At 34.6% G+C, this 72,089-nt stretch overlaps 1 protein-coding gene across 2 annotated transcripts; it reads left to right on the top strand.

The window, feature by feature from the left end:
• Window positions 1-14,872: 14,872 nt before the first annotated feature.
• Window positions 14,873-45,306, top strand: LOC136817129 (uncharacterized). Of its 2 annotated transcripts, none has more exons than XM_067073474.1 (13): window positions 14,873-15,092; window positions 15,873-16,136; window positions 16,457-16,546; window positions 20,111-20,252; window positions 21,796-21,987; window positions 22,753-22,935; window positions 23,276-23,446; window positions 23,946-24,116; window positions 24,621-24,791; window positions 25,146-25,319; window positions 43,150-43,323; window positions 43,939-44,214; window positions 45,080-45,306. In XM_067073474.1, the coding sequence occupies exons 1-13, from the start codon at window positions 14,886-14,888 to the stop codon at window positions 45,127-45,129; spliced, it is 2,265 nt and encodes a 754-aa protein (XP_066929575.1). In that variant the 5' UTR covers window positions 14,873-14,885; the 3' UTR covers window positions 45,130-45,306. The 2 variants fall into 2 exon arrangements, with proteins under 2 accessions (XP_066929575.1, XP_066929567.1); XM_067073466.1 differs by lacking the exons at window positions 43,150-43,323; window positions 43,939-44,214; window positions 45,080-45,306 and adding exons at window positions 25,610-25,783; window positions 26,040-26,315; window positions 27,009-28,192.
• Window positions 45,307-72,089: the final 26,783 nt, after the last annotated feature.

Genomic DNA, 72,089 nt, shown 5'->3' with positions numbered 1-72,089 from the left:
CAGTATAATGCAATGGTATCTTTCATTTTTAAAAAGAGCACTCCTACGCTTAAAGAAAACTGGGACAAACTGAGACACAGAATCTCGCTAACCAGCAAAAACGGCAAGTTTTTTTTTCAAATATAGAAAACACCCGTGGGTGGGGTGGTACAGGCTAGCTAGAACTTAATATTCAATTTACTCGACCGGGGCTATCAAGTGATAATACTCACCTTAGCGTCGAAGTCAAGTCGTTCGTAACTTGGAATGTAATAAGAACCACCATTGGCATCGGAACAAAGAATGGCTTGAAATGTTGCCTGACCAATAAAAATCAAATAACGTCAAACGAGCTATCTTTTCCTGACTGATTTTTCACTTTGAGGTAAAGTACTTGCGATTGAAAAAAGCCTACTTTTTTACTTACATAACTAACAAGTATTTTCGCTGGAAAAATTAATACGAAAATTTATTAACGCGAAAATCTTGGATTGAAAATTACTTTGATTCAAACTTTGTTAAACGGTTGTACTTGACGTGAGGGTAACCAATTTGCATTAATAATTTGAGTAATTTTATAAGTGTAAGAAGGTAACATCTGATCGCTTACTTGGCCAGGGCGACCTGAGCCATATCGAACAACATCTGTCCAAGTGACCACAAGAACACTGTCTGCAATTGCTTCAATACCAAAATGATTCTTTAAAATATTCAATGTTTTTGTGCCAACATTTCTTAAAGATTTTGTTGAGCATGGGCCATTGCATTGACCCATGTTCAAATCCACATAATATGTGCAGAATGCCCCATTTGGGAACGACACTAAATTGAATCTGCCAGCATCCGAGAAATCACCAGGAAATACGGCACCATTGGATGAAATCTAAAATGAGAGTTACATGCAATAAGTTTCCGGTCACCTCTAGGACGAATATGAAAAAAATGAGAGGGTAGGATGATATTTCTAGCCATCTAGAGTGGAATAAACAGTAGGAATGAGGAGGTTGCTTTACTTACAGTATTGGTGTGCAAACTTATATTGTCTGAAAATATGAGAGCCATTTACAAATATAGCCTATACCTTTATGGCGAAAATTTAGGCAAACAAAAAAATGAAATGTTAACTATTGTTTTAAGTGTACCCGAAAAGACGTCATAGGGGTTGTAGAACCATCAGAATTTTGAATATATATATAGGAGAGCTTATGCTGGTTTGATCGGAATCGTCATCACTCAGATTATGTGTAATTGCTGTACCATCTGTCAAATCTTGGATAATAAGGGCTGAGTCAGCAAATTTGTACTTGTTTGTGAAAACGATAAGTATCAAAATAATACTTTGAAACATCATGATCAATTTTTTTGCGTTGAACTGTTGATGTAAAAGATAACTATAAATTTAACTTTTCGTCTCAGACAGACACACGACAAACAACAACACAAAAAACTTTGTGTAGATTGTTTAAATTTTGTTTCGCTGAGAAATCCATCTGAGATGGAAGAAATTCAAACATTGTCATACGCCACTAAAAAAGTAAAATAGTCCAATAATATTGGATAAAAGGTATCGAAAATTCACATCACACAAGAATAATAAGAAAGAAGACCAATAATAGAAATTTTATCGCGCATGTGTCAATCTAATCACTGTAGAAAGAATCAAAGATAAATAGCAAATATTACCTTCTTAATGTCTAGCAGACTGTATCAGTATGTAGTTTACTATTTACGAATTTTCCAGGAAAAAATTAGGAAGGCCAGTTTTAGAGATATGAATCTAATCAATTATTCTATTGTCTTTATGCTGACAAAATGACTAATTTCGACAGAAATAATAATCTGATGATGAAAAACAAAGCTTCTCGAACCATTTTCAAAAAATTTTGTGCCACTTATTATTTTGATGCTGATAATACAAAAGGATAGAAATCGACACCATAACCAAGCTCCAAGAGCGTCGAAATGGTTGTTTTACGTATTTGCCTTGGCACGTGGCTTTAAATAGATGAGACAGGGGTGAGCTTATTCTTCAATATGATGTATATTCATATGATTAGGAGAGACACTCTACGTTGGAGAAAGGGAAAAAACTCGATAAGCCAAATTTATCTGGTCGCTGGTTGTGGTCGCTGGTCGTGGTCGTTATTTCTGGTCGACGTTTAGAAACTCCCAAAAATAATACTTCCAGTGTAAAGGAATAAAAGTACGGAAACCTATTGTGTGGTTAGCTCGTCATCACATGATAACTCGTGCAGTTCGAAAATTGCAGTTGTCATTTTTTTGTCTAGAATTATTCAATAATTAATAATTAGAGTTAAAAAATGACAATTGGAATTATTCTCGAATCGCACTCGTTATCATGCATATAGAAAGCCATATGTAGTCAAAACAAGAACTCTTTGAAACAGGCAAATCCATTTATCAGGCTTATTCAACTTAACGATTCGATCGAATTTTGAAAAAAAAGACAGAATTAATAAACAATTTTCCTCTTTTTAAATTTGAAACTAAAAACTGCCTTGCTAACATGTAGAAATCAATAGAATTATATAGAATTATATGAAAAGTTTTGTAGCAATCAAAAAAATTTAAATTTGTGTGCTGACCTTAAACTGATGCAATTGATTTTAACGAATTTCGCTCGATGAATTCTTTTGGCAAAATTAATTCTCTCAAAAATAAAAAGACAAGAAAAGAATTGCAGCCTAGCCTAAATAGGGTTCAGCTGTTCTTCAAAATTAGCTCCCTTAAGGTAGAATTAGGTTCAAACCAATTACTATCAATTCAAATGCTCGTGAACGCCAATGCTAACCACAACTACAACAAAAAATCTCAAAACTCAATTACTCCCTTATAGAAAACTGCTCTTGGCATATAGATATGCAACTCTGCAGTAAATGACTCAGGTTATAACGCGAACTGAGTTTTACCCCCATTATACTGTTGATAATAACCTACATTCACAGGATTCGAATTGCGGAAAAAAGGGATTAAACTAACGATGTAATAGAATGGTGATGATATAAAGTATTAATATTGCCAATAGTGACACGTCAAGACATATTAAGCTATTGTTTTCAATGATATCTTCAAGTTAATAAGTTCATCTTAGTGCAAAAACACAGTATGGTATAAATTGCCATAACATTTTGACGGATTGAACAAATAGAAATCCATAATGAAGCGTTTTCCACATAGTAGGGGGCCAAGCCGGCTGTATTTCTTTGTGTGTCTGAGTTAGAGAGTTGTTGTAATACAATTTTAATCATTTTCGTTTACTTTGACTTTTGAAAATAAGCTTTTTCTCTTCTATTTCCCCTCGCAGTTTTGCCAGGGGCGTCACTATCTTGGTTACAAAAAGTTTTACCGGGCCTTATCCACGTCCTTCCTCTCAAAAATATTTTGTATTATAGGGCCCAACATTATACTGTTTTTTGGAATGGACTAAAAATGGTTAGGTCGTAGAAAAGATGTCATGGAACCCCAGGCTTGGCCCCTTACTAACAGGAAAAATTGTTGATTCCCGTGTAGATTATCAGATTACTGGATGTTAATTTATTGTTCGATCAAATTAGTATGGATTTCTTCTTCTGTAACTACCTTACTCTGTTCTCCTCCCAAATAATAATCGAAAATAATCAAAGGGTTGAGCATCTTAAAGGGATGTTTGTACTTTTACGGCATTACGGGATTTGACGAAAAAAGAGACGGGAAAATGGTATATTTTGATCAGATGGTGACAGTGATTACACTTTTTTTGTCATATTCCGGAATTTAAACCTCTAAAAACCAGTGTGATGGTACTATTAGTTTTTCAACTTTCGGGATTCTGGGATTTAGCCAAAATCTTGACGGGAAAATGGTATTTCGAACCCCTACGACCAACCCCCACTTAAAGTGGATGGCACACTGTTTTATTATATCTACAACTTGTGAAAAGTTCAAGTCAAAAGCTCCAATAGTTCCTGAATTTCAACAGGTGATCAATGCGTGTTTAACCCTATTATTATCAGGCTTTTTCGGATTTTGTATTCTCAAGGGGGGGTGTTTTCCACCAGCCTTGCATAACTTTTGATCTAGAAAAGATATGGACTTGAAATTTGGCAGAAATGTTCACCATCATAAAAGGAGTTCATAGAAAAAAATTTGGGTTGATGACGTCATCATAAATGTGATGACGTCATCACAAAGTTCCACAATTATCGCTTACCAATGAAAAAGTACCATTCAATAAAATAGCAATTAAAGTTGAACTAATGAAGATATTTCAATTCTGTTTTAAATTTCTAAAAGCCAAAAAGAATATCTTTAACATATTTGCCGGTTTTTAACATACTAATAAAATTGACGTTTAAAATCAATGCAGAAAATGGGCAAATTTTTTCAAAAAACAATGACGTCATTTTTGATGACGTCAGCAGTTTTTGAATTTTTTTTAAATATTTTTTAAATGTTATTATTGATACCTAAAACCTGTCAAAATTTGAAATTGGTTGGATGCCTAGATCAAAAGTTATGATAAATTTAAGATTTTGGAATTTTACAGGGTTTTAGCTGGATTTTATGATATACCTGCACAAAAAAGTCATAAAACCTGATCTGGTCGGTGTATAATTGTAAAATTTGGTATATATGCTGTTAATAGGATTATATTAAAAGTCAAAAACTTTCAGAGTGTTAAAAATTTTTTTCAGTGAGCTATTAGCAAAAGAGTGCCAGCCTGGTGGAAAACACCCCCCCCCCTGATAAAAATAGGGTTAACAAACCGATCTGCAAAGTACCAAATATTTATGGGACCAAAGTTTTGAATTACTAGTCTCTTTTTATTTAACAAAGCAGCCTTCAATCAAATCGACTGAGCCAATCGATCATTATTGGATTTTAGCCAAATTTACATTCTGGTCTGTAAAATACCAATAAGGCAGATGGCCGAACCGAAAAATTGTAAATAATTAATGGTCAAAATCTTAAAATCAAGCCCCCTCCCAGGATACTACTCCTAGTAAACTAGCCATAACTTTCATTAAGGTGCCACCGCAGCAAAACGAACGCATAAAGTTGAATTTGCGTTCAAAAGGAATGATCTTAGCCCTACAGTAATTTTTGTTAAGAGTGACCTCTCATCTGAGACAAAATTCTTTCAAATGCTATAAACAAATGTGTCAAGAGGTGATTTACAGTCAACTTAGAGTGACATCCGTGCCTTGTCTTACACGTTTTTTATATGAACAATTTCATAAGAATACAAGGCTGAAATTTGGCCAAAACCTAAGAACAAATTAAGAAGAATCTGAACCTCAGATTTCAGAAATTACTGAGAAGTACATGTTTCCATTTTAATTAATATTGACATTTAAAGCTGAAAAACTCATATAAATTTAAAAGCAGCCCAGCCAGTATCATATGACTCACTGGTTTTTCCTCTAAAAAGTGTATATATCTGAAGATACTGCTCTTCATATGTTATTTTACTAATGTACACGTTTAGCAACGTAACTGTTCGAATACTTAGAGAGTAGAGTAATATTTTTATCTTATGAAGAGCGCTTGATAACTACTTGTGATATAAAAAGCGAATTTCCCAGAAAAGGGAGCTATGAATGCCATCCTTAGAAGCTTTAGGCTTCCTCCGGTGGCAAAAATAGTAACATGTTTGAAAGGTTAAGAGTAAACCATGCTGTCGCAATCACATTTTCGTAAAAATATTTTTTTTGACTACCATTTAGGTATATATCGGGCAGAAATATTTCGTTTTGGTTAATGACGTGGGTGATAATGCTTATTTTATATTGTTGTAGAACAAGGGCTATGGTTTTGTTTTCATCCCAAATTTGATTCCTGATACGCATTTCTTTCAAACCCGGTGGAACAACCGTTAAAGTGGGAAGGCTGAAGGCTGAAGGCTTAAAATGGGATAAGATTTGCTAGGAATTTGAGAAAAAATATAATTTGCTCAAGGCGAAAATAAAAACATTAGGCTTAAAGCTCAAAAAGTTAAGAACATTCCAAGGCTTCAAAAACTTTCAAAAAACGTGTATTCTTATACTACAAACAAATTAGAATGAGAAATGAGTAATTAGCTTTACTAATCAGTCTTTTAAGATTCAAGATAATAAGTTGCAATTAAACAATAAATTGATTTGATATGTCATGAAAAAGTAGTGTGGAGGGTCAACCGAGGCAAGACAAGCAATTCTAAAAAGACTTTTGTCCAAATTTTTGAAAATAAAGACCCCTTTTCTTTACCCCTTTGAGAGACTTTCTAGGGCGTGAAAAGGATGGTGAGAAGGCGTGGTTCGCACATACCTAGCCTAGGTTCCCCCGGATCATTTTAAGAACATTTTAAGGACTGTCTTCACTTTCGCACGAAATGGGCGACAGTTTTTTTCTTCACCTTTTTTGCCTAAAGAAAAGATTACGTCATAAAAAAGTTTCGCGTGAACAAGAAAAAAGTTGAAGGAAGTTCTACCTTTTTCATCCGTTACGTCAATTTCGACCAATGGAATTGCTTCATTTTTCAACGAACCAATGACCTTAGAGAAACATCAAAAAGTTTTCGCCCATGTCGCGCAAAAGTGGAGACTGGCCTTTAGGCTTTGAGGATTCTAAATTATGACCAAAATACTCATAAAATGCTGAAAATAAGAGTAATTTAAAGAACAATTTTAGATTTGAGACACAAAGATTTAAGAAATTTAGAAAACTTCAAAAATTCTTGACGTAAAGACTATGTAATCTATTCGGAGTTCTTTTAACGAAGAGATTACTGCAACGACAAAAAAACTTTCTAATTCATTTATCATTATTCAAAACAACAATAGGATTAATAAAGGAAGGTATTTTCAATCTTAATACACTCTAAATACCAAATGCCAGCTCATCATTATAATAATTGTAGATAAACTGATTTAGCATGAATGTAAAGGAAATCTATTTTGTATTAAAATCTTGTAGTGACGTGGTAGCGTTGATACGCTGTATAAATACACGTTTTTTTTTTAGAAGAACCCAAAAGTTTTTAACTTTTTGAGTTTTTAGCTGTAACATTATCTTAAAATGTTATTGAATTCCACTATTCTATGAGTATTTTTGTGCAGTTTCTTAAAAAATCGGGTGTTTAAAAGTTTACAAAGCCTTAAAAAATGTTCTAAACTTGTTAGTAATATTTTAACCATCGAAGTCCCATAAAATCTGAGATCTTATAGTCGTAAATCTAATGTTAAAACTCAGATTTGAAACTCAACATTCAAAAAATAAGTTAGAACACTAAACATCATTTAACAATTATATTAAAATTCATCAATAAAGAAATTCCACTTTTTGTCGAATATTATTGCCATGATTGTATATTTTGCCGACAAATAAAACACAATTCTTATGATAAGTCTTTAAAAAGTGTCTTATACCCGGGTCTCATATTGGCTAAGTACTAGGAATAGGGTTTTTCTAGGGGTTGACGTAACATTACCCTGGAGATCCATGCTATGATTTCTTATTTTATATACTGATGGCGAAATATATAGCATGGTATGAGCTGAGAGCCAATCAAATCCTGTTAATCTTTCACTGGTCACACTTTCTTAAAGAAAACGCAAGTTTCCAAATTTGGTTTTTATTTTAGTAAGTGAGGACAGCGCTGAATTCGAATTTCCCACTGTAAATTTTTTGAGGCAGAAATCTGCCTCACGGGTCATATAAAGATACAGGACGGGTCTCCTGTCTAGCGTAATATGTGAATGAGCCACTTTTCAATCTGTCGTGAATACGTGAATTCGATCCAGATTTTTAGCAGGGAACATGAAAAACTTTTGTCTTCGCATAAACTTGGATACTTCTGGTGAAGAAGTTGTCAAATATCAAAATTTAAATTAGAAATTATTCCATTTTTAAAATATATTTTTTTTTTTTGAAAAACAACTTTTTTGAACAGTCTCTGCGAATCCATTGCATATTTGTCATCACAAAATGGGCTTTTCCAGAAAAAAATCGTGCACCTCCTGTTGAGGAGGTCCATTTCTGTTCCAAGGGGGTAAGGTTTGAAATGCAGTGGAGTTCCATAAGAGTAACCGAAAATCCGTCAAAACAAGCGGAATTCCAAGGGGGTAATGATTGAAAATTTGTAAAAATTCTGAATTCAAGAGGGGTATGATCCTAAAATTGCCTGGAAACATCCATCTATAAATTACTTTGGAAATGATTTCACTTATCATCGATACTGTAACTGTAACTGACAGAGCTGGTTACTCTGGCAATGATAAAATCGTAGTAACTTGGTAACAGATAAAGGGATCTCTTCTCGATAATCTTGGCTCAAATGCCATTGTACAATTAAGCATAAAATATGATCTTCACAAACGATGATGCACATGACAGCCCCTTCTCACAGGCCCGGTGGGGATAAAAATAACGGACTGAAACTCGAAGAGGATTTCTATTCCCCTATTTTTTACGGCTGGGGATTCATATTCTTTTGTTTTCAAGTCAGAAAATTGGGTGAGAATGGGAAAAGTAGCATAAACTTATGCAGTGAGCATTGGTTTATATGATTGTTTTCGGTGGGGACAAAAATTAGAATATAATTTTCCACCGGGGACGATATTTTGGCCTTTTTCTAGTGGTAAGGGGTCACAGTGGGTCTGTGAGAAGGGGATAAGTTTTTCTAAATATAAAAGTTTTTCTCTCTGAACAAACCATCATTGATGGCCCTTGCTTTGAAATTTATCATCGATGGAAAAGACTTCGTAATAAGGGTCTACGAGGAAGGTAGCCCTTAATGTTAAGGCTTAGTTTTGGAGTTTGCACTTGCCTATCCTCCTAACAAGGCAAGGTTTACACTACGATACATTTCCGGGATAATAGTTTTGGCGCGGTAGTAGGATTAATATTTAGGTTAATGAAAGCTCAAATAGTTTTAAAATAGATTTGTATTGTATAAGAATAGGTCAAGCGGCTTGAAATAGGCCGCCATAACTGGTCAAAGGTTAACCCATAATAAGGTTACAAAAGCTTGACCAAAAATTGACGCGTGAACGTGAATATGGTTTTTCGCGCATGAATACGTGCAAATGGAGGGTCGACTAGGGGGAGGAATCCTTGCAAAGCTGGTAAATTCTATTACGTAAATAAGCAACTTATGATATTATAAAAAAATGAATAAATATTTAAATGAAATAATGATTTGTATGAACTGCAACGTATAGTAAAAACGCCTATGTTTCCCGATATCTGATGATTTTTGCTCCTGATTTACCACTATATACAATAGAATATCCAGAACTCGATTCACCACAAAGTAAGTAAAATTATAGACTAGTAAACTATTCGTTGCAAACAGACCAATATACAAAAAATCAAGCTCCAAATAAAAAGAATCGAAGGGGTGAAGCTGCGTCTCTTTTCTGAATTTCAACGACTAGAAGCTACTTCCCTCAAAAAAGATTGTTTAATTTTACAACTTTTTTTAGGTTTTTGAGAATCCATCCTATTTTTTGACTAAATGGTATTTCATAGTAAAATTGTTAACATCCAGAGAGAGATGACATTAGTCTCTCTCGTGTGCGATGAATTTTTCAAGATGTGTGATTGTATTGACGTGCCAGTGATTTATGATATGAGCATCCTCACAACAAACTCTTCATTTTATGGAATCAACGATACGTCGCACGGAGGCAGTCCCGGCACGCCAAATATTAAATATATACTACACAATTTTTGCACGGAGGCAGTCCCGGCACGCCAAATATTAGATATGTTAAATAAAATAAGCTTTGTCAAAAATCTAGAAGGAACACAAAAGTTCAGAATCACTAGAACTATATGAGAGCGAAGAAGAAAGACTATCTTTGCTCCATGGAGTTCTGCTGCCGCGGAGGCACAGGAGAACTGAACTCAAGAGGGCAAAGTTAATCTTTCTTCTTACCTAAGTTGTCGTGATGGCAAGGGACTCGTTTCGTTTTTCAGATAAAAGTTCTGATAGTCTTTTGTAAAAATGTTTCGTTTCTCTCCCCATTCCACCCATCAACGATACTGCGGTCAATTCTTCTCTTGATGCAATTTCCACCTTGAATACAGAAGCTGTCAAACTTGCATGTAAAAGTAAGTTAATTTAAAAAAAGTTTCTTTCCAAGAAATACCCATACATTTTCATTCGCCAAACTTTATTTTTACTGTGCTGACTTGAATTATGAATTTTTGAATAGAAAAATGTCTAAGTGAAGTTTTTATTGAATCATGCTGTATTTTTATACACAAGGGGCATGCATACACAAGAGATTTTTCTTATAAAGCTTGCGAAAAGTAATTTTTATGTGACCAAAATTACTGAAACCAAGCTACATAAGTAAATTGCTACTATTATACCTATATAATTCAAAAACTTTCCTAGATTCCCGATGCAGTAAGACAAGTCTTCATAATGCTATAACACAAATCAAAGCTGACATCAATATTCTACAATCAATTCTTGACGATGTCAATAAAACGTACACGAAAAGTCATAAATTGTAAAGCAAATGTTTGGGGCAGAAGGGATGAATTATATGAACACTATCAAACCCTTTTTAAAAGAAAAGTCATAGTTCAACAAGTGTTTCAGGATTTTGAAATCAAGAAAAATAAATCGGAGAACGAAAAGATGAGATGTGCCGATAGAAGTAAGTACAGAAAAAAAATCTGCTGCTTCAATCAACTTTTTCTGGGCTGAATTTCAATATTGACGTTCTTTTGAAAAATATTCCAATATTCCATTTTCAGCTTCAATTTCTCGAATTCTGACTTCAAATGCCTTTGATTTTTTGTTGCAGTTATTCAGCTGAACTATAAGACTGGAAAGTGAAACACGGTTCAACTTTTATTTTGCGCACGAACTGAAGCTTTTCAGATGACGTCAAAAGCATACACTGCGCAAGCGTATCGCCTGAGAAATTCATCCCGCGTGGAAAATCAGCTCAAAGGAAGACTGGCTTAAGTCTTGGAAAGGCTCTTTCAATATTCTACTATAAAAATTTGTAACCTTTAAAAACTACTGGGAGCTCGGAAAACAGACCTTTGAAGGCTCTCCCAAGGAACCTCTGTTCCATTGTCCCTATCTGCGACTTGTCCAACATTTTGTTGCAATTATATTTTTTTTTTTCGCAGGTTGGGTAAGTCAGGTTTTGGAAGAGAGTCCGAGACATTTTCTCGGATGATGGGAAGAATAATGCCTTGGGTAATGACAAATTACATTTTGATGATTTTAATGAATATGGTTAAGAAATATGTGTTTTGTCTATAATTGCCATCAATCCTGTATGTCATCTTATGAAAGTCCTATTCAAGAGATTTTCTCGGATGAAGGTCAATACTGTTCAGAAAGGAAACTTTTCATGATGTTTCTTGCCAATTAACATATGAATTTGGGCCTTCCGTTTAATCTTTTAATCGTACGCAATCTAAACTTTGAGCAGATTTAATAAAGAGAATATTTATCGGTTTGGTACTCACCAGGAGGAACTTTCCTTTCGTTTATCATTACAGAAAGTGTTGAATAAATTGGGCATTCCCCCCTCAGTCCCCTTGGGCAATAAATAGTGAATTTCATTGGTTTTATTTTGGAAGGTCCACAGCAAATCAAACTGTTAGCACCAATACAGGCTTAAATGTTCATTTATCCCCTTATTACGCTTAAAGTTTAATTCCTAAACAAAGGGGTCTGGTAAGTGAGAGATCACATCTTGTACAGCTTTATGATTAGAAAGGTTTTCTCTTTGCTTCCAATACACAACAACTTATTAAAAGAGTTTTTAAAAAGAATGTTTTAATCTCTTTAATGACCATTCGATTTTTTTTCGAATGTCTTGAAGTTAACTTCATCAAAATAAAAGTAAAGAAAAATTATTGAAAGAGAAAAACAAAACAAAAAAGAAAAGACACAAATGGGGAGAGAAAAGTTTGTTGATTTTTTTTTAAGTTGATAATACATAATATACCTAAACGGAAAAAAATATGATTTCAATACATCTTTTTAAGTAGTGATATTTTGTGAGCGTAGAGAAATTTTTAAAGTTTTGTTAAGTTACGTAACTTCTTTCGAATCGAACGTTTGCTTTAAAATGGTGGGAATTTATTAACTCTTAACAGCTACGTTTTTTTAGGACACTCTTTAAAAAATCATGGATTCTTTGACCACCTCCTACTTCCGATTACCATTACCATGTTACGATAATCTTTTCATCTTTCAATGTTATTCATAGCTTCATTCCTGCGATTACCAGATTTTACAATGCAATACGTTGCCTTGGTAATTTTACATTATGATATCATCTTATTGATGCTCTAATTGCATTTTCCGCTTTTCTCCAGCCAACTACAGAGAAATAGCTAATCCAAGTGACTGTAAACAACCTGTCAAGATTAACATTTTTCACTTCACTCTCTATCTATATGATAATAGCCGTACGTATCTGCAGCCTTCCTCTGCTGTGTTTTTATTTTTGCCAGCAGTTATAGCTTGCCATTTATCTTTTTCCAGGGGTTACGTTTTCCTTTTTTTAACATTGGGCTTTTCCAGAAAAAAACCGTGCACCCCTGTTGAGGAGGTCCGACCTTTTGTGACCTACACCCTTGGAATTCCAGGCAATTTTTGGATCATACCCCTCTGGAATTCCGAATTTTCACAAATTTTCAATCATTACCCCCTTGGAATTCCGCTTATTTTTGACAGATTTTCGTCTATCCTTATGGAATTCCACGGAACGGAAATGGACCTCCTCAACAGGGGGTGCACGATTTTTTTCTGGAAAAGCCCATTTTTACTTATCTCATTGAAAATATTTTAATCAATCCTTTCAGGTTAGTTAAGGAATGTCCAAAACCTTATTAGACGCCCACCAGTTTCAAAAGTCATGTATAGCTGAGAAGAAGCGTTTTGACGAGAGGATTCCAAAAAGTGATGTACCAAAAATATAAAATAATTCGGAATACTGGCAAAACATTGATATCTAAGTTATAAAATTCGTCGAAAAAACACGTCAAACAGACGGCTTCAATAACGTCGTTAACGAAATATACCGATAATTTTAACACCATCTTTGACAGGAGTTTGGTACCCGTCTGCCCTGAGCACTTCCTCTGTTATGTCTAGTCTAACATAAGAACTTAACTTTTAACACTATTACAACTATTACAGAAAACCATGCAAGTCTTGATTCGAGTTGTATTATTCCCCTTACTCAGCTTATTTTAAAAATGTAATAAATATTTATAGGCTTAACCTTTTTAATTTCCATAACAATTTTTGTTAGACATTTGTGAAAGTAATTCTAATAAATTTATGCAATTAAAATATAGAAATAGAGAAACTACACCACCGCTTTTGAGTAACGCTACCAAAAAAAAATCCGATCAAAGGTTTTTCTTGGGAAGTATTAAGAAACTTTCTTCAGGATATAATAAAGGTAATTGGTTAGGAGTATGCTAGCCTAAAGGTATCGAACAATTAAGAATAATGAAGCCTGTCAGCCACGTAACACTGATTCTTCAAGATCTTTAAAGCCTTTTTGAACGACTTCAACTTTTTCAGTTGTAAGACTAAACTTAAAATTCTCTTACTTTGAGACCTTCTCTTCACTAATTTGTGATTATTTTTTGTAAGAAATTAGGTGTTTGGGAGTCCGTGGAAGGCTTGTTAGTGTTCTTAACTTGTTCATAATATTTTGTCCTTCAAAGGATTGTTGTCATAATAACCGTGTAAAAAACAATTAATCACAATCGGAAGGATCCAAAATAACCATATGGGCCACCTCCAATCCTGGATGCTTCTAATGCACCTATTATAACGAATTGTAAAAAAAAAACCGAAATGGGTTCTTTGACCCCCTACCAACGCACGCCTTTTTCGACTTTTTTTTATATTCATTCACATAATAATTAGATATGTAATGGATATAGCTGTCATGACAGGACAAAACACGTCATTACAGGTTACAGTAATTACATCTGATGTCATCTCATTGTCACTATCAGTTAGTGTTTTCCGCTTCTCTCCACAGCTGGTCTTATGATGCCATACAGTAATAAGATGAAGCATCTACTTACCCTCGAACAAAAGAGTTTTTATAAATAAATAAGTTAAAGAGATCTTTAACTTATAATATAATAACATTCCCACTTTTCCTAATGCCATTCCACCAGAGTGTATATTAAAATGCCAATTGCCAATTTCCCTTCGTCTTTCTTTTCACTTTCCTGTTCTCTTGTACTTGAGCTTGGTAAAGAATTCCCCTAGAGTGGAATGGCTTTTTCGTTTAGACCACATTTCCTCATACCTTCCAATTTTGATAATTAGTCATGCTTTTGATATATTTTGCAATTATCTCTACGGTTCTCAAAACCTTCCGCAAGAAGAGCATTTTCTGACTACTATGTCGTTTGACGGAGCTCAGGGATAAATCAATCAAATTATTAGATCTCGATTTTTTATTTCTGATTTATTGCTGATTTACTTCTGATTTATCTTTAACACTATGCCTCACTGACAAAACATATTTATTTTTTGGCCCAAATTGTTTTGGGATAATTCTTGTTATTGATAAACTTTTCAATAGTGGATGTGTAGAGTACTAGGCAAGTGAAAGTGTTTCTCCCGCGGGTGAACCCATTACATTATAGGGAAATTCTGTACCAAAATCAAGCATAAGAGAATAGGGAAATAAGTGTACCAGACCGAGTACCAGACCATGTGTTGCAGCCCATCCCAGGTGCAACCTTGCAAGAAATATAACTTTGGGGAACGCAGTGATTTCCCTATTCTAAGATATTGAATGTGTCCTGGGTCTACTGGGAGGTCTACTGTTCCGTTAAACGTTACACAGGCATTAATCGATAACTTATGATACGTTTTGTTTTCTACAGTCAAATTTATACCAAACATGATGTTTCAAATTATTGCTGTAAAACTTCTCCTTCTAACAAATATATTGAAATTTGCTGAACTAGCACTTATTATTCAAGATTTGACAGATGGTACAGCAATAGATCATTCATTGAGTGACGATGATTCTGTTCAAATTTCCATAAGCTCTCCAATATACCTTCAGAACTCAGACGGTTCGACGAGCCCTAAAACGTCTTTTCGGGTAAGTAGCCACGATAACAGCCTATACTAGACGTCACGGTTTTTTTCTACGTGTTAAAGTATTAGAATGTTTGGACTTGGAACCCATATTGTTGGGCTCTAAACATTTGATTTTTAAGGGCACTTTAAGCTTTTGAAGCTCTTACAGTAACGAAAATTCGAAATGGCGTCAAGACACAAGATGTACAAGAAAGTCTGCTTTTTTCTCAAAATCTTTCAAGTATCACAAAGAATCTAAATTCCTGTTTTTTTGGTGAGGTTTGCTACTATTATTCTTTTCAACTCAAATATTGTACCCGATATGAAACCTCTTTTGTTTAATAAGTTAAGGATAACGAAAAAGAGTCCCGGCATACACTTTCTTTTATGAGTAGACAACTAAGGGGGCGGTTTGTACGGGTTCGAAATACCGTTTTCCCGTCCAAATCTTTGCTGAATTTCGGAATCCCGAAAATTGAAAAAAATAAAAACACCGTCACACCGGTTTGTAGAGGTTAATATACCGGCATAATGACAAAAAATAAGGCGAAGTACCGTCACCGTCTGATTTTAAGATACCGTTTTCCCGTCTCTTTTTTCGTCAAATCCCGTACTAAAATAGGGCCAACCCCATCGCACCCTAAAAGTACTCACCTTCCCCCTCCTAACTAAAGGAGAAAGATTCTTCATGCGGTCGATTTAAAAAGAATCCAAATCAGAAAGTAATCTTTTGAGAATGACTTAAAATATCATCCCACCATCTCGTTTTTTTCACATTCGTCCTATGTAACTTTCATTCTAGATTTCATCAAATGGTGCCGTTTTTCCTGGTGATTTCTCGGATGCCGGCTCATACACTTTAACGACGTTCCCAGATGGGTCTTTCTGTGCATATTACGATGATATTGATATGACCGATTGCATTAACCCCTGCTCCACAAAATCTCTACGAAATGTTGGCACCAAAACGTTGAATATCTTGAAAGATCACTTTGGTATTGAAGCGATTCCAGGAAGTGTTCTTGTTGTGACCTATACTGATATCACACATCATGGTAGGACGGATGTAAGTATATTGAAGGCAGCTTATCGAAAATATTTTTGTGCTGTCTGTCTGTCTATCAAAAATATTTTTTGCACTGTATATTAAAAATGTTAAAATTTTGCACTTTGTGCACCTGAGAAGTTTTAACTCAATATCATTTAATACTTCCGCAGTTATCAAAGAATGTCTCTTCCCTTCCCAAAAATACACGTATGGTTAAGGGAAACCTATCTCAAAAAAGATGCGTGAAGTAAAACTCCTCATATTATATGGTTTATGGCAATTATTTCAAAACTGGTTTACGATAGAATTGTAATATCTCAATTTGGCTTTCATCGTAGGTGAATACTTTTCAAATTATTCTATGTTCGGATTCTAACGGTGGATCATATTACATTCCAAGTTACGAAAAACTTGAAAGTGAGGCTGAAGTAAGTATAATTAGATCAAGTGTAGCATCTTTGAGTGGAAATTTTGAATCTGAATCAGAAGCTTTATAATTATTTTTGTACGCTAGATTAATTCAAGACTTTTTAATATTTCATTATACCAGGTTTTAGTCGAGTTGTTAACCCTTTCCGTGCCGATGTCGTATATATCCGACATGCAAATTTTCACTCTACTTGCCGATGTCGGATATATCCGACATCAAATTTTTTTACCTAATTGCCGAGGCCTTTAAAAAAGAGGGAGCTCTATTGCCGAGAAATCAGCTTTTAGGAAAATGGTTTTCTTATTTTGCCAATGTCGTATATATCCGACATAAAAAAATCCAAATAGTAATAGTGACAGTATATATTAAGTGCTCAAAAGATTTATTTCAGGTTTATTTTAGTCAATCATAAAATATATATAAAACAAATGTCTTCCTAAATCGTAAAATGTGTAATGTGTTCATTTTCCCGTGTTTTATTGTTGTTGTTGTTCCTCGTCAGGGGTGTGGTATTCCCGGAAACAAGGGTAAACACACAAGCCAGGATGAACAATACAAGTGTCGCATTGGTACCGTGATTCTCGACGAATACCCAATTTGTAACATTGGACACACCGTTTAGTCGGGAGTCTTCGTTGGTTAGGATTAGTGGCGGGAACGGGTTCAGGGTCGTGTGCTCCAGTGGTTGGGTGTGAGTATAATGCCTTATAAGCGTCAATCTTCGCGAAAGTTTCTTCGATGAACATCAACTTGAAGTCTGTATAAGTCAAGACTCTATCAGCAGCTGTTTGAAGGTGAAAGACGTGAGCGTTGAACATCACTTCCTCCAATAGGTGGAAAGCACACTTGGTCGTCCATTTGAAGGCTTTCCTTACCATGCTGTGCTGACTAGTGACTGCATCATTTTTATCAACAAATCCCATCTTGTGGTTATAGTCGACCACGAGCTGCTCTTTCATGATGTTATCGCCGTTTCGAGCTTTCTTGGGGACCGTTACCAATTTGGGACGATGCATAGTGGAGATGAAAAACACCTCTTTAGAATCTTGGAAGCCAGTGCCAACAGCTTGTCGTTAACAAAGTGGCGAGTTTCCCCTTTCTCCAGCTTCCCCGCGGTGAACTCCTAGGAAAAACCGCCTCTGTTCTTTCGAAGGGTACCGCAAGCCGGAGTTTGGTGCTTTTGAAGATACTGGAAGAGCGGGACACCCGTGTACCAATTATCGGTAAAAAGTCTGTGACCTTTGTCTAGAAGGGGGTTCATCAGGCGGACCACCACTTGCCCACTAATTCCAAGCTTTTTAAGTTCTTCTTGGGCTGGTACGACTTGAGAATTCTTACCTACGTAAACCTCGGTACTCCAAACGTAGCCAGACTCGTCACATAAAGAAAAATTTTATACCGATCTTGCTCTCTTATTAGGGATATACTGCTTGAAATGTAAGTTCCCCTTATGGAGTAACAATTGCTCATCAATACTAACATCACGGGAAGGGTAATACAACTCTTGGAACTTGGTGTTCAGGTACTTCAAAAGGGGTCGGATTTTGAAAAGGCGGTCCCTTTTCGGGTCTTTTGGGTCGTAGTTGGTGTTGTCGTTAAAATGAATGAATCTTGAGATGAGTTGGTAACGATACGCGACATTACGGAATTATAAACAGGGTTATGATAAAGGGGGAGTGCTCCAATAATCCGGAATTTGCGGGAGGGAATGGATTCCCATTAGCATCGATAGGGCAAAGTAGTTCTTAAGCTCATTTTCGGTCACATCTTTCCAGTCATTTACCCTCGATTGGTTTGAAATATCGGCACTTTTAATAAATTGATTGGCATATAAGTTAGTTTGTACAACAATATATGACATCAATTCATCCGTTAGAAATAAACTGACAATGTCACTCACGCTTTCTGGTACCTCAACAGTTGGTCCAACGTTTTGATTAAAGATTGGAATTTCTGGTTGAAACGGTCCATCATTCCACTCTTTCCAAGGATTTACTTTCTTGCCACCACGCATACGCACACCTTCACCTCTACCACGTCCACGTCCACGTCCACGTCCGCGAGCACGACCTTGTCCACGAGGGGCACGGGTACGGGCTCGACGAGCTCCAGCGCGACCACCTCTACGTCCAACAAACACACCAGCACCACCTCGTCCAATGGGTTGCATTTCTTCATACGATTCCTCCTCGTCTTCAGAAGCTTCACTTATTTCACTGTCGGTCTCAGCCATAACTGGTTCATGTTGTTCAGCTTCTTCATCAGAAGATGAAGAAGATGGAGAAGATGGCTGACTCATGATATCAAGGGCAGCAGCTGCGACGACTTTTGCACTAGAATAAAAAATAGATAAACAAAATAAATTAAGGTTTCAAAGCACTAAATTGACCTAAAGGATATTTAAATTTGAGTCGAAGTCAATTTATTTATGAGCAGTGTTTTATCCAAATATTAGTTTTCTATTATAATAAGCATTGCCCATTTAAATAAAACACAAGTTGAATTGAAATAAAAATCAAATGTAAAAGAAAAAATGTACCTTAAAAATCAAAATTAAATTGACCAGAAAACTCTACACACGACAGACGATAAAGGCTGGTGTTGTTGTTGTTATTTAAAAAAAAAGCAGTATATCAAAATCATGCCCAATGTTCCAAGCATCTATTTGAACTGTGTGTATGATTTTGATATAAACTGCTTTTTTAAAGATACAAATAAATATAAATAGTTTACTCACTTTCTTGGTTCTTTAGTCATTTCTTGATCCATACTGTGTTACTGCTTACTCAGGTCACATTGACTTTTAAAGAAAACTAGCTTATTTGATCGCTTTTTGTAAATAATTGACATTGCGCCACAAACGAGTCAATAAAAATTTCGCGCCAAATGAAAAACATTCGAATTTTATCTAAAATGGCGGATAAGCTGCGATTATGTCGGATATATACGACATCGGCAAATAGGAATGAAAAACGCGTGTCGGATATATACAATATTGGCAAATAGGAAGGAAATATGCTTGTCGGATGTATACGACATTGGCAAATAGGAAGAAAATATGCCTGTCGGATGTATACGACATTGGCAAATAGGAATAAAATATCCTTGTCGTATATATACGACATGCGGCAACACGAGTTAAAATTTGCATGTCGTATATATACGACATCGACAAATCAGATTACTAAAAAAAATTACCCCTCGGCAAATGGATTGGGGTACAAAAACAAGGTACCGGCACGCAAAGGGTTTTAAGAGTCAAAAACGTTAAAAAATAAAAAAAGGTGTTTTTTGTAAATTTTTGATATTTTTGTCTGGCGTAAGACCAATTAGACTTCTCTGATGGATATCAATATAGGGATAAAACTTTGAAGAATGAAACCAATATTATAACCACACCCCTGCCTCAGAGCCCCAGTTGAAATATTTCCCACAGCGGGGATACACAGTGCGGGGGAGGTCCCACTTGATCTGTGAAACAGAAGTGTATAACCCATATGACAAAATCAAGCAGATTTTTGATATTATTTTACTCAATGGTTTTTGTTTTTATCGCAACTAGTTTGTCAGAGCCTATCTCCCAACGCATACCATCAGCTTTCCAGCGCCTGCACAAAATCTCCTTTGTCAATCAAACGTTGCGTATCCCGGCACTTATGTGGTTGGTTTGAACACAGCAACAAAACATTATTATATACCTCCAGGTAAATGTTTTTTGTTTTTTTTTACAAGCAAAGTACATCGTTTTTTTATAAGAACATCCAAAATCCTCAGGCTTTTTCATGGTGATTTAGAGCCCGTACAGGTCCGTAAAGCCTTAAAATGTTCTTACTATAGTAATATCTTATCCCAGCAGGGAAGCGACGTCACAGCTACGTCGGATTTATGTCGCAAATAAGTCGGTCGGCGACCAACATTCAAACGACGTAGATACAACGTCTAATTTTTACGTCGATAATATGAACGTAAAAAAGACGTCTTATTGATGTAACTTTACGATGACGAAACGACGTGCACCAAGTTACTTGGTAATAACGTATTCGTGACGTAACTTTGTGACAATATGATTACGTCGATTTAAAACATCATGGGCACGTCATGACTACGTAGAAAATGGGACTTAAAGATGACGTAAATGTGTTACTTTAAATTTTATGAAATTTTGGACTCGATTAGTCAATTTTTTTTCGACCTTTATCAAATGGAAGAATTTCGTGCCATTTCACATAGAATAGTCTTAAAAGCAACGTAGTTCATATTACGTAAATATCACGTCTCTATGACGTCTCCGTTTATCCTTGATATATAAAACTACGCATGCGTGTCTTATATTCTTAAACCACAAAGAGAATATACGTGTGTTAAGTATGGTAAAGGGTGACCTACCCTACAAGGCTATGAAAAATTGGCTCAATGAAGATGGTGTAAAAGGTAAACGTTAGGACTATATTACAAAGAACGGTATGGGGAGGGATTAATTATCGGACAGATTTTATTTATCGGACAGGTATTGATTTTCGGACATGGTTTGATTTTCGGACACAAAACTGCAAAAAAAAAAATGAATCAAAGATAACGTCGTAATTATAAAAGAAATCGTAATCACAAAAATTTCGTAAATACGTAGGATGCAATACATCCTTACAACGTGTATACGACGTAAATTATCTACGTAGTTTCTAAGCACCTTCTACGTCGTTTCGCCATTTCATTCCACCACTTACAGTCGACGTATTGGCGACGTAATTTGTGACGTAACAACGACGTACTTGCGACGTATAGTTCCCCGCTGGGTAATACAATGTCCTTAACTTGTTGTTAATGTTATAACCATCGTAATCCTATGTTCTTATTAAAAAATGTGTATGCCTCATCAAAACATTCCTGCAAAACTGAGTATAATTAATTTATTATTTTCTATTTATGTTTCTAGTTACCATACTTTAAAGATTTCATAATGCTTCTGGGTCTATACAAGCGGCGAAGTTTGGTTTTTAACTAGAGTTAATTTTGACGAGGGGTAGAATTCTATCATCTGAAGTGAGTTTATCATAGTGTTGTAACTTGTCCGTTCTTTTTTTTTCGTTATAACATCGGTTACACTGTACACTAACGAAAAAATAAAACGACACATTACTGACAAACAATAGTTCCCCGCTATGCACTAAGTGATATCGCCAGAGGTGTCCGTTCTTTGACGGATATCCATCCAAACTCTGAAGATATATTTATTTAATTTAATTTCAGGTACCTCAATTCCAATGAACTGTAAGAACTGTGGTGGCACTTACACGTTACCCTATGACACCGCAACATGCAATGCCGAACCGTCGTGCCCAGTAACGAACGTACTACCAAGTGGATCGTACACCAAGAATTGTCTGTTTCTCAACGCTAAATGCCAAGCTGATGGGCAAATAACTGCAACTTTATGCCCAAGTAAATCGATTTTAACTATACTTCTTACAATTATTGTCCTAAAAAGTGCTGACACAATCCAGCTAGGGATTGCATTTGAAACTGCATCTAAGATTCCCAGTGACAACTGGACATTTCCATTTCAAAAATTCATTTTACTGATGATGACATTTGAATGATACCGAAATGTTTACTGACAACTGCTTTTATGCTGACACGCTGGGTCTTTATCGTTAGATAATCTCACTAAAGTTAGCAGGAGGAGAACACCTATTTCGTTAATGTTAAGTCGTTACAGGCAAATACATTTCAGGCTCTGAAGATATCTGACAGGGTCCCAAAGTTACTAATTTTCAATATGTGTTGAACGGTGAAAAAGAATGCGGCTATTATATTTTGATTTTCCCCGACATGTTTCCGGCTCAGTCCGTTCTCAAGGGAATGATATTTCTATAGAAAAAAAAGTATTTTTATACAAAATTAATTGACGTCAACTTGGACAAATACGTCATTTTGAAAATGGTTCAGTGTAAATATTCAAGATGTGTATCTGAAAGGGTCTACTTTTAGTCATTTTGGCCTATTTTCAGGGTGAAAAGGGGAAAGTTTTTAAAATTTTCTTTCATACGGAGTCCCAAATTTACCAAATATTCATATCTAACAGGGTTCATTTTTCAAACTCAAGCGGCCGTCAATGTCAGTTCCCCGGGGGTTTAATCTAGACATCACCACATCTACAGTTTATCTATGTAAATAAAAATTTATATTAACTTTTTATCTTTGCAGTCAACGGTGGCTTTACCGACTGGACATCTTGGGCAGGCTGCAATGCAGACTGTGGTCCCACAAATACTGGTCTAACGGAAACAAGATCAAGGACTTGTACTAATCCAGCTCCTGATTACTTCGGTAATACTTGTGTGGGAGACCTCAGTGAATCGTCAGCTTGCAATATGGACCCTTGCCCAGGTACGAATATTTTTATTTTGTTATGATTTTGGTGATCTAAGCTTCTAGAGTCTGAGAAATTCTATAGCTCGGCCTTATTTTGAATATTTTGGGTTGGCTTGGCTATTTTAGGATCAATACTATTAACACTATTGCTCTCTCTGTCTTGAAAACATTAGGATATTTTATTATTCCTCGAAAACTATTTTCGAGGCCTAGGGAGCAGTAAAAAACAGAAAAATAAGTTCGAGTAAGGCACGGCTCAAACCTCAAGCAAATATTACAAAAAAAGGTTCAGTAATGTACGTAACTCTATAAGACACGTCTACCACATTACATAAATATTTTTGTTCTTTGAAAGTTGATGGCGTTTGGACGAATTGGGCGAACTGGGCTACATGTTCTTTGCCTTGTGGAACAGGATCGCAAAGTCGAACAAGAACTTGTACTGACCCAGCTCCTGAGCATGGTGGAAACCCTTGCAGTGGCGATGGCACTGAATCACAGAATTGTAACACGTCTCCATGTCCAAGTATGTCCACAAAATTTGATCCCAATTACGGGAACATTTTTACCATCAATAAAACCAAAGAAAACTTTAACTTTTAGAATATGAAAAGTCAAATATTTTCCTCAGTTGAAAAAGCAAATAATTCGAATTTGGACCTTCTGTTTTATTGTATTGTCACCTTTATCTATTTGTCAATATAATACCGTTGACTCTCGTTAATTCGAACTCGAAAAGAAAATCATATTTGCTCCAATAACAGGGCGACTTGAATTATAGAAAACGTTTTAAGGTGATTGCTTCTTGACGGCGGTAATGGAAACAGCTTCGAGTTCTAGAAGTTTGAATAAATGAGAGTTTATTTTTTCTGTTTATTTCAGTCCACGGATAAAAAACGGAAAAATGAGTTGAGGTAAGGCATGGCTCAAACCGAAAGCAAATATTACAAACAAAAGGTTCAGTAATGTGCGTAACTCTATAAGACACGTCTACCACATCACATAAATATTTTGTTTTTTTTAAGTTGATGGCGTTTGGACGAATTGGGCGAACTGGGCTACATGTTCTTTGCCTTGCGGAACTGGATCGCAAAGCCGAACAAGAACTTGTACAAACCCAACACCTGAGCATGGTGGAAACCCTTGCAGTGGCGATGGCACTGAATTACAGGATTGTAACACGTTCCCATGTCCAAGTATGTTCACAAAATTTGATCCAAATTACGGGAACATTTTTACTATCAATGAAACCAAAGAAGACTTTAACTCATAGAATATGAAAAGTCAAATATTTTCTTCAGTTGAAAAAGCAAATAATTCGAACTTGGACCTTCTCTTTTATTGTATTGTCACCTTTATCTATTTGTCAATATAATACCGTTGACTCTCGTTAATTCGAACTCGAAAAGAAAATCATATTTGCTCCAATAACAGGGCGACTTGAATTATAGAAAACGTTTTAAGATGATTGCTCCTTGACGGCAGTAATGGAAACAGCTTCGAGTTCTAGAAGTTCAAATAAATGAGAGTTTATTGTATCTGTTTATTTCAGTCCATGGAGAAAAAAATGGAAAAATGAGTTCGAGTAATGCAAGGTTCAAACCGCAAGCAAATATTACAAACAAAAAGGTTTAGTAATCATGTGCGTAACTCTATAAGACACGTCTACCACATCACATAAATATTTTGTTTTTTTTAAGTTGATGGCGATTGGACGAATTGGGCGAACTGGGCTACATGTTCTTTGCCTTGCGGAACAGGATCGCAAAGTCGAACAAGAACTTGTACAAACCCAACCCCTGAGCATGGTGGAAACCCTTGCAGTGGCGATGGCACTGAATCACAGAATTGTAACACGTTCCCATGTCCAAGTATGTCCACAAAATTTGATCCCAATTACGGGAACATTTTTACTATCAATAAAACCAAAGAAGACTTTAACTTTTAGAATATCAAAAGTATAATATTTCCCTCAGTTGAAAAAGCAAATAATTCAAACTTTGACCTTCTGTTTTATTGTATTGTCACCTTTATCCATTTGTCAATATAATACCGTTGACTCTCGTTGATTCGAACTCGAAAAGAAAATCATAATTGTTCCAATAACAGAGAGACTTGAATTATAGAAAACATTTTAAGGTGATTGCTCTTTGACGGGTAATGGAAACAGCTTCGAGTTCTAGAAGTTCGAATAAATGAGAGTTTACTGTATCGGTTTATTTCAGTCCACGGAGAATGGGGACAATGGAGCAATTGGACAGATTGTGATAAACCGTGCGGTGTTGGATTCCAAAACAGGTCACGTGTCTGTGATGATCCTGCACCCGCCCATGGTGGAGATGATTGTGTGGGAACACTCACAAGTCAAAGACAAATCTGCAATGTCCATTATTGTCCAGGTATCATATCATATATTAAATTTACAATGATTTAAATTTAAAACCTCTTCAAATTATCTAGCTTGACTTTGGTATTCTTATTTGCTTATGAAGGTATATTTTTAAACGTTTTTCAAGCTTTAAGACGTATCTTAAAATGTTCTACTTTTCGAGCAGTTTGACAGTAGTTTGGTGAGGTTTCCTAGGAAATCGCTGTATGTTTTAGAGTCTGTAAAGATTAAATGTGCATAGAATGTTCTTGAAACGTTGAATCATAAGACTAATCATCTAATGACTATTTTAATTTCCAGAAATGTGCGATGAATTTTTCAAGATGTGTGATTGTATTGACGTGCCAGTGATTTATGATATGAGTATCCTCACAACAAACTCTTCATTTTATGGAATCAACGATACTGCGGTCAATTCTTCTCTTGATACAATTTCCACCTGGGATGCAGAAGCTGTCAAACTTACATGTAAAAGTAAGTGAATCGTCCTTTTTAACATTTATACTATTAGCATTTCCTTTTGAATATCAGTGACTGTAAATACGATTTCACATGTAGTAGTTGAATTCAAAGATGGAGAGTAGATAAGTAGGTGTCGGTTATATGAGCGCGGTAGAGTACGGTTTTTTATTTTTCCAATCCAAATGAGACAACACTAATTCTTCAATTTATGATGCAATTTCTTAAAATTCTTATATTTCTTTCCTTTTTTAAATTTCCTTTTCTATAGATGCTCAATGCAGCGAGACAAGTCTTCAAAGTGCAATCACACAAATCGAAGCTGATGTCAACACTCTGCAGTCATTTATTGACGATGTTTCCAGCTCAATAAAACTCACACGAAAAGTCATCAGTTGTAAAGCCAATGTTTGGGGCAGGAGGGGTGAATTATTTGAGCACTATCAAATACTTTTTAAAAGGAAAGTCATAGTTCGACAAGTGTACCAGGATTTGGAAATCAAGAAAAAGATTTTTGAGAAGGAAAAGTTGAGATGTGCCGATAGAAGTAAGTACAATAGCACATTGGAATCAGCTTTACGAGAAAGCCTTGCCTCAAATAGCCCCTTTAACCTCAGAAATTCAATGGCATATTCTTACTCAAAAGATTTTCTTTTTTGAGAACGAAAGATCCGGTTTTAACAGCCCTGTGTCACGGCCACGCAGGAGCTTTTTCCCGCAGTAGGGATGAATATATCTATCGCAATCCCAATTGGAATAGAAATTCTATTGTTCGCAATTCAAAACATGCAGTTGGAATATTTTTTGAATGAAATTTTTCCCATTGACTTTAAAATGGAAATAAAATCAATTTCAATTTTCAAGCGGGGCTTGAAGTTCTTGCCAAATTTTCCATAAAAAGACCGGTGTCGGATCAGATCTGTGATACAGAGGTGTATTTTGAAGCTATCGGGGGAGTTTTTTGAAACTTGAGGATAATCTAAATCTCTATTTTGGCAGAGGAAATGCTCATTTGAGATCTATTAGTGGAGAAAAATGATCATAAAACATGTGACTCATATTCATATTCCTGATGTAATGTTTTATACGCGCGGAAGAAACCAATCGGGAAACCAATATAGCTCAGTTTTATTGTTTAAATTCAAAATTACCTTTTTGATGCTTCCGTATAAAACATTACGTCATCAGTATAGTAAATAGGTATCTCACGTATGAAACTCTGGTATTCTTTCATTCTTAGGTTGGCTACGACAAGTTTTGGAAGGGGCTACGAGACAATTTTTTGAATGACAGGAAAAAAATGTTTTAATGAAAATGTCGATTTTAATGTACATAGTTGATCCGTTGTTATTAATTGTGATCCAATGGGCTGATTGAATTTAATGCCCGAAGACCTAGAGTAGGATCTCTAACCTTTCCCAGGCTAGAAAGAGTGAATCCACTTATTTCCCATCCAGAGTACGCCTAGAACACGGGGCAATCATGACGCTAGCACTTCCTTTGTTTTTGAGGACTTTATTTTTTAAATCTAGCGATAGATTTGACTTGCAATCCGGCATTTGTGTAAAAACCCTGCACGGGAGTTCTAGATGGGAAATAAGTGGCATGAAAGCACCCCCCTAATAGTAAGACCCCTCCCCCAAAAAAAGAACGATAATGATAGGGTTAACTCAAGCAAATTCATTAGCACCGACAATATATTCTAATAAAACCCTTATAAAAAGAACCTTTATAACTTGAAGCTCCATAACTCAAATACATCCTTAAATTGAACGGTTTTGAAGTTTCTTGTGAGAAAATATTAGACGTTTTATGTCTCATTAAAACTCGAAATATCCATAAATGGGTCAATATTTTATTTCATTCTGGACTTCCAATCATTACAAACCCGACCATGTAAACATTTGATTGGTAAAAACTGCTAGACTGCATTTTCTTTTTGCAAATCGAAACAAAACTGTAAATTAAAATGTATTTTCTTAATCATGTTTTTTTTCAAAAATAAGGAGAAATTTTGCTAACTTCTTCCTCCCTATCCCCGTATGAAACACTAAGTTCACTTACTTTGTGGTGAATCGAGTTCTGGATATTCTATTGTATATAGTGGTAAATCAGGAGCAAAAATCATCAGATATCGGGAAACATAGGCGTTTTTACCATACGTTGCAGTTCATACAAATCTTGGTAAATCATTTAAATATTTATTTTTTTTATAATATCATAAATTGCTTATTTACGTAATTATATGGTTCATTACATTTAGCTTAGATTTGTAAAGGACGAGCGGGGCGATAAATCCGTAATTGCCCCGCTTTTTTGTAATCGCCCTGATGTAAACAAAAATTTCTATTGGTTGAAAGAAAAATATCGTACGATATTTTGATTGGTTAACAAAATATCGTACGAAATTTTTAAGCCAATTAAGGGCTCTGACCATAGTCCAAAAATTGATTTTGGTATTTGAACATAAAAGTTATATTTCAGGTTCCTTAACACTTTTAACAAAGAATTGCCTTTATAGATTGCTTTTTAATCGAATCCGTTAAGAGTAATTAAGAATTTAATTGCAAAAATGACGTTATGAACTTTAAAAAGATGTTAATAATATGTTGCATCACCCTCTACAAAAAATGCTTAGTTTTAATGGGTAATTAACTTTTTTGTTTCAAAATTTCTTTACACTGTCCGCAAAGAATTGAACTATTTTAAATTTGCGGAAAATTTTTCTTCAAAGATGTGTCAAAAGTTTTACTGTTTTTTTAAGCAAAATCCAGATAAAAAATTGATGAAAAACCACTATTTTGAAGATTTCGAGACAAAGAAGCATTTACAAAAATTTTCCGCAAAATTTTTTATTGTTCGGTAAAAGATACACCATCTACTGCGAAAATTTTTTCAAAATGTTTTTTCTTCGCCGAAACTAAGCTCTTCAAAGTTGAAATACTCTTCCTCACAAAAGTCTTCATTTTTTTCTTCATCAAATTTTTTCAATGCAATTTTTGAATTTTCAGATTCAGGAATAGTTTGTCTAACAGAAAATGTATAACATGCCATTGTTTTGTTGGTTACATCAGTCAGAAAACACATTTAAAACACGGCAATTATGAAAAATTCACTATGGTCAGAGCCCTTAAAATAAGAGTGTCAGTCGAATGTTTTTTTATAGTTTCGAATGTTTTTATAAGTTTCGAAAAGAATAGCGATTGAATGTTCTTCAATTTCTTTTTTGACCATATAATAAACGCGGAATAACGTGGTAGTCTCGGGTGATTTTGGATTAATAACCGCTCGTTTCATTGAAAACAATTCAAAATAGCCCCCACTACGTGCGGGCTATTTTGAAATGTTTTCAATGAACCTCGGGGTTATTAATCCCAAATCACCCTCTAAACCATGTTATTACTAGTAGTAATAGAATTTACCAGCTTTGCAAGGATTATAATTTTACTGAGCTCCTCCCCCTAGTCGACCCTCCATTTGCACGTATTCATGCGCGAAAAACCATATTCACGTTCACGCGTCATTTTTGGTCAAGCTTTTGTAACCTTATTATGGCTATTATGTTTTAACCTTGACCAGTTGTGGCCTATTGCAAGACGCTTGACCTAGATTGAAATAGATTTCCTTTACATGTCATGCTAAATCAGTTTATCTACAATTATCATAATGATGAGCTGGCATTCGGTATTTAGAGTGCATTAAGATTGAAAATACCTTTCTTTATTAATCCTATTATTGTTTTGAATAATGATAAATGAATTAGAAAGTTTCTTGTTGTGGTAGTAATCTCTTCTTTAAGAACTTCGAATAGATTACAAAGTCTTTATGTCAAGAATTTTTGAAGCCTTCTGATTTCTTAAATATTTGTGTCTCAAATCTAAAATTGTTCTTTAAAAGAAAAGGGGTCGTTATTTTCATAAATTTAGACAAAAGTCCGGGGGGGGGTACTAGGGCAAGATGGGTTACGGGGATGCCCCGCTGGTCAGGGTACCTTTTTTAACCTCCACGAGTCCCAGGTAGGGTCGCAAAAACACCAAAATAGAAAAATCAGTCCCTCGTAGGGTGCCTATTTTTGGAAAATTTGGGGAAAAAGTAGAAAATTTGAGAAAATTGTGGAATTTCAGTCCCATTCAGGGTCACTTTTTTCGCAAATTTCGAGTCCCACGTAGGGTCCATTTTTCGAAACTCAGCGGAGCACCCCCGTCGGTCGACAAGGGTAGTACCCCCCGGGTAAATTTTATCCCATTTTAAGACTTCAGCCTTCCGATCCGGTTGTTCGGCCGGGTTTGAAAAAAACGTGTATCAGGGATCAAATTTGGGATGAAAACATAACAATAGCCCTTGTTCTACAACAATATAAAATAAGCATTATCACCCACGTCATTAACCAAAACGAAATATTTCTGCCCGATATATTCCTAAATGGTAGTCAAAAAAAATATTCTTACGAAAAAGTGATTGCGACAACATGGTTTACTCTTAATTTTTCAAACATGTTACTATCTTTTAATAGGAGTAGTATCCTGGGGAGGGGCCTTGATTTTAAGATTTTGGCCATTAATTATTTACAATGTTTCGGTTGACCGCATCTGCCTTATTGGTATTTTACAGACCAGAATGTAAATTTGGGTAAAATCCAATATTGATCGATTAGCTCAGTCGATTTGATTGAAGGCTGCTTTGTCAAATAAAAGAGACTAGTATATCAAAACTTTGATCCCATAGATATTTGGTACTTTGCAAATCGGTCTGTTATATACACATTGACCACCTGTCGGAATTCAGGAACTTTAGATTTGAATTTTTCACAAGTTGTAGATATAAAGTAGTGTGCCACACCCTTTAAGTGTGGGGGGGGGTTGTAGCGGGTTCGAAATTTCGTTTTCCCGTCAAGATTTTGGCTGAATCCCAGAATCCCGAAAATTTAAAAACTAATAGCACCGTCACACCGGTTTGCAGAGGTTTAAATTCCGGAATATGACAAAAAAAGTCTAATCACTGTCACCATCGGATCAAAATATACCATTTTCCCGTCTCTTTTTTCGTCAAATCCCGGCATGACGTAAAAGTACAAACATCCCTTTAAGATGCTCAACCCTTTGATTATTTTCGATTATTATTTGGGAGGAGAACAGAGTAAGGTAGTTACAGCAAGAAGAAATCCATACTATTTGATCGAATAATAAATTAACATCCAATAATCTGATAATCTACAAGGGAATCAACAATTTTTCCTGTGGAAAACGCTTCATCATGGATTTCTATTTGTTCAATCTGTCAAAAGGTCATGACAAATTATACCATACTGTGTTTTCTGTTCCGTTTTTTTGTGCTAAGATTAAGTTGAAGATGTCATAGAAAACAATAGCTTGATATAATGTCTACTGACGTGTCACTATTGGCAATATAAATACTTTATATTATCACCATCGTTAGTTTAATCCCTTTTTTCCGCAATTCAAGCTCACGTGTAACTTGTTGTAATACCGAAATTGCGGGATAGGAATTTACTGATTTTACCTTACGATGACTCGTAAATGGTACAAAGAGGATCTTATTTCAAAAATAGGATAAACGAAATTCAAAATATATGGAAATGAAACTTTGTTGTTTTTAAAGTATGCAAGTAGTAGAAGTTACCTTAAAAGTTCTAAGTTTTCTGGTATTATTCTGAAATAATAAGCATCATTTACGGTGTACGAACAAAAGATAACGGGTACAAAATAAAATCCCGCAATTGCTAACCATGAATACATTTTCCTGTGAATGCAGGTTATTATCGACAGTATAATGGGGGTAAAACGCAGTTCTGAGTCATTTACTGCAGAGTTGTATATCTATATGCCAAGAGCAGTTTTTTGTAAGGGAGTAAAAATTAGCGGTGGCGTTCACGAGCATTAAAATTGATAGTAATTGGTTTGAACCTTATTCTACCTTAAGGGAGCTAAATCTGGCGATCAGCTAAACCCTATTTTGGCTAGGCAGCAATTCTTTTCTTGTCTTTTTATTTTTGAGAGAATTAATTTTGCCAAAAGAATTCATCGAGCGAAATTCGTTAAAATCAGTTGCATCAGTTTAAGATCAGCACACAAATTTAAATTTTTGGATTGCTACAAAACTTTTCTATAATTCTATATAATTCTATTGATTTATAATTCATATAATTCTATTGATTTCTACATGTTAGCAAGGCAGTTTTTAGTTTCAAATTTAAAAAGAGGAAAATTTTTTATTCATTCTGTCTTTTTTTCAAAATTCGATCGAATCGTGAAGTTTAATAAGCCTGATAAATGGATTTGCCTATTTCATAGAGTTCTTGGTTTGACTACATATGGCTTTCTTATATACTAAGGAGTACATGATATTTTTCTACGTTACTGCAGTTTGTGCAGTAAGCAACTTTTAATGGTTGAACACTTTTTTTGTGGATTTTGTGTATTCACACTGTTGCTTGAAAGTTGTTTGAAGTATGGAAACAAAGAGTTGCACGATCTTCTCCTTTGTCTCTTATTATCTCAGTTTTCACGAATGCGTGATCGTGTTTCAAGCAAACATTAAGCCAAAAAACACCATGATTTTGTGTTGATGATAGGTAAAACAATACTTTTTATCAGTGAGAAGGCTATCCTTGAAGTGTGTATATCAACGTGAATTCGTTGTATTTTGCACCGCAATTTAAGTTCATTGTTTCAACAAAGTCTAGAAAAGAAAAGAAAATAATTTTTACTACTTTTTCCTGATGGGGGGGGGTTGTACTTTTACGGTGTGACGGGATTGGCCCTTTTTTAGTACGGTATTACGGGATTTGACGAAAGAAGGGACGGGAAAACGGTATTTTAAAATCAGACGGTGACGGTATTTAGGTAAATTTTTGCCCTGTACAAGCCGGTGTGACGGTGTTATTATTTTTTCAATTTTCGGGATTCCGGCATTCAGCAAAAATTTTGACGGGAAACGGTATTTCAAACCCCTACAAACCTCCCCCTGATGTACGTGTGAAAAGTTCAAGCGATAGTAACCATTGCATTATTGTTTCTTTGGCTTAGATTTGAAGCAACTTGAAACCAATAAGGCTCAGAATATAGCCTGGAAGTCTATAAACCCGTGCCAAATTGAAATATCTGATTAAATTTAAGAGATGGCCCAAAATCAACTTTCTCGCCCGAGATCCAAATTTCCAAAAACGAGGAAATAAGTTAAATTCTCAATAGATTTTGACTGACCATGATTGTATGTTTTAACTGTTGAGTTTTTTTTATCTATAATGATTAACTGGATTGGGACACGCAGCTTGCGACGCTGCGCATACAGCTAGTTTTTTTTTAATTAGGGGTTTAACAGATTTTCTATGTCGTCAAGAATTTTTCGCAACATATTTGAAATATTTGGCGTAACAAAGCTTACAAACATCATACTTAATGACCCTCTCAATATTTAAGTCAAAGAGTGTCACTTTGTCAAGAATACGACTGGTTACTTCAAAGGTCGCTTTTGAGCATTCTAAGGACTTGATTTAAACATTCTCTACGGTGGAGAGAGCAGATAAACTCGATAATCCAAATTTATCTGGTCGCTGGTAGTGGTCGCTGGTCGCCATTTCTGGTCGATGTTTAGAAACTCTCGTTATTTTTCTCTTCTCTTCATGTTTTTATTTTATTGTTGTTCATAGTTTTTCTTTCTTACAAAATGAAATGACTTATTAATATCAACAAGAAAGTCTAAGTGGCTTAAAGGCCCAGCAGTGTTGGCACTGTCAACTTATTTTTCCGCTGCAGAATCGCCATACAACAGGAGCGAATTTTTTCAAGGTATAGACTCGAGTCGGGCGAGCAATAACGATTTAATTACTTGAAACTTTTTTCTACTAATTAAGAAAGAACGATTTGACCATTTAAGTTGGAGGTATTAATTATATGTGGTTTTTTTCTTACGTATACGCAAAATAGAAAGTCAGGTATTCAATTTTAGCCTGGAATCGTCGATTGATAATAGACGATATCGGCTTAACGTGAAAACCCAGATATGACCCCCGAGAATTGCTCACAATGCTTTGCGCGGAAAAAATTTCACGAAATCATTTCCACACAAAGCATTGTGGGCAATTCTTGGGGCTCAAATCTGAGTTTCCATGTAAAGCCGATATCGTCTATTGCGCGCATACGCCCCGACAAAGTCAATTTTTTTCAACCAGTTGTGTTTTAAATGCCCATTGCGCTGCGTGCTGGGCCAATAATTCTCGAAATTTTGTTATTAGCCTAATTATTTGCCCTTTTCTTTCATTTCTTCAGTTTTCACCAGGTAGGTCCAACCAGCATCCAGTTTGTTCTACTTGTTTCTATTGATTTATGACCATATCGTTCAAAGCTTTTACGTCTTGGTGCGTTAGTGCGATTTCTAAGCCGCCATGTTCTGCCTCGAAACTATGTGAAATATTAAGGCATTTGTTATTATATTGTGTGGTGTGAATTTTCAACACCGTTTATCCAATTTTATTGGATTATTTAACTTTTTTGGTGGCGTATGACAATATTTGAATCTCTACTGTTTTAGCTGGAAATCTCAGCGAAACAAACAAATCTTGGCTCAAAGCTATACTAAATTAGAACAATCTATGAAAGTTTGTTGTGTTGTTCAACGCAGAAAATTTAATCATGATGTTTCAAAGTACCTTTCCTTTTCAAGATTTTTTTGCAAAGACACCAAAGTAAATTATGATTTTTCCACTGTATTTTAACTCGAACATGCAAGGTTGAAGCATTTTAGTGTTTTATTTTCAGCTTTTTATTACAGTTTTGTCAAAGGAATTTTAATAGCTTATTAAATTTGTTTTATTGATTTTAAAACTTGCCTAGTTTCGTTATTATGTGAGTTTACATCATCCCTCGCCGCGTCGTTGTTGTCAGTTGATAAGGTACCGAGTTTACTTTCCCTAAGCTCAGTCACAACTTATCATCAGCTTTGTCCTGGTGACTGAATCAAACTAGCTTGTATTTCTAGGCTAAATCGTAATAGGTATTGGCAATCTCTAATTTTTGAAGAAAAAAAATTCAATATGTTTGTTGACGTCAGCAGAAATCAGCAAAAATCTAATTTGGAAGAAAAAATGACGATGTCACCATTTTTCAAAAAGTTTTTTTCGTGAATTGCTTCCTCTCGGTAATATGCATCTAATGTAAAAATGTCATCCTATTTTGATCATAAATTATGACGTCATAAAAAATATTTCCCTAATTCCTTAAAAAAGCCAAAAAATTAATTCTATTAACAGGCAGCTTTGAAATTTACATTTTAATAAGCTTCTTTTGACGTATAAATGATCATGCCTAAGGACTCCAATTTTAACCTTTTTGGACAACGCCATTATAAGGGGGGGTTTCAGGGGGTACCCGATTCCGCAATTCCGCTAATTTTTTCTCCAATTTCCGTCAAACCGTCTTAAATTGAACCGAAATTCCGTCACCGAAAATTCCTTTGAAATTCAATATTTTTGTCGAAAATTCCGCAAATTTTGAATATCTTTTACCAATTCCGAAATTTTTTTTGCTAAATTCCGTTTTTCCGCGCTAAAATTGTCTAATTTTCCGCCTCCGTCAGAGAACCCAATTTCCGTAATTCCATCTAAATTTTCGCCGAATTCCGCCACTCCGTTCGAAAAAAGGGCCGATTCCGCTCCTCTGCCAACCATGAAACCCCCCCTTATAAGTCACACGAGTGGGAGAATATCTACGTTTGCAAAATAAAAGACTTTTTGTCAATAGAAGGTTTGAATTACAATTCAAAGATAATAATTAGGTCTTAAGGACATTATTCACTTTCTTTCATTTTTAAGCACATGAAATGGATCGATGATGCAACAATGTGCAATGCAATGGGAAAGTGCAATACAACGATATCTATTTCTTACGTCGTACTTATTATTACTTTAATTACTTTTTTCCGCCAATCTTTTATGCATCTGATTCAATGCCATAGCGACGAAAGTAATAAAAACTAAAAAGTTGTATTTATCTTTAATTTTAATTGTTTATCTCGGTATTTAATAAAATAGGAGGTTGTTTATTGTTTTTTAGGAGCTTTTTGCATGGTCAGTCGGGACTGATACAATTTTTGCTGATTTGTCCATTTTTGTTTCTTGTTGAATATATCCTTCATATACTTAGCTGGAAACTAATCATGATTATTTTCTACACAACCATGCTGAAACGTGGTCAAGACACCCCTGTCTCAGTGCCCCGGTGGCATGATTTCAGTACATGATTTTTTTCAGTACATGGTTTCAGTACATGATTTTTTCCTACGTCACTGCAGTAATCAAATTTTTATTGCACTCATTTGTAATCATCCTAAATGGCTTGGGAATTCAAGAACTGTTTTTTATTGTCGCTGTCTTTATTCAATTTATATCTCAATTCACAAATGAGTGCAATAAAAATTTGATTACTGCAGTGACGTAGGAAAAAATCATGTACTGAAACCATGTACTGAAAAAAATCATGTACTGAAATCATGCCACCGGGGCACTGAGACAGGGGTGTGTCAAGAGCAAGTTTATGCGTAGTCTTTCAGATATAGGGACGAATGATCCAGCATTTAAGTTAACGTTTTATGGAGATTTCGTTTCGGGAACCTAACTTGAATTTTATTTTTGACATGTTAGTAACAGTCTGTTCTTTGTTCTTTGTATGTTTGTTTCTCTTTTTGAAACTACCTGGGGGTCTTATAGGTTAACTTTTTCCAACCCATTCCTTTAGTTGGCCCGTTCGTTCTTCCGTCTGCTTATTCCGAAATTTGTCATTTTGCTTTTTCTGATTTTTCCCACAAAGATGCTGAAATTGTAAAGCCCGAAAAAAGACAGTTCCCGATTTTTGCTAAAAGAATTTTCACCTAGAGAACCGTGTTTTATATTTCTTTCTGATTTTTGGCTAAATAAGTACCAGCAATGCCCAAAATATAATCGAGTCCCATTTTGGAGGAAAATTTTTTCCTTCCGAAAATGATGGAAATATGCTGTAAATGTCCGATTATCATTTTCGTTATATTTCTTTGTTTCTAATACAAATACATTATTATCACTGAAATTGTTATTTCTTTCTAAATATTGCCGGAACGGCTAGTTAGCACCGGAAAGCGGTTTTTGGGAATTTCTCAAGTTGTTTATTTTTCGTGAAATGATCACCACTTATGGAAAACAATAACTAATGTGAGGTAGCACAATCTTTGAAAAACTTATCTTTTCCGCTAAGTTTCTAATGATTTATGATCACAGCGTTCAAAGTTTTTACGTTTAGGGCGATTTCAAAGCCCCGATGTTACAACAAGAGGGCCAACCATGGTTTGGGCTAAGGGGGGGGGGGGAATTTTGAGAATTTGAGCTCTAGATTGCTTAAAAATACGCTCAAAACATGCTCATAAAGACAATTATGACAAATTAGAAAAGAAAAACATTTCATTTTGCAAAAAAACCATTTTTGAAAAAATTATTGGGGGGTATAGCCCCCCCCCCTTGCCCCCAGTTGCTACGGCACTGTGTGTGATGTGAATTTTCGGTACCTTTTATCCAATATTATTGGCCTATTTACCTTTTTAGTAGCGTATGACAATGTTTGAACAAATTTTGGCTCCAAATTATACTAAATTAAAACAATCTATGAAAGTTTGTTGTGTTGTTGTTTGACGTGTGTCTGTCTGAGACGAAAAGTTAAATTTATAGTTATCTTTTACATCAACAGCTCGACGCAGAAAATTTAATCATGATGTTTCAAAGAATTATTTTGATACTTATCATTTTCACAAACAAGTACAAATTTGCTGATTCAGCGCTTATTATCCAAGATTTGACAGATGGTACAGCAATTACACATAATCTTGGTGATGACGATTCCGATCAAATCAGCATAAGCTCTCCTATATATGTTCGAAATTCTAATGGTTCTACAACCCCTATGACGTCTTTTCGGGTACACTTAAAACAATAGTTAACATTTCAGTCTTTTGTTTGCCTAAATTTTCGCCTTCAAAGTATAGGCTATATTTGTAAATGGCTCTCATATTTTCAGACAATATCTAAGTTTGCACGCCAATACTGTAAGTAAAGCAACCTCCTCATTTCTCCTGTTTATTCCACTCTAGATTTCATCCAATGGTGCAGTTTTTCCTGGTGATTTTTCACGTGCCGGCTCATTCAGTTTATCGACGTTCCCAAATGGATCATTCTGCACATATTATGTGGATTTGGACATGGGTGATTGCATTGGCCCATGCTCAACAAAATCTTTAAGAAATGTTGGCACAAAAACATTGAATATTTTAAAGAATCATTTTGGTATTGAAGCAATTGCAGAGAGTGTTCTTGTGGTAACTTGGACGGATGTTGTTCGATGGAACAAAGGTAGTGGTGGCCAAGTAAGCAATCAGATGTTACCTTCTCACACTTATAAAACTACTCAAGTTATTAATGCAAATTGGTTACCCTCATGTTAAGTGTACAACCGTTTAACAAAGTTTGAGTCAAAGTAATTTTCAATTCAAGATTTTCGCGTTAATAAATTGTCGTATTAATTTTTCCAGCTAAAATACTTGTTAGTTATGTAAGTAAAAAAGTATGTTTTTTTTTTCAATCGCAAGTACTTTACTTCAAAATGAAAAATCAGTCGGGAAAAGATAGCTCGTTCGACAGACTTCAATATTTAATTCTTATTGATCAGGCAACATTTCAAGCCATTCTTTGTTCCGATGCCAATGGTGGTTCTTATTACATTCCAAGTTACGAACAACTTGACTTCGACGCTAGGGTGAGTATTATCACTTGATAACCCGGTCGGGTAAATTGAATATTAAGTTCTAGTTATCCTGTACCACTCCACCCACAGGAGTTTTTTATATTTCAAAAACAACTTGCTGTGTGTCGGTCTTTTTCGGTTAGCGAACTGTTAACAATTTTTGAAGGAGACAAAAGCCTTCCAGGCCAGGGTATCTTATGTATTGAATGTACAGTTGTTTCAAATTCCGATTTTTCTCAAAAAGAGTTAACTTTATACTTGTTTATTCTCTTTTTAGTTTGTGAGGGCATATCTATTAACCCATGATATAAGCTTTCCAGCAGGAACATCAAATCTTCTCTGCCAATCGAATGTTGCTTATCCTGGAACCTTTGTCATTGGTTTGAACACTGAATCAAAACATTACTATATGGCCCCAGGTACGTTACTCAGAGGTGTAGCCAAAAGAATATTTACTCAAGTTAGGGTATAAGATTGACAAAAGACTGACATTTCGTTATCGACCGCCGGAGGCGGTTTCTTTCATAGTGGTACGCTAATCTCGTTTTGCCTTGGCTGATTACTTTGTCTACCATTTAATTTCGGTTTTTTAACTAGATTACCCAGGTGGTTCTCTTTTTTTTCGCTGAATGTCTTTTATTTGGAATTGAATAATCGACACATGAAAAATAACTATATTATAATCTGTTTTCAATGAATAATCGAAAATGTACTGGAGATGACATGTAGGCGTTAATAATGTGCGCGCGCTCTTTCGCGAGCTTGATGCGTGATGGAAGGCGGTCGTTTCAGTGTGGTTTACATCCACACTATGACCTAGTTTAGAATATCTTCTAGCGCAATTTAATGTCCCGTAGGCCACATACAATATGTGTTTTCGGTCTGTGCTATTTACGGTAGAGGGTCTGTGAGAAGGGGGTGTTTGATGGAAGTTACTTTCCTTGCTTAAACACGACCAATTTTAGAGTAGAAAGCTTTCTTAATCTTGCAAATTTCGGGCAAATTCGTAAAAACAATTTCCACAGAATATTCGGCAAATCTTATTCGCTCTTGCGAAAAAAAACACTTTCCTGAAAACCTGCCTTTTATCATGAGTAAACAGTAACTAAAAATGTTAACAGTTTTGTTAATTTTCGGGGTGTAAATCTCGAGATAATTAATTCTTTAAGATTGGTTAATATGCTGAGAAACTGTTGGTTCATAAAAGAAAATCGATAATTTTCAACATTTAAACCAAGATATCTAGAGATCTAGACATCAATTCTACAACCTATTTGGAGCTTGATATCAAAATTTTTCCTTGATACGAGGAATGCTCTACTAAGTGACACAATTCACTACCTCGACCGCTGGTGTAAAAGATCTTACGAATTTTCTCGTTCGCGAAAGTTTTATCCCGTAATCGTCCATAACCTTCAAATGACGTTAGATGAACGTTAAAACAACATTATGTTCATTTCAGGTGAATCCATTCCATTGAATTGTCAAAACTGTGGTGGCACTTACACTTTACCGTATGAAACCGCAACATGCAACGCCGAACCGTCGTGCTCAGTAACGAACGTACTGCCTAGTGGATCATACACCAAGAATTGTTTGTTTCTCAACGCTAAATGTCAAGCTGATGGGCAAATAACTGCAACTTTATGCCCAAGTAAATCTATTTCAACTATATTTCTCAGAAAGACCCTTAAAAGCACCGACATAATTCCGCTAAGGATTGCCTTAAAAGCTCATAAAATATGCTGATGTCAGCAAAAAATTTAAATTTATTGATTTACACAATCGACTTTTTCACCTTTGGTAAATTCAAATGCTTTCTAGTAGAAGTTATTCAAATTCTTATTTATATAACGTCATCAAATTCGTGAAAATTGGCTAGAAAATTAGGTTTTTTCAAATTTTTCTGCTTCTGTGTTTCCTCCAGTGGAGTCAACGGTTATATAACTATTGGTGATAACTGCTTTTTTGCTGAATCTTTGACACGTTAGGTCTTTGGGGGTCTTTGTCAGATATAATCACTTTAGTGAACACCTTTTTATTAGGAATACAAAAGACTAGATCTTCCAATAGTCCATTACACTCAGGCAAGACACTGACACACATTTTGTTATATTTTGTTAATCTTGCGTGAACCACTAGGGTTGTCGGGCATGCACTCTCCGATCATCCATAGTGTTAATTGTTACAACGCTTTACTCTAAAAGAATATGACGAATGTTATATAATCTGACCGGGTTGCCTTTTGCTTGAAAACGAAAATGAAAACGAATGGGTTTTAAATTTAATGCATTGTTTAGATATATGATTGACTAATTGGAAATTAATTTTGATTGGATTATTTTGCTCAAAAGCTCATTTAAAGTTCATCCCAAATTTGGACTAAGAAGATCAAAACGATGTGTCAAACTTGGTAATTGTCTTACAGAGTCGTTGCCATAGGAGTGCGTAAGTCCCAGAGAGGATTAATCAGGGCCTAGTCGGAGAAGAATTTGATCACATTTCTCATGGTTTTTTGTAAATATTAACTTACATGCACTTCATTTTCAGTTCATGGTGGCTTTACCGACTGGACATCTTGGGCAGGCTGCAATGCAGACTGTGGTCCCACAAATACTGGTCTAACGGAAACAAGATCAAGGACTTGTACTAATCCAGCTCCTGATTACTTCGGTAATACTTGTGTGGGAGACCTCAGTGAATCATCAGCTTGCAATGCGGACCCTTGTCCAGGTACGAATATTACATGTTCTTATTGTTATGGTGTTCTAAGTTTATAGCTTGATCTTTTAGCATGCTTTGAATATTAAAAACATGAGGGTACTTTTTGTGAAACACGGGCGTGATTCTTTCGAAAAATGACTTTTACAGTCGTTTATTCAGTATGAATATGCAGAATTTAGGTGTGGTACTCAAAACTTTAACAAATAATACAAAAAAATTATTCACTATTGTTTTCTATCGTCAGATAAGTAACTCTGTTTGACATGCCCCCTTTTCATATCTTCAATCAGCGATTACGACTTCCTATTATTTCCCTAAAGAAAGGGTGTCGGAAAATGTTTCGTAACTTTGTGAAAGGATTTATCGCAAAAAATGTTATTTTACCAAATTTACACATTTTCTGTATACTCGTTTCCTTTCTGTTTCTCTTCTTCAGTCCACGGAGAATGGGGACAATGGAGCAATTGGACAGAATGTGATAAACCGTGCGGTGTTGGATTCCAAAACAGGTCACGTGTCTGCGATGATCCTGCACCCGCCCATGGTGGAAATGATTGTGTTGGAACACTCACAAGTCAAAGACAAATCTGCAATACCAACTACTGTCCAGGTACGAAATTCGAAAAGCCCAGGGTGCTACCTTTGCCTTGCCAAAAGACGGGGTTTCCGCTAAGCTACGAAAAATAGAGTGACGTGGGACTCGTTTTTTGAGATTCTTCCACATCTTTCCCGATTCTACGAAAAAGGTACCCTACTAGGGACTGATTTTTCTATTCTGGTGTCTTTTCGACCCTACCAGGAACTCATCTCGCTCATTGAGGTAAAAAAGATACTTTGACCAGAGGCATTTCCCGAGCGAAATGCATAAGAATTTATGAATTAGTAAAAGATGCTTTTATGTAAATTAACGGAGCTACTTAGATTACTGTAATGTTGTACTACTATTTCGTCTACCATGGTCTTATATACATTGGGTAGCGTAACAACAATAGTAACACTATAAACAAATGTGAGAAAGAGAATTTAATTCTGACTCAGGCAAATTAAGGCACGTCCAAATTTACCGCAATTTTTTTATCACCGTTTCCACTTCTCAAATCCTATCACTTCATACATCGAAAGATAGCATACGTATTGGAGTGTAGACCACTGTGCCATAATTAGTTTTTACAACAACAAAAAACATTGAACGGATCATTATGAAAATATATATATTTTTAACTTTTGCTAAATTCAGTACTTAATATCTTATTTTGCTGATTTCTGATGACGCCAGCAAAATTTGAAAAATATTTCATTCAAAAATGATCCTTTTAGTAATACGAATTTTTGATGAATATACCATCAGCCAAACCGGAGTTATTAAAAAAACCAAGTTTTGCTGACATCATCATTTTTTTATTTTTTCCTAATATCTTTTTTTTTTTGTGTAAAAATTAATTATGACACAGCCAGTCTAGTGATCTACACTCCAATATGCTTATCTTCCGATGTATGAAGTGATAAGATTTGAGAAGTGGAAACAGTGATAAAAAATTACGGTAAATTTGGACGTGCCTTAATTTGCCTGTGTCAGATTTAAATTCTCCTTCTCACATTTGTTTATAGCGTTACTACTGTTGTCACGCTACCCTTCCCATTGTCGATGATAAAAAATTAAGATTAATTTGGACATGCCTTAATTTGCCAGAGGATTTTCTATTGTGGGATAAATTGTTCTACCGAGTCCTGGTTTGGTTCAATCATTTTCAACCGAACCTTTTTTCGGCCAAAGGTATGTGTGTATTGATTAAAAATTTCAAAAATTTTAGCTTCTTTCAAGTTAAATTTAGTGAAAATTGCAAAGTTTCCGTTCGAAATTTTTTATTTTATCTCCAGAAATGTGCGATGAATTTTTCAAGATGTGTGACTGTATTGACGTGCCAGTGATTTATGATATGAGCATCCTCACAACAAACTCTTCATTTTATGGAATCAACGATACTGCGGTCAATTCTTCTCTTGATACAATTTCCACCTGGGATGCAGAAGCTGTCAAACTTGCATGTAAAAGTAAGTGAATTGTCCTTTTCAACATAATAAGATGATTAAGACCACGTTCACACGCGACGAACACACCTTATGTTGCACTCCGAAACAAAATGAAGCCATTTTACTGGACAAAACAAGTGTTACGCCTAACCAATAGAATGGCTTCATTTCGTTTCAGAGCCTTGAGATGTTCGGAACCATTACGTGGGAACATGGTCTTTAACATGAAAACGACTCTTTCTCTCAAAATGCATGAAAAATCATTTCAACTTTAGCCTTCTGACATCCTCTGATAAATTGGTGCACTTGGTGTATTTGTAGAGGCCTGGGATTCAGTATCTTATGTTTTCAAAGCATCGTTACCAAAATACTGAAGTCTAGACATAATTACCAGTTTTTTTTATAAGAACAAGTTAATAAGAACATTTTAAGACTTTACGGACAATAAACACCCAAATTCTTAAAAATGAAATAAAGAACATTTCAAGAACATTTTTAGGTATAAAAATCAAAATATAAAGAACATATATAAAGCTTTAAGAATTCTGGATGTTTTCATAAATGAGTAGATAAAAAACAAAGGAATGAAAAAATAGCTATTGATCGTCTCTACTTTTTTCTAATAAACATTTCTAGATGCTGAATGCAGTGAGACAAGTCTTCAAAATGCTATAACACAAATTGAAGCTGACATCAATATTCTACAATCATTTCTTGACGATGTCACCAGCTCAATAGAACTCACACGAAAAGTCATCAGTTGTAAAGCCAATGTTTGGGGCAGGAGGGGTGATCTGTTCGACCATTATGAATCTCTATTCAAAAGGAAAGTCATAGTTCGACAAGTGTACAAGGATTTGGAAATCAAGAAAACGATTTTGGAGAAAGAAAAGTTGCGATGTGCCGATAGAAGTAAGTACAAAGTCATGATTATTTTGACGTAATGTTTAATACGGAAGCAACCCACAATAGCCTGGGAGTTTGCCACTAGAAGTTTTATTGTTTAAATTCAATATTAGTGACGTGGCAACCCGGGGGGGGACACTCGATTTCGAAATGACGGTATGTGCCGCGCAAAATCTGCTTTTCAAAATCGTACCCTTACAGTGCAGTTCAATATCGCAGAAAAGGCACCCTTTCAGTGCATTTCTCTTGATTTACCCAACCCTTATAGTGCACTATATTTCTCAACTGTAAATCTGCGTGTAAGAAGAAGCTTGGGAAGTTTTCTGTTTCAAAGAAAAACTGAGAAAACTATTCTTGTCAGCAGTAATTATCAGTCAATAGAAACTTTTTCAAACAAACGAAAAGTAAAAACCTTTTTTTTTAACAATTCATACAGTGCATTTTGGGATGCTGAAAAACCCTACCCTTAAGCGCGGCACATGACGTATGCTAGATCATATGAGTGCCCCCCCCCTGGGCGTGGTAAACACTTGGCCCTTTTGGGGTGCTTTCGTATAAAACATTACGTCATGAATATGATGAATAGATTTGCATAATCTATTTCACGATTCTTAACCAGTGGAAATGAAATGAACAAAACAAGATTGGTTTGGTTAAATTTTGTTGTATACTACAGCTTAAACACAAAGGTCAGATTGGAGGTTCGAGCTCAGTGCATATTCTTAAATAGGGATGAAAAAACGCTTTGCACTCACAGTTACGCTAAATACTTTAATTTTTGCTATTTTTACTGCTATTTTACTGCGTTATGAAACAAAAATCCCATTTTGAGTTTACAAAATTGTTTTTATTTTTTTTGATATTCCAATAGGTTGGCTGCGTGAAGTCCTGGAGGATGGAACAAGGAATTTTCTTGGATAACGGTTAAAACCTGGTGTTTCACAATGAAGTTTTCACCGTAGAACGCTGAATATATGTGCCTTGAGCTCATCTAAGAGACCAATTTGATTAGTTGTTTTACGAATCCGACAGACCCTGAAATTCCCAAAATGTAAATAAAAATAAAATTTAGTTTAGTAGTACATTTTTATTTTCATTTCTTTTCATTTCTTTTACTTTTTCACCGATCAACCGACCATCTTTTTGGGTAGCTTGGCTTTTGATTAAATTCGGCTGTTCTTATTCGTTGGCACCTTTAAGCCTTAAATTGTTCCTATCATGAAATTGAGTTATTGCAGCCTGAGCATAATTTATAGATTGTTCTTAATTTTGAGTGATTTGAGCCTCAGTGTTTTTATAAAATAAGATGAGTATGTAGGTTAAGATTCAAACTAAATTCTGACATGCAGATCAGTCAAAAAAAATATGACTAATGATTATTTTGGTAGAACATTATATCAATCTCGTCCCCAAGCCTAATATATATTCTTTTTGATTAATGAGAAAATTATCCTTGAACGTGACCAAATAATTTATCACTTGCATCAAGCGATATTCTGAAAAGATTAAGTCATGTTTGAAAAGCATTACATGCATGAAAGGAAAAAATATCTTCGTTGGCAAAAAACATGTTGGGAGTAGCTAAATGTACTTCTAAATGAAAAAAATTGGCATCTAAATTTACCGAAATTTGCATAGTATTGTTTGTAGCTCCTAATACACATTGAAATTATAAAGATGGGGTAGGAAAGGAGTTTTCTATACCTAATATCTATCTGAAAATCCAGTTCTTTTTATATCTTAAGAAGTTGAATGAAAGATATACAGTAGGTCATATAGCAGCTTTTGGCCAACAAAATTTTTTTTCGAGGCCTTTAAATTTGCATTAATAGAACTTTATTCATATTATATACAGTATACATCATTATAATATAAATTTTATTTTATATATCATATATATTTATATAACTTAACCTTATAGGTAAAACTTGTGGAATTTTGCTACTAAGTTGACTTCAAATTGCTGTCGAAAACATAAAAGAATAATAACGATTCTAATTTTCATATCTTGGATCGAGTAAAGTTTTAATTGAAAAATTTGCAGCGTAATCCCTACCGAACTAGAATCATTTACAAAAGAAAGTTCGGATTAGAAAAAGCGAGAGCGACTGTTCTGCTTGGAACCCAAAGTAAGTTCTGTTGAATACTGTAGTACCGTGAATATCACAGTGTATGAATACAGTTATTACATATGAAGCTGTGAAGATAAACGCCGATTTTATTCAATGCGCACTCAGCGAGAAAATAATAAACTATTACACACCTGGCAGCCAGAAAAAAGATTTATTTTGAAATAAACTCATTTTACTGACTTATAAGTCTCAAAAGAGTTTTAAATAAGTAGAAATAGAAAATTATATAATCAAGTTGAGCTTGAAATGCCTTGGGATGTTCTTAAGTTTTTAAGTTTTAAGCCTCAAAATGTTCTTAACATTTTTTACTTCCGCACCTTTCTGAGTATTTTGCCCATTTTTCTAAAAAATTGGATGTTTTAGGGTCTGCAAAGGCTTTTAAATCTTTTTAACCTGGGCTTAACCTTAAGTGAGTGTTCTTTTTCAAGTGCACGAAAAGTGAAAATTTTTGCTACCTCGAATTTGTTCGATCTCGATGAATTGTTTTCCATGTCAAAATCATGGTATCGCATAAACGAATATATTCGGTATAGACGCATTGTGATGGGTGTGAAAATATTCATTCCATATTCTACTCAGGGAGCTCAACCGAAAAATATAACTCGTGTTTTCTGTGTTTGTCTGTTCCATCGATAACAGCAAAATATTTTTGGGAGCAAGTCCTAGAGTCGTTTCTTATATGCACCTTCTACATAAGAATCCAATTTTTTGAGAAACTCTTTCAGCCATTGATCTTTAATGGAGAGTAATGTAGTGGCGCAAAAGCTTAAATAAGATGATCAGGTAATTTTTCTAAGAAAAATTACCTAATAATCTGATTAGATTCTCAGGAAAAAAACTTCAATTTCCATTATCAACAGCTCATGTATTTTATTTGAGTGGCTTTATTTTTGGTGCTATAATATGGGGCATTTTAGACAGATTAAAAATTGAAAATTGAAAAATTTTCCTCCGGCGCAAACCATGGTTGCGCCTCCTTTGTTCAAAACACCTTAACATTTCAAATTACAAAAAACAAATCCCAAGTTTCTTGACTCAAAGATGTACCACATCTGTATGAATTCTTTTTCGCATAAAGATTTTTCTAGTAGGGGGGGGGGTGCGAAAAAATATTGGGCCTTATGAGGGGGAGGGGCTGCGAAACCTTTTTTGATTTTTCAAAATATCCTCCACTCCCCCCTAGTAGATACTTTCTGACCACTCCCTAACTGCAGGAATGAAGCTATGAATTATACAGTAATGGTAATCGGAGGTAGGGGATGAAAAAAGTAACAGATACAAAAGTAGAAATTTTGTGTTTCTCTTCTGTTAATACACAATATACATTGAATATAGGTTTGGTTAAGTTAAGTAATTCCCGCCATTTTGAAGCAAACGTTCGATTTGCATATGGGATCTCCTATGCAGATTCGAATGTTTGATTTTGATTCTATAACGGTAGAAGTTACGTAACTTAACAAATTTTTCTCTACGCTCGTAAAATATCTATACTCAAAAAAGATATTTTGATATCATACTTTTTTCCGGACACCCTGCAGTAGGTATCATCAACTTGAAAAATATCAACAAACATTTCCTCCCCATTTGTGTCTTTTTTTTTGTTTCGTTTTTCTCTTTCAATATCTTTTCTTTACTTTTATTTTGATGAAGTTAACATCAAAACATTCAAAGAAAGAATCGAATGGTTATTAAAAAGATTAAAACATTCTTTTTGCCCCGAAGGGGCTTTTGTTGCTTCGCGTAGCGGACTTGCTTGCCAGAAAAATATTCATGTTCATGATGATGTTTCTTTCGATTCTGAGCGAGCCGCCGCTGTTAAAAAATGTTCGCGCACCTATTATTAATCTCTTTTGCTGCTACTTGGTATTGATTTCCTAGCTATGCGCGGACGAAGCAACAGTGAAGTTAGTTTTCCTAGCTATGCACGATGATGGAAAGACTTGCCCTTTTTTTCTGCTTTTTAATGCTTCGGATGCTGCTGAACAAGAAAACAGAAAAAGGTAAATACACAAATATCTATGAAAATGTCTAAGAAAAATCACGATGAGCCTTCTTCAGTTTCTGATGAAGGAATTTCTAAGAAAATTATTGATGAGCTTTATTCAGAAGATAAAGAACAGATAGATTAAGAAAGGTACTCGTACAAAAATGATAGAGGTATAAATAGAGACATACATTTTATGAATTTGTGTAGACACGAAGATTCAGTGTATACACGTGCTGTAGACTCATTTTTGGAAATAGCATATTCTACGTTTGGCCCATACATTGCTGAAATTGAGACACAGAGCTTATTCTTTGATTTGTTAACAAATTGTTTGAAGTCATACAGTATCATTTTGAATTCTGACATTACAGACAATAGGGAAAATGAAGAAAACTTATCTATTATTCGTCAGCCTGTTTGGGACTTCTTAATCACAAATTGCACATCTTTTGAAAATCGTGATTGCAATGCTGAGTTTTCTCAACTTTTTTTCAGGAAGTATTGTTCGTGATTTTTCAGAGCAAGAGAAAGCTTTATTTGAGACACGTTACAGAATAGAGGGATCATGCTCTAACTGCGGTGAAGAATTAATGAGTCAATGTAGTACATTTTTGAATTACATTTCAGAATTAAACTTAAATCTTTTAGACGACTTCCATAATTGGCAGAATCTTTTAGACCCAGTTATGATTGATAAATCAATGATGTGCAGTAGTTGTGGGAATATTTCTCATGATACATCGCTCGTTTCATTTGTTGCACCTACAATTTACTTTGTAGAATTTGGGGGTGATTATGATAAAGAATTTGGACAGAATTTGGTTTTAAATGATCAAAACTATATCCTGCGAGGTCTTGTTAGACATAGAGGAGACCACTTTTCATGTGCCGTATGAGATGATAAAGACTGAATCTATATTGATGATTTACATGAAAATACATTTTCTTGCAAAAGTTTGCGTCAACTTTATGAGATTCATAATGGTGGATAGTTTTTTTGCATCTACATCAAAGGAAAATATTTCTGATCAAATTAATCTTGTACATTTTGAGAAAGCTAGCACTTTGAGGAAAAGAAAGATTGACAAAGATGATTTAAAGGACTATCCATGAAGAAGCAAAATTAAAAAAAATGAGGAAAATAAAGCTGATATCGATAAAAGATATGATGCCAGAAATAAGGAACAAATTAATTTGAGAATGAAGGATAATTACAAAAACAACTGTGAGGATAAAAAAATTATCAAAAGACAAAAGACAAGCGCAAGGAATATTTAACTAAAACAAAAGATTTGCGAAAACAAAAGCATCAGGAATATTTAGCAAAAACAAAAGATTTGCAAAAACAAAAGCAACAGGAATATTTAGCGAAAACGAAAGATTTGCGTAGAGCAAAAACAAAAAGAATATTACGAGAAGAATAAAGAGAAAATAAAGGCTCAGTGTGAGCGTAATCTTGCTAAAAAAAGGCAAAACACAGAAAAGAATGAAGACTTTTTGGGTGATAAATTTCACAAAAAATTAGAAATGACTATTTTTCAGTGCAAAACTTGTAATGAAGGCTGGCCACTTAGTAAGACTCCAAATCATAAAAGTAATTATGAATGTGTACGATGTAAAAGAGATAAAACTCAGTCAAAGAAATTTAGTATTGAAAATGATATGATTCCAAGTAAAGTTCCACCGGAACTGCATGGTTTAACACAGGTTGAAGAAATACTTATTGCTAGAGCGTTTCCTGTTATTCAAGTTTATACTAAGCCAAATGGAGGGCAACAAGCTTATAAAGGACATGTTTTAACTTTACCTCATGATGTTCAGCACATTGCTAATGTTTTGTTAAGATATCCCAGTGATATACCAGTTATTGTTTTTAAAATTAACGGGAAAGATAACAGATCAAGAGACCTAAGAGTGCGGAGACAAAAAGTTCTTGATGCATTAGTGTGGCTAACCCGAAAGAATAGTATGGGGGAACCAAACAACCCAAGGTACAAAAATGTGACTATTGATAGAAGTAGATTTGATAAATTGCCTGAAGATGATTATTTGCAAATGCCAATAAATGTAGGCTTCAATCAAGAAGAGGTTGAAAATGATGATTCAGATAATGATTCAGATAATGAGGGAATTCTTCCTGATTTTCGTCTAATATCTGAGGATAGTGAGGAAAAAGTTTATGATTGTAATACTGAAATGGGGAGTTTTATTCCAATTAAAGTAAAAACTAAGAAAGAAAAAGATATACTTAATTATTCAATTTTAAATCCAGAATCTGTTAAGATAGGCAACGAGCCTTTAGATGAGTTCACTACAGAATTAGTCTGGAGACCATACTCTGTTACAAAAATATTTCTATCCTGTCAAAATCCCAACAACTTCACTGAAATACAGAGTATGGAATTATTGACTCAATTCAAATCACTTCAAATCACAAAAGAAAAAAACCGTTATCTTTTCAAAACAATTTAAAAGCTCGCGCCACTTCTTGAAACAATAGAGCTGTTTGACGTCATACTTTTGTTTATCAAATCATAACAATAAAATATTAGCCAATCAAATTTTGCGCAGATTCTTACATCTTCAATAATTCCCGGCTACTATGTCAAAACTCTGATATTTTCTGCTCGAACTAAATGCTATACCTCAAAACCACACGGACATTGTAGCCGGGTATCCCAGCTACTACAGAATATTTGGCTACTTTAGCTTTTCCAACACTTTTCCCAGATGGTAAAGGAGTTCCAACCAATTCAAGCATCAGAAAGTCTATTGCTAAAAGTGATACAGAATCTTTTTCTGAAAAGATTAAACATTTGATAAAATTTGCTGAAATGATAGATGGGAAAGGGGTATACAGATTTGCAGCCCATCCTCGATTTGGGTTTTGGGCTTACGATATGCTTTATCGTAGACGTCTGTTAGGACAAGGAAGTTTTTACTTGAAGCAAAATCCAGGAGAAGCTAATTTGACAATTAATGAATTACAGCATATGGTAGTCATTCTACAATCATGAAAAAGCTATTGAGATATGCGAAGAATGTAACAGGTACAAATGCGTACTGGAATCATGCTAAAGAAGAATTAAAAGCTACAATTTGTCAGGTTGGTTCCCCAACAATTTTCTGGACTTTGTCATTTGCTGAATTCCATTGGCCAGAATATCATGCATTATTTTCAAATGATAATGATAGCTCAAGTGATACATTGCGAGAAAATATTATAAATAATCCTCATTGGATAGACTGGTTTTTTACTGTCAGAGTTGAAAACTTTGTTAAACTTTGGCTTTATGAGACTTTAGGTGCTGAATGGCACTGGTACAGATTTGAATATGCTGTTATGAGGGGCTCTATCCACTGTCATGGGGTAGCAAAACTGAAAAATGACCCAGAGTTGTATTCTCTTACTCAAAAGGCTTTAGAAGGACATATAGCTGAGAAAGAATTACTAGATTCTGAATTTGAGGATAATGTCAGAATTGAGCTTGAAACTAAAGTCAATGAAGGAAAATCTGCAGAAAAAGAAGTTACTGAATATGTCGATTCTATTGTGACAGCATGTAACCCCTGTACTCCTGAAGAAGGCTGGGTAAAACCGAAAGTGCACCCATGCAAAATAAAAGTTGAAGACATTAATGAAAATGAGCTTGATGATGATTATGCAAATTTAGTAAATAGTGTTCAGAGGCATACTAAGTGCAGTACAGCCTATTGCTTACGTAAAAAGAATGATGATGAACAATATTGTAGATTCAATTTTCCTTTTGAGGATTGTGATGAAACCAAAAATTGTATTGAAAAGAAACGACTCAAGAGTAAACAGGCATCAGAGATTGCAATTGCAATCATGGAGAGCTAATTGTGATATACAGCCAATTATTGACTACAATGCATGTTTAGAATATCCTGCTAAGTATGCCTCAAAGGCAGAAAAAATATCAGTTGTTGCTCGAGACGCTTTTGTTTCTGTTGTTGAGAATTTAAAAGGAACTGAACAAATGAGATCTGTTATTTAGAAATTAATGATTAGAGCTGTCGGGGAAAGAGATTTTAGTATACAAGAGGTAATGCACCATATATTATCATTAAAACTGGTCAGTTTATTTTTTCAGGTTGTTAATGTTTCGGTTGATGGATCTCGAAAGGTTGAAATCAATAATGAGGATGTCCTTACTGAAGCTTCAACTGTTGATAATTATGCTAACAGAGCTAACCTTGAAGGATGTGATGCATTCGTATTAGATAGCAATTTTATGCAATTTGTTTCAAACTATTCAATGCAAAAAGATGTTTTGAAAAAACGTAAGAAGCAAGTTATTGTTAGAGCCTTCCCAACACCATCATTTGATCCAAAAGGACCTCATTTTTATGTATTTTGCAAATACCAACTGCTAAAATACAAGCCATGGAGGACCAGGATTAGTGATGCTTGGGATGGTTTAAATGAGGAGGATACTGATATGTTTTGCCAAAAATGGAATGAGTTTTTGAAAACTGATTTAGGTCAAAGTGTTGTCCCTAATTGGAGAAGAGAATTTAATAATGCTGAATTATATTTTAAAAGGTCAGAAACTAATGATTTTGAAGAGAATGATGAAGGAGAACGTGAAAAATGGATGCACTTAGCTGATTTATGTGCGAATAACAACGAAACTAATCGAGATGAGCCATCTCATAACGATTTAGAATATTGGTAGTCTTGTAGAAATAATTACACTGAAGAGCAGATTGAAAATATGTTTTTTTGGCTTGACAAAAGAAAATCTGAAATGTCTGAAAACCCAGTTGAGCAAGTGTTTGAATTAAAGGTAGATTCTCTTAATGAGACTCAAAGAAAAGCATTTGATATAATATTAGATCATGACATGAATGAGAGAGATCAACTGTTCATGATGATTACCGGATTAGCAGGGAGTGGAAAAAGCTAGTCTTAGAAAATAGTCTTAGACTATTTTTATAGGCATAGCGTTTACGAGCCTCTGAGGCTCAAATTCGGTATAAAATAAATATATTGCCAAACTACCTACAAAGAAAACTGTCACTTACATTCTTTGAGCCGAATCAATGTTCCGACTTACTCAAGCAAGACCAAATTAATTCAAGACTGAAGAATTTAGGCTTATTAAAAAGAAGAGTGCTACAAGTATAAAAACATTATTTAGGAAATGTACTGACGAGGTACTCGGTAAGTAAAACACTACCCTAATCGGATTCAGTACTGATCAGATTATCTTACCTTAGCCTATATACCAGAGGTTTCCCCGCGCTTTTTCTACGCAATTACGATAATGAAACCCGGTTTTGGCGAGGTGTTCACTAAGATTATTAGTATTACAGAAAATAGGTTTGGTGATGCGACGGGTACGACCCTTAGAGAAAAATATTTTACTATTTTTTATTTTGATGTATGAAACCCTCAAATGTACTCTTATAGCTCACACGTATCTGTTATTTATTTTTCTTCCCGCCGCCGGGTAGGAACACTTCAAAATAACATACAAAATAAAACAACGACCGTCACTCCTTCAAAATCTAAATTGAAAAAACAATACGACCACTCCTATCAATCAACGAAGAGAAATCTCGATAATTCAATTTTAAAGAGTTTGATGTTCAATGTGTGGAACACTGTTAGCCGAGACAAACAAAGGATTATGGGTAGCACTTTAATTCAATGTGGATAGCACGTTTCTTCCTTTGTTCGTTTTGACCATCAGAGTGCTTACACGTATCGAAAATTCTTAGTAAGGTAAATTCAGTTAAATCTGTCACTTGAATATCTCCTCTTACTATTGTTATTATGTTGCCAAAGTTCATTGGCTCATCCTTAAACCTTGACTCTTGACAGTTAGTTGTAATTTCTGTATAGAGAAACTTTTCCTCAATTTTTTGTCTGGTTTCTGAACTAGGTCTTTTGTATGGCAAGTTGCATTTAAAAGCTTTCAGTCTCGAAGAAGTTTAAATGGTTTCAGATATATTTTTCCTCATGTGTCAATTATTCAATTATTATACTTTTAATCTTATAGAATGGAAAATAATACCATGGTCATGGAAGAAAAGATCAAAAAGACACCAGAAAAGGATGAGGATATAAACAACAATCCTATTGAAACGACACCAAAGCGGCAAAGACTTAATTTTGATTCTCCGGCAAGTACTGGTAGCAAATCCAACAACCTCTGTAAGTACTACTTATGTTCAGTGGGTCTCGATCTCAGCAAATGAAGTCAAGAAAATGACCATTTTTAATTTTAGGCTTCGGCTATTATGAACTCGCCATAATAGACCTTTCCATTTACATGTTTCACATGTGGAACCTCAGACATCCAGCATCAATTCTGCTGGATTCTGCTAATGGCGAGAATAAAGTAGTGCTTTGAACTTTGAACACATGTGATTTGGGGAATTATATGTAATTTACATTTACACTAATGAAGAGCTCATTAATTGTGCATCAGCTATCAGTGCCACTGTTTTGGCGGCAATCTAAAATATGTTCCGTTCACGTAGCCCGACTGACTCACCTTCAAAACATAAATCCCGAGTCGGAAAAATGTCGGAATAATTTTTTGATAGCCAAGCACTTCTTTGAATCGTCATTCGTATAAGTTTTTGTTTACTGAACTCACACTGGAGTCCCGTTCAAGATTTTTTTTTGTGTACCCTTATTGAAGCTTAAAAGTAGAAATCCAGCGGCGCATTAGGGCCGATACCCCCCGAGGGCCGAAAATAAGGTCCGCTTTTAAGGTTAACACATGCGCGCGCACATTTCACTGGAATTGTTTGGCAAATCAAAGGTGGCAGCAAAAGATTTTGTTGATTGCCGACTTGATATATCAGGATTTACTAAATGTTAAAAACCCGACGAAATGACAGTTGCTTAAGGTTTTAAGTACCAAATTAAAACAGAACACCTCAGCCTCATAGAAACTTTACTGGTTCTCATAGTAAGTGTAACAGATACATGGATATATGGCTGATATAGCACTGAATTGTTCTTTGATGGTCAATCTGATATCTTGAATGTTTCTGAAATTGAATTTCTTTTTCAAAAGTTGATTACCAAAAATCAGACCAGAAGGGGTAACAGATTATAATTGGAACCGCTCAAATGCACCCACCAAAATATAAATGCAGCTAATGTATGTGTTGAACTGTAGTACATGATTGATTCTATATTTTCTTCTTTACAGCATTATCTGGGTATGTTATCAATGTTAACGATGAACTGGTCTCTGGCAGCAAGAATTTTTATTTTGATGTTAATATTAAATACTCCCCTACGTGTAAATCTAAGGTCAGGGTAATGAGCAATGATAATCATTCACATGAACGCTTCAAACAGCTTCAAAGAGATTCTGTGCCAATCAAAATGTCAAGATTGTCGCCAATGAAATCTGGTGGAAGAGATTTTTTTAACCCGACTTATGGGGCAGAATTATCAGAGGTGCCATCTTTGTCATTTTCAGTGGAGGATCAGAAACAAGTTACAATTGCTGAAGCAATAAAGTCTCCGCCTGTTGAACTTTTTGATGTCACGTGTAAAGTCAGGTGGCTGGACTACCAAAAACTGTTAATGCAAATCGATCCATGAAAACATTGAGAGAAGGTAAAATAATCGATTGTTCAATGAAGCAGATAAACTTCACTGTCTGGCAATCCAATTTGATCGATATTTCATCAATTAAAGAAAATGCCACATACCATATAACCAATGTTGCTGTTACGTGGTTCAATACTATGCAGAAAATATCTACAACAGTCAATTCTGAGTTCAAAGAAGTTAACAGGGTCGAGTTTGATTGGTCCATAAATCCAGGTATTGCTCAATCAACGCGTGTATGTTGTCCAACAGTTATCTCTGTCAAGCCAGAGAGCTATGTCTCCGGTCCACTTTCAGAATGTCGTAAAAAGATAAATCTGAAAGACGATAATGCAACTATGTTAACATGTAGTCACTGCTCAGGAGAACTTCTCCTCAAACGTTGTATTGTTAATTACTCAATTAATGTGACAATCGAAAAGGATGGGAGACAGTTAAAGTTAACTGCCTTTTCTGAATGCTTACGTGCTTTTTTTAAACCAAGTGGCCAAAATTCTAGTCTTAAATCCCTTGCACAAGCATTTTTGGAGTCGGAGGATATAGACATTCATTACGACCGTGAACGGATAATTACCAAGATTGAACATCACCCAGAAGACATTATTTGAACTTTAATCTTTAATATGTTATTTTTAGTGACATATCGTCATGTCGTTTTTTTGTGAACATGTATTTCTCTTGAGATCTTTACTTTTTGGTTATTTTTATCAACTTTCTTAGTTACCTACTGAAAACCACAGAAATGTTATCATGATTCTTTGATTGGTATCCATCATTTCTACAAAATCATATTTGTAACTAACTTTCTTTTATCTTATGTTAGTATTTTTGTTGAATGTCATTTAACATTCATGGGGCCCCCCAGCGGTTTGCGTGAATGCGTGAATGGGCATTTGCGGTTGCGTGAATGCGTGAAAATTGAAAAAAAAATGCGTGAATGCGTGAATTGAAAAAACTTGCGTGAACGTGAAAATCCACTTTTTGATTGCGTGAATGCGTGAATCTGGGCTATTTTGTGCGTGAATACGTGAATTTTCCCTTTTTTCCACCAATTATGGGTAGTTTTCCCGATTTTCCAATGTTTCCCCGATTTTTCCCAAAAATTTCCCGTTTTTCTGAAAAATCGGATTGTTGCGTGAAACTCGAGGAAAATTTGCGTGAATGCGTGAATTGAGGGTCCGCTGGGGGGGCCTCATTTATATATTTATTTCTAGCAAGAAACGTGTTATCTTTTTGTTAAACAAAAGTTCTTCTGAAGTATCAACTTTTATTTTCAACCTTTTTGTACATATGAATGTTAATATTTTTGAGAAAAAAGAAAAAAAGTGTTCATATCTGAACTGAAAGCATATTTGCGCATGATATTGTACGATTTTGCTTCTGAATACACGCTTTTTTTTCTATAAGAATATACTTTATAAGAATATTCATGATGAAATTGGCCAAAAAGTTAAGAATATGCTAAGAATATCACCATCATGGAATTTGGGAACCGAACCTCAGAATGCTGTTTTTAACGTCTTTTACCTGTAAATTGCCTGTTTTTCCCCGACATTATCAAGACTTTGACAAATAGTTTGAAATTTTGCTTTGAGTTCACATTACTTGTCAAATGCAGGCTTGGTTTGAATTCTAACCTAAGAATACCTTAAAGAATATTTTAGGATGAATTCCCCCGAAAAGTTAAGAATATCCATGATGAAATGAAAAAACACCATTCTTATAAAAAAAGCGTGTAGAAAATGGCGTTGTATACCATTGATTTTGTCGGTGATGAGAGATGAGATAGATATTGATTAAAAAGAGTAGATACATAAACTCGCTATTGTCTTTGGTTGAGCCGCCATTTCTTCCATAACAAGTTTCACCGTTTTTTCAAAACCTTCGGAAGCTTTCACCGGGGCATTTATAGCGTAAGCTACTTGCTAGTTATAAGTTGTTGTGTATTGGAATAGGAGTGGGCTATACAGGGTCATTTTCATTTTTTTCGTCAAATCATGTCAAACTAAATTTTCTTTAGCTCCGTATGGCATATCTAGGCAGGATCAAAAAGAATTTTTGAGATATTTTAAATATAAAAAATGTGGGAGCCCCTTTTCTGGCCCCCTATTACACTCATATAAAGTACGACAAAAAAATCCCCAATTTGACCTGGAAACCTTAAAAATCATCTAATTTTGTTGCAATTTGGTACAAGTCCTCCTTGAATAACAATAATAACATTTTGTAAGTATTATCTAAAAATTTTCATTATCGGACGTTTTAGGGCGTGGCCGAACCCCAAAAAGAGCAGAAAGGATTGGGTAGCTCTAGAAAACTTTGGAATGATATTTTTGCCCTAAAGTTTTGCATACCTACCCTCAGTTATCTATCTTGACGAATCCTGAGAATATTTCCCAAAGTAAATTCGTTATTTCGTAAATAATTGTTTCGATGTCCGTAAAAAAGGGAAAATGTAGACGGGCTAGGGCTCATTCAAAAATCGTGTAATTCAATTGAAATTCAAGTTTAAGGGCTCTGGGCATACCCAATTTCTCGATTTTACACCAACTTAAATGGCAATTTCTGCATTTTAAAAAGATTAATGTATAACTTTTTTTATATGTCCTGTTAAAACTACCTTTTTAGAATTTAAAAATCGAAAAATTGAAATGAAAAAGTTAAATGAATAAAAAAACGAAGAGTTTTTCGAAGAAGAGTATTTCACCTTTCAAAGCCCTAATCTCGGTAAAAATCAAACATTTTGGAATTTTTTTTTGGTTCAGGTGATGTATCTATTTAGTATCTAAAAATACAATTTCGGAAAATTTTTGTGGATGTATCTTTCCTGTAAAATCTCCAAAAAGCCTCATTTTTGGCAATTTTCTCCACTAAATTTCCATACAAAAACAGCTTTTACTTGGAATGTAGCCAAATAGAAAATTTTTCCGTAAAAAATCTAAATAAAGAAATTATTTGTCATTAACTTAAAAAAAGTTTGAAACAATAAAATGATTTCCCTAAGGAGATTAGGCTTTTTTTGTGAAAAGTATATGAATAGCGTCGTTATGACGTTTTATTAAGGTCCATGCCACACTTAATTAATCATGATTCGATTACTTAAATTCATTTTTTCAAAAGCAGTTTGTTCCTAAACATGTCAAAGAAGCGAAAACATAAGGTTATATCTTCAAATTCTGAAATCGATTTTTCACTATGAAAAGGGCTTTAAGGGCTCTCTGACCATAGTGAATTTTTAACAATTTCCGTGTTTAAAATGTGTTTTCTGACTGATGTAACCAACAAAACTACAAAATTACGAAAATGGGAAATAAAATGAACCCAAATGGTATCTGCACGAAATTTTGCTCACAAACTTGTATTGGTAGGAGGAGGGCTTCTGCAAAATTTTTAAGTTTAAGCTTGGCCAAAAGCTAAAAATGGTTGCAAGCAATAACGAAAGAAAAAGGCTTCCCTTACCGAGTCACAGAGGATTTGACCAACAATGAAAGACGAATAATCAAAGAATGGTGTAAGCAAGCCGAAATAATGAATGCTAAAATCAAGAGAGACAACACAAAATGGGAAGTCCGGGGGAGCGCGCAACTATGGACCAATTTCCCGCAAAATTGCGCAAAAATCATACTTTTTATAATGATCTTTTTGAAATAGAGTTTTTTTGGCGGGCTCCCAGTGACTTTCAATTTTGTGTTGTCTCCCTTGATTTTAGTATTCATTTTTTTCGGCTTCCTTCACCATTCTTTGATTATTTGTCTTTCATTTTTGGTCAAATCCTCTGTCACTCGGTAAAGGAAGCCTTTTTCTTTCGTTATTGCTTGCAACCATTTTTAGCTTTTGGCCAAGCTTACACGTTAGGTGCATAAGTCGAAATTTACGATTTTGCCATAGAAATGAATGACGTCATCAGATTGATTCAAAATTTGGACCAAGACTCCAAGGTGTGATGTGGTACAAGACTGCAAAATTTGAAAATGCTGCCATCTTCCAATCAAAAGTTACGAGCATATTTCTTAAATGAGTATTACGAATTTAAGAAATATTCACATAAAAAGTGCTAACGTCAGCAAAACGAAATGCAATGTTGCAGAAGCCCCCCTCCTACAAATACGAGTTTGTGAGCAAAATTTGGGCGACTGACTAGTCGTAGTTCAGAATTTATGGCCATTTCTAGCTTTTGGCCAAGCTTACACGTTTGGCTGCATAAGTCGAAATTGATGATTTTGCCATTGAAATCGATGACGAATTTGCTGCCATCTTCCAATCAAACTTTACAAGCATATTTCTTAAATTAGAATTTTGAGAAATATTTTATTTCTCAAATTACGAATTTAAGAAATATTCTTATAAAAAGTGCTAACGTCAGCAAAAAGAGATGAAATTTTGCAGAAGCCCTTCCCCTCCCAATACGAGCTTGTGAGAAAAATTTGGGCAACTTGCTATTCGTAGTTCCGAATTTATGGCCATTTTTAGCTTTTGGCCAAGCTGACACGTTTGGCGGCGAAAGTCGAGAATTATGATTTTGCCATAGAATTTGAAGACGTCATCAGATTGATTCCAAATTTGGACCCAGACTACGGAGTAAGTATGATGATGGTACAAGACTGCAAAATTTGAAAATGCTGCCATCCTCCAATCAAAAGTTACGAGCATATTTCTTAAATTAGTATTTTGAGAAATATTTTATTTCTCAAATTACGAATTTAAGAAATATTCTTATGAAAAGTGCTAACGTCAGCAAAACGAGATGAAATTTTGGAGAAGCCCTCCTCCTTCCAATACAAGTTTGTGAGCAAAATTTCGTGCAGATACTATTTAGGTTCATTATATTTCTCATTTTCGTAATTTAAGTGATGTTCTAGCAGAATTTGCTGACGTCAGCATATGAAGTCAATTTTTTGTGCCTTACATCAGTGGAGTGTTGTGTCATTCAGATCATTCATTGATAAGTTATAAAGATATTTCTTATTTTCGTATTTTAAGAAATGAAATATTTCTTAAATTAAAAATTAGAAATATTTTATTCCTAGAAATATTTTATTTCTTAAAATACAGTAAGCCTTCTTAATGACATTAATTAATTTTATGATCATGAAAGTAATAAATGATTCATTGCTATTATGGGAATTTACTTTTATTAATGGTGAATACTGTTTAACTTCGAAATCCAATGTGTAAGCGATGAACTGTCTACAAGAACATTTTGTGTCTTGGCTTGTATTACAAGCTGTAGAATAAGAAGTTAGTTATAAAATGGATTTGAGTGAACTGGATAAAGAAATTCCATTGGTTTTAGAAAAAGAAGCCCTGAAATTTTTAAAAATTTGTGAGAATGGCTTTGAAAATGAAATTCGCATCCATGTAGAGACGGTAGAGGAAGAGGTCTTACGACGGATTAGAGATGAACGGTATGCAATTTATTCATTTCTTTATACATACTTTATCGTCCGGAATTTTTGGCTTTAGAAAATAACACTAAAATCATACAAAATTTTTGGTTCTGTGGTTTTTGGAGGTCTATGTGATTTTTTTGTTGCCGAAAGAATAGGCAATGGACAGAAGCAGCAACTGACGAAAAATTCGTAAATACATGTTCTTATTTGCCAGCTGGAAGGGTTTTTTGATTTTTAGAACAGATACCCTAATTTCCAGGGGTTCCAATTTTCTACTTAGAACATATCAAATAATTACTATTCGTTACTAGAACAGATCGTGTTTCAGCCAAGTAAAGCTAAAGCCAATAGAACAGATACTGTTTTCTGAGAAAGGAATAGAACAGATCATTAAAATTAGTTTTCTTGAAAATATATGTTCTTACTTGCCAGCTGGAAATATTTTCAATGTTAGAACAGATCCCTAATTTCCAGCTGGAAACCTTCAGAACTGATTAGAAAAGAGCGAGTGCTTACGATGCGGAACTTATTAGAACAGATAGCGAATTTCCAGCTGGAAAACTTAAAGAACAGATCAAATCGATGACCAAAGCGGGCAGTGGGGGCAATGTTTAGAGCAGATAGTATTTTCCCAGCTGGACCAAAATAGTGTCTCGTTAAAAGAGTGTTGGTCTGGTATTACAAATGGAAAGGATCTGAATCAGCAATCTTTTTTTTTTCGTATTTTTATTTTATATTTACTCTATTTACAATAGGTCGAGATTATAAAAAATATATATTAAAAGATATTTGAATGTACATAGTTTATCTTAAATCAACATAAAACTACACAACATATCCTCGGAAACGATTTCAATATGCTACCAGAGATTTGGGAAAAGAGGATAAGAAACGCCGCTGCCGCTCAATGTTTTCCTATTCTTTCCCTTTGAATTCGGCACCCTTTGAAGAAGCAAGGCTGTAGAATAGTTGAGCAAGAAGGAAGGCCGAAACAAAATGGCGTTACGTACAGGTTAACCAATGTTCAATAAAGAAGTCCTTGAATAAAGCTTTCCAGTGAGTTCTTTGTGAAAAAGAGACTGGGGAGTGAAACTTTGACCTTTTGGGGGTTTCCCCTGAGAAAATCGAGGAAAATCATTCTATATTCTGGCAGTAAAGATGGCGGACACGAGGCATGCTTGAAATTTTGAAAAATTGGAACCAATTTCTTTCTGGCTTGTATTGCTCTGAATGAATTTTTTGTGCTGCAGGCATAATTTTTATGGGTAGTAGGAAGGTTGATTGTGACTACCTATGCCTTAGTTTTCCAGGGCATTCTCTAGAACTTCTCGGTATTTTGATTTAAGATGAACAAAATCGATTGATAATTTTTTTTTCAACTTTTAGATGAAATAAATAGTGTAATCTTAGAAAAATTTCCTCCATAGTAATGGAATTGAGATTCAGCAAGGATACTTGATTTCCTCTGTGGTACTTTTAGCTTTATCTAGGGAAACCATTGACATTTTGGTTGGAAATTTCAAGTTTCGACAACAAAAACATCTCAATAAAAATAATTTTGACGTGATATTTATAAATTGTGACTACCTGAAGGATTGATAGAAGTAGATTTGATAAATTGCCTGAAGATGATTATTTGCAAATGCCAATAAATGTAGGCTTCAATCAAGAAGAGGTTGAAAATGATGATTCAGATAATGATTCAGATAATTAGGGAATTCTTCCTGATTTTCGTCTAATATCTGAGGATAGTGAGGAAAAAGTTTATGATTGTAATACTGAAATGGGGAGTTTTATTCCAATTAAAGTAAAAACTAAGAAAGAAAAAGATATACTTAATTATTCAATTTTAAATCCAGAATCTGTTAAGATAGGCAACGAGCCTTTAGATGAGTTCACTACAGAATTAGTCTGGAGACCATACTCTGTTACAAAAATATTTCTATCCTGTCAAAATCCCAACAACTTCACTGAAATACAGAGTATGGAATTATTGACTCAATTCAAATCACTTCAAATCACAAAAGAAAAAACCGTTATCTTTTCAAAACAATTTAAAAGCTCGCGCCACTTCTTGAAACAATAGAGCTGTTTGACGTCATACTTTTGTTTATCAAATCATAACAATAAAATATTAGCCAATCAAATTTTGCGCTGATTCTTACATCTTCAATAATTCCCGGCTACTATGTCAAAACTCTGATATTTTCTGCTCGAACTAAATGCTATACCTCAAAACCACACGGACATTGTAGCCGGGTATCCCAGCTACTACAGAATATTTGGCTACTTTAGCTTTTCCAACACTTTTCCCAGATGGTAAAGGAGTTCCAACCAATTCAAGCATCAGAAAGTCTATTGCTAAAAGTGATACAGAATCTTTTTCTGAAAAGATTAAACATTTGATAAAATTTGCTGAAATGATAGATGGGAAAGGGGTATACAGATTTGCAGCCCATCCTCGATTTGGGTTTTGGGCTTACGATATGCTTTATCGTAGACGTCTGTTAGGACAAGGAAGTTTTTACTTGAAGCAAAATCCAGGAGAAGCTAATTTGACATTAATGAATTACAGCATATGGTAGTCATTCTACAATCATGAAAAAGCTATTGAGATATGCGAAGAATGTAACAGGTACAAATGCGTACTGGAATCATGCTAAAGAAGAATTAAAAGCTACAATTTGTCAGGTTGGTTCCCCAACAATTTTCTGGACTTTGTCATTTGCTGAATTCCATTGGCCAGAATATCATGCATTATTTTCAAATGATAATGATAGCTCAAGTGATACATTGCGAGAAAATATTATAAATAATCCTCATTGGATAGACTGGTTTTTTACTGTCAGAGCTGAAAACTTTGTTAAACTTTGGCTTTATGAGAATTTAGGTGCTGAATGGCACTGGTACAGATTTGAATATGCTGTTATGAGGGGCTCTATCCACTGTCATGGGGTAGCAAAACTGAAAAATGACCCAGGGTTGTATTCTCTTACTCAAAAGGCTTTAGAAGGACATATAGCTGAGAAAGAATTACTAGATTCTGAATTTGAGGATAATGTCAGAATTGAGCTTGAAACTAAAGTCAATGAAGGAAAATCTGCAGAAAAAGAAGTTACTGAATATGTCGATTCTATTGTGACAGCATGTAACCCCTGTACTCCTGAAGAAGGCTGGGTAAAACCGAAAGTGCACCCATGCAAAATAAAAGTTGAAGACATTAATGAAAATGAGCTTGATGATGATTATGCAAATTTAGTAAATAGTGTTCAGAGGCATACTAAGTGCAGTACAGCCTATTGCTTACGTAAAAAGAATGATGATGAACAATATTGTAGATTCAATTTTCCTTTTGAGGAATTGAATTGATGAAACCAAAAATTGTATTGAAAAGAAACGACTCAAGAGTAAACAGGCATCAGAGATTGCAATTGCAATCATGGAGATCTAATTGTGATATACAGCCAATTATTGACTACAATGCATGTTTAGAATATCTTGCTAAGTATGCCTCAAAGGCAGAAAAAATATCAGTTGTTGCTCGAGACGCTTTTGTTTCTGTTGTTGAGAATTTAAAAGGAACTGAACAAATGAGATCTGTTATTCAGAAATTAATGATTAGAGCTGTCGGGGAAAGAGATTTTAGTATACAAGAGGTAATGCACCATATATTATCATTAAAACTGGTCAGTTTATCTTTTCAGGTTGTTAATGTTTCGGTTGATGGATCTCGAAAGGTTGAAATCAATAATGAGGATGTCCTTACTGAAGCTTCAACTGTTGATAATTATGCTAACAGAGCTAACCTTGAAGGATGCGATGCATTCGTATTAGATAGCAATTTTATGCAATTTGTTTCAAACTATTCAGTGCAAAAAGATGTTTTGAAAAAACGTAAGAAGCAAGTTATTGTTAGAGCCTTCCCAACACCATCTTTTGATCCAAAAGGACCTCATTTTTATGTATTTTGCAAATACCAACTGCTAAAATACAAGCCATGGAGGACCAGGATTAGAGATGATTGGGATGGTTTAAATGAGGAGGATACTGATATGTTTTGCTAAAAATGGAATGAGTTTTTGAAAACTAATTTAGGTCAAAGTGTTGTCCCTAATTGGAGAAGAGAATTTAATAATGCTGAATTATATTTTAAAAGGTCAGAAAGTAATGATTTTGAAGAGAATGATGAAGGAGAACGTGAAGAATGGATGCACTTAGCTGATTTATGTGCGAATAACAACGAAACTAATCGAGATGAGCCATCTCATAACGATTTAGAATATTGGCAGTCTTGTAGAAATAATTACACTGAAGAGCAGATTGAAAATATGTTTTTTTGGCTTGACAAAAGAAAATCTGAAATGTCTGAAAACCCAGTTGAGCAAGTGTTTGAATTAAAGGTAGACTCTCTTAATGAGACTCAAAGAAAAGCATTTGATATAATATTAGATCATGACATGAATGAGAGAGATCAACTGTTCATGATGATTACCGGATTAGCAGGGAGTGGAAAAAGCTAGTCTTAGAAAATAGTCTTAGACTATTTTTATAGGCATAGCGTTTACGAGCCTCTGAGGCTCAAATTCGGTATAAAATAAGTATATTGCCAAACTACCTACAAAGAAAACTGTCACTTACATTCTTTGAGCCGAATCAATGTTCCGACTTACTCAAGTAAGACCAAATTAATTCAAGACTGAAGAATTTAGGCTTATTAAAAAGAAGAGTGTTACAAGTATAAAAACATTATCTAGGAAATGTACTGACGAGGTACTCGGTAAGTAAAACACTACCCTAATCGGATTCAGTACTGATCAGATTATCTTACCTTAGCCTATATACCAGAGGTTACCCCGCGCTTTTTCTACGCAATTACGATAATGAAACCCGGTTTTGGCGAGGTGTTCACTAAGATTATTAGTATTACAGAAAATAGGTTTGGTGATGCGACCGGTACGACCCTTAGAGAAAAATATTTTACTATTTTTTATTTTGATGTATGAAACCCTCAAATGTACTCTCATAGCTCACACGTATCTATTATTTATTTTTCTTCCCGCCACAGGGTAGGAACACTTCAAAATAACATACAAAATAAAACAACGACCGTCACTCCTTCAAAATCTAAATTGAAAAAACAATACGACCACTCCTATCAATCAACGAAGAGAAATCTCGATAATTCAATTTTAAAGAGTTTGATGTTCAATGTGTGGAACACTGTTAGCCGAGACAAACAAAGGATTATGGGTAGCACTTTAATTCAATGTGGATAGCACGTTTCTTCCTTTGTTCGTTTTGACCATCAGAGTGCTTACACGTATCGAAAATTCTTAGTAAGGTAAATTCAGTTAAATCTGTCACTTGAATATCTCCTCTTACTATTGTTATTATGTTGCCAAAGTTCATTGGCTCATCCTTAAACCTTGACTCTTGACAGTTAGTTGTAATTTCTGTATAGAGAAACTTTTCCTCGATTTTTTGTCTGGTTTCTGAACTAGGTCTTTTGTATGGCAAGTTGCATTCAAAAGCTTTCAGTCTCGAAGAAGTTTAAATGGTTTCAGATATGTTTTTCCTCATGTGTCAATTATTCAATTATTATACTTTTAATCTTATAGAATGGAAAATAATACCATGGTCATGGAAGAAAAGATCAAAAAGACACCAGAAAAGGATGAGGATATAAACAACAATCCTATTGAAACGACACCAAAGCGGCAAAGACTTAATTTTGATTCTCCGGCAAGTACTGGTAGCAAATCCAACAACCTCTGTAAGTACTACTTATGTTCAGTGGGTCTCGATCTCAGCAAATGAAGTCAAGAAAATGACCATTTTTAATTTTAGGCTTCGGCTATTATGAACTCGCCATAATAGACCTTTCCATTTAAATGTTTCACATGTGGAACCTCAGACATCCAGCATCAATTCTGCTGGATTCTGCTAATGGCGAGAATAAAGTAGTGCTTTGAACTTTGAACACATGTGATTTGGGGAATTATATGTAATTTACATTTACACTAATGAAGAGCTCATTAATTGTGCATCAGCTATCATGCCACTGTTTTGGCGGCAATTTAAAAAATGTTCCGTTCACGTCGCCCGACTGACTCACCTTCAAAACATAAATCCCGAGTCGGAAAAATGTCGGAATAATTTTTTGATAGCCAAGCACTTCTTTGAATCGTCATTCGTATAAGTTTTTGTTTACTGAACTCACAATGGAGTCCCGTTCAAGATTTTTTTTTATGTACCCTTATTGAAACTTTCAAGTAGAAATCCAGCGGCGCATTAGGGTCGATACCCCCGAGGGCCGAAAATAAGGTCCGCTTTTAAGGTTAAAACATGCGCGCGCACATTTCACTGGAATTGTTTGGCAAATCAAAGGTGGCAGCAAAAGATTTTGTTGATTGCCGACTTGATATATCAGGATTTACTAAATGTTAAAAACCCGACGAAATGACAGTTGCTAAAGGCTTTAAGTACCAAATTAAAACAGAACACCTCAGCCTCATAGAAACTTTACTGGTTCTTATAGTAAGTGTAACAGATACATGGATATATGGCTGATATAGCACTGAATTGTTCTTTGATGGTCAATCTGATATCTTGAATGTTTCTGAAATTGAATTTTTTTTTCAAAAGTTGATTACCAAAAATCAGACCAGAAGAGGTAACAGATTATAATTGGAACCGCTCAAATGCACCCACCAAAATATAAATGCAACTAATGTATGTGTTGAACTGTAGTACATGATTAATTCTATATTTTCTTCTTTACAGCATTATCTGGATATGTTATCAATGTTAACGATGAACTGGTCTCTGGCAGCAAGAATTGTTATTTTGATGTTAATATTAAATACTCCCCTACGTGTAAATCTAAGGTCAGGGTAATGAGCAATGATAATCATTCACATGAACGCTTCAAACAGCTTCAAAGAGATTCTGTGCCAATCAAAATGTCACGATTGTCGCCAATGAAATCTGGTGGAAGAAAGTTTTTTAACCCGACTTATGGGGCAGAATTATCAGAGGTGCCATCTTTGTCATTTTCAGTGGAGGATCAGAAACAAGTTACAATTGCTGAAGCAATAAAGTCTCCGCCTGTTGGACTTTTTGACGTCACGTGTGAAGTCAGGTGGCTGGACTACCAAAAAACTGTTAATGCAAATCGATCCATGAAAACATTGAGAGAAGGTAAAATAATCGATTGTTCAATGAAGCAGATAAACTTCACTGTCTGGCAATCCAATTTGATCGATATTTCATCAATTAAAGAAAATGCCACATACCATATAACCAATGTTGCTGTTACGTGGTTCAATACTATGCAGAAAATATCTACAACAGTCAATTCTGAGTTCAAAGAAGTTAACAGGGTCGAGTTTGATTGTTCAATAAATCCAGGTATTGCTCAATCAACGCGTGTATGTTGTCCAGCAGTTATCTCTGTCAAGCCAGAGAGCTATGTCTCCTATTCACTTTCAGAATGTCGTAAAAAGATAAATCTGAAAGACGATAATGCAACTATGTTAACATGTAGTCACTGCTCAGGAGAACTTCTCCTCAAATGTTGTATTGTTAATTACTCAATTAATGTGACAATCGAAAAGGATGGGAGACAGTTAAAGTTAACTGCCTTTTCTGAATGCTTACGTGATTTTTTTAAACCAAGTGGCCAAAATGCTAGTCTTCGGCCAATCACAATTTTAGCTTCTCAAATCTAAGATCAGCCTCTCAGATTTGGAATTCGGCTTCTCAGTTTTATGATATCTTTTTACTATTAAAGTTTTTCTTTTTCAAAAATTAAGAATTGATTATTCTGCTTCTCAAATCATCTTTTAAGCCTCTCAGATCATCTTTTTAGCGTCTCAGATTAACTTTATAACTTCTCAAATTGAATAACTGTGTTCTAAATCAAGTTAATGCCTGAGTTAATGCTATTGGGAATAAATATAATCTGAACAGCTGATTTGAGAAGCTGAAAGGCTGAGAGTAAAAATTTGAAAAGTAGAATCGATGATTGGCCGAAAAATACCTCTCATGATATCGTCATGTCGTTTTTTTTGTGAAGATGTATTTCTCTTGAGATCTTTACTTTTTGGTTATTTTTATCAACTTACTTAGTTACCTACTGAAAACCACAGAAATGTTATCATGATTCTTTGATTGGTATCCATCATTTCTACAAAATCATATTTGTAACTAACCTTCTTTTATCTTATGTTAGTATTTTTGTTGAATGTCATTTAACATTCATATATTTTCAAACTTTATTTCTAGCAAGAAACGTGTTATCTTTTTGTTAAACAAAACTTCTTCTGAAGTATCAACTTTTATTTTTAACCTTTTTGTACATATGAATGTTAATATTTTTGAGAAAAAAAGAAAAAAAGTGTTCATATCTGAACTGAAAGCATATTTTTGTATGATATTGTACGATTTTGCTTCTGAATACACGTTTTTTTTTCTATAAGAATATACTTTATAAGAATATTCATGATGAAATTGGCAAAAAAATTAAGAATATGCTAAGAATATCACCATCATGGAATGCTGTTTTTAACGTCTTTTACCTGTAAATTGCCTGTTTTTTCCCCGACATTATCAAGACTTTGACAAATAGTTTGAAATTTTGCTTTGAGTTCACATTACTTGTCAGATACAGGCTTGGTTTGAATTCTAACCTAAGAATACTTTAAGAATATTTTAGGATGAATTCCCCCGAAAAGTTAAGAATATCCATGATGAAATGAAAAAACACCATTCTTATAAAAAAAGCGTGTAGAAAATGGCGTTGTATACCATTGATTTTGTCGGTGACGAGAGATGAGATAGATATTGATTAAAAAGAGTAGATACATAAACTCGCTATTGTCTTTGGTTGAGCCGCCATTTCTTCCATAACAAGTTTCACTGTTTTTTCAAAACCTTCGGAAGCTTTCACCGGGGCATTTATAGCGTAAGCTACTTGCTAGTTATAAGTTGTTGTGTATTGGAATAGGAGTGGGGTCAGGGTCAGGGTCATTTTCATTTTTTTCGTCAAATCATGTCAAACTAAATTTTCTTTAGCTCCGTATGGCATATCTAGGCAGGATCAAAAAGAATTTTTGAGATATTTTAAATATAAAAAATGTGGGAGCCCCTTTTCTGGCCCCCTATTAGACTCATATAAAGTATGACAAAAAAATCCCCAATTTGACCTGGAAACCTTAAAAATCATTTAATTTTATTGCAATTTGGTATAAGTCCTCCTTGAATAACAATAATAACATTTTGTCAGTATTATCTAAAAATTTTCATTATCGGACGTTTTAGGGCGTGGCCAAACCCCAAAAAGAGCAGAAAGGATTGGGTAGCTCTAGAAAACTTTGGAATGATATTTTTGCCCTAAAGTTTTGCATACCTACCCTCAGTTATCTATCTTGACGAATCCTGAGAATATTTCCCAAAGTAAATTCGTTATTTCGTAAATAATTGTTTCGATGTCCGTAAAAAAGGGAAAATGTAGACGGGCTAGGGCTCATTCAAAAATCGTGTAATTCAATTGAAATTCAAGTTTAAGGGCTCTGGGCATACCCAATTTCTCGATTTTACACCAACTTAAATGGCAATTTCTGCATTTTAAAAACATTAATGTATAACTTTTTTTATATGTCCTGTTAAAACTACCTTTTTAGAATTTAAAAATTGAAAAATTGAAATGAAAAAATTAAATGAATAAAAAAACGAAGAGTTTTTTTTGACCTTTCAAAGCCCTAATCTCGGTAAAAATCAAACATTTTGGAATTTTTTTTTGGTTCAGGTGATGTATCTATTTAGTATCTAAAAATACAATTTCGGAAAATTTTTGTGGATGTATCTTTCCTGTAAAATCTCCAAAAAGCCTCATTTTTGGCAATTTTCTCCACTAAATTTCCATACAAAAACAGCTTTTACTTGGAATGTAGCCAAATAGAAAATTTTTCCGTAAAAAATCTAAATAAAGAAATTATTTGTCATTATCTTAAAAAAAGTTTGAAACAATAAAATGATTTCCCTAAGGAGATTAGGCTTTTTTTGTGAAAAGTATATGAATAGCGTCGTTATGACGTTTTATTATGGTCCATGCCACACTTAATTAATCATGATTCGATTACTTAAATTCATTTTTTCAAAAGCAGTTTGTTCCTAAACATGTCAAAGAAGCGAAAACATAAGGTTATATCTTCAAATTCTGAAATCGATTTTTCACTATGAAAAGGGCTTTAAGGGCTCTGACCATAGTGAATTTTTAACAATTTCCGTGTTTAAAATGTGTTTTCTGACTGATGTAACCAACAAAACTACAAACTATTCTTAAATCTGTAAATTCAAAAATTGCATTAAACAAATTTGATGAAGAAGAAAATGAAGACTTTTGTCGAGGAAGAGTATTTCAACTTTGAAGAGCTTAGTTTCGGCGAAGAAAAAACTTTTCGAAAAATTGTTCGCAGTAGATGGTGTATCTTTTACCGAACAATAAAAATTTTTGCGGGAAATTTTTGTAAATGCTTCTTTGTCTCGAAATCTTCAAAATAATGGTTTTTTATAAATCTTTCATCTAGATTTTGCTTAAAAAAACATTCATAACTTTTGACACAAAATTTAAAATAGTTCATTCTTTTCGGACAGTGTAAAGAAATTTTGAAACAAAAAGGTTAATTACCCATTCAAACTTAGCTATTTAAAAATAAATGATAGTTCAATTGTGCAAAAGGTTTTAACAATTTTAGATTTTAACT

This window comes from Clytia hemisphaerica, unplaced genomic scaffold, assembly GCF_902728285.1.
Source record: "Clytia hemisphaerica strain Z4C2 unplaced genomic scaffold, Clytia hemisphaerica genome assembly, whole genome shotgun sequence".
In the NCBI taxonomy this organism is placed as follows: Eukaryota; Metazoa; Cnidaria; class Hydrozoa; order Leptothecata; family Clytiidae; genus Clytia; species Clytia hemisphaerica.
This window is presented reverse-complemented; position numbering and strand designations above follow the sequence as displayed.

Bases quoted from the DNA above. Each gene is read 5' to 3' on its own strand.
- LOC136817129 (XM_067073474.1), top strand. From the start codon at position 14,886: ATGATGTTTCAAATTATTGCTGTAAAACTTCTCCTTCTAACAAATATA. The intron at 15,093-15,872 runs GTAAGTAGCCAC...CTTTCATTCTAG, and splicing joins GCCCTAAAACGTCTTTTCGG to ATTTCATCAAATGGTGCCGT. The intron at 24,117-24,620 runs GTATGTTCACAA...GTTTTTTTTAAG, and splicing joins TAACACGTTCCCATGTCCAA to TTGATGGCGATTGGACGAAT.